Below are 72,089 nucleotides of genomic sequence, written 5' to 3'. Positions count from 1 at the left end.
CCCTCATATGCTACTATAGACCATACCTCAAATCAGGATTACAGAATGGTCAACATGCCATTATTGTCGATTTAAAATGATCCACACCATTGACTTTAGACAGACATCATTGCATTTTGTGATCAAACCAGACGTATTTTCTATATGCTTGTGTTGCTGTATGCAACATGAGATCTGCTCTAAAAGTTCATTGATTTCACCCTTAAAATCCAAAACTTCACCTGATTTACGTCGTCCTTTGTGCTCTTCTCTACTTCTGAACTGTTTCCATCACACCTGCAAATTCTTAAATCTTCCTGAAAGCCTTTTTCTGCCTATTTTACACTTTACACTTGTTTTATGATCAGTATTCTGTGAAGCACTTGTCTGTAAGGACACTAGAGTAATAAAATGTGTTTAATTGACTGATCATGTTGCTACGAATTCTGCCTTTTAACGTCATGCATATTGACCTAAAATTCATTTATTTCCAACAAAATTGTGGTTGTTTTTGGCATGGAGTACATGGCAGTGGAAGCTAATCATTGAGACGGGCTCAGTCTGAAAAACAGAACAAGGTAAAGTGTGTGTAAGGGAGCACAAGTTTGTCTTCAATGGGGCCATGAGTCATCTCTCATTTTGTAACTTTGTGTATTGTAATTTTTTTCTGCAGTTTTTGCTTGCTTTGGGTGGGACTTAAGTATCTAAAATATTGATTCAGTTCAGCCACCAGTACCAGCTTTAGGAAAGACTGTGGTTCCAGTTAGAATATCCCACTTAACAACATTAACTTTGGTGATATTTTAGTAAGTGTGACCGTAGGTAATGTGATTGGTGTAATATACACCTCATTGTTGGCACAGTCTCTGTGTCCAGGTTTCCACAGCTTTACAGTTACAGCCAATAAAATCCATTCATATTTCTTTTTACTGCTCAGATTAACATTCCCAAAAAGTCCTGAAGTCAGGTATGATCGCAGCGCGGTCTGGGAAGTGTGAGCGTGTCAGCATGTCACTGCAGCACTCTGACACTTAATGAAACGCAGCAAACTCCACTCACTCCCTGAACTTGTTTATCTTATTGTTCAAACACCTCATAATTCCTATGATGATCCACTGAAACAGCTCCAGCTCTGAAACCTTGGTGTGTTCCTCCACAGCTCCTCCAGGATTACAGGCTTTACTCCGGGCAGCAATCAGCGAGTGAACATTTATTATTGCTAAGAGTGCAATGCAAAGAAAAACCATTAATAGGTTTGTAAAATTTGACTTTACAATAGTTTCAAAACAAAAAGTAGCAGTTTCATTTTTACATAACAACAAAAATAAACCTTCAGGTTAAACCTTCAAATAGTATCAGACTAAGGGACAACATTCCTGTGAGGGTAACAGTGAATTTCTAGCCTCAGTGGCATGTATTTCTGCCTCAGGCTGGGTTTGTGGGGACCAGTTATGTTTTTAACAAATGTGCTAACCACTGCGCCGTGGAACCACCTGAAACTTTTTATCTTTACACATCTAGAATATTTATGCTGCTATGATCATATTTAAGAAAAGCAGAATAAATAATATGAAGAGAAAACTAATTGTTGCATTGCAGCAACAATTTTTTGAAGTAAAAAACTTTTGAAGTAACTTTTGAAGTTGCTCGTTCACAATCGTGTAGTGTTGGGTCGTAACAATTGTGAAACCACTGGGATAACAACAGAGGATCCAGCCACGAGCCACAATTACGTTCATTCCGGCAAGGCTACAGGTGGAGGAGTCTGCTTCTACATAAACAGTGGCTGGTGTACGGATGTGACAGAGATTGCTAAGCACTGCTCTCCCTCACTGGAATATCTTTTCATTCACTGTAAACCGTTTTACTCTCCGCGGGAGTTCGCTTCATTCATACTGGCTGCTGTTTACATCCCGCCGGACGCGGACGTGCACGAGGCCCAGTGCGCGCTCACAGAGCAGATTCTGTGCATGGAGCGGACATACCCGGACTCTCTTATCATCGTACTTGGGGACTTTAATAAAGCCAGCCTGAGACAGGAACTTCCCAAATATAAACAATATATCACATGTCCGACCAGAGAGGAGAAGACACTAGACCACTGCTACAGCACGATAAGCGGGGCTTATCACGCAGTGCCCCGCGCTGCACTCGGCCTCTCTGACCACGACATGATCCACCTGATCCCCGCGTACAGACAGAGGCTGAAGCTCTCAAAACCTGTGGTGAGGACAACAAAGCAGTGGACCCGTGAGGCTGTGGAGGAGCTCCGCACATGCTTCGAAACTACAGACTGGGACTCAATGAGGGCTGCCTGTGACAGTCTGGATGACTACACGGACACTGTAACCTCGTATATCCACTTCTGCGAGGACAGCATTGTGCCATCACGCACCAGGGTGAGTTATAACAGTGACAAACCCTGGTTTACTCCCAAACTGAAGCAGCTGTGGATAGAGAAGAGGGAGGCTTTTAAAAGTGGGGACAAAGACTGCTACAAAGAGGCCAAGTACAGGTTTAGCAAGGAAGTGGCCACTGCTAGATCACATCACTCTGAGAATATACAGCAGCAGATCTCAGAGAACGACGCGGCCTCTGTATGGAAAAGTTTTAGGCAGATTACCAACTACAAGCCTAAAACCCCCCACTCCACAGACGACCTACAAACTGCAAATAGACTGAACGAGTTCTATTGTCGTTTTGATGGTCAGTTCAGCAGCCTTCACACCTCCACCAGTCCCAACTACAATATAGCCAACACAAATATTCACCCCCCAACCTCCCCCACTCCCCACACCTCAGAGAAGCCCACATCATCAAGGACTCCCACCCCAGAGTCCCCCTCCTCCCCCACCCCCACAGTCTTTTGTATTCAGGAGGACCAGGTGCTAAAGCAGTTCAGGAGTGTCAAAGCTCGCAAAGCTCCAGGTCCAGATGGTGTCTCACCTGCCACACTGAGACACTGTGCTAACGAGCTTGCCCCATTGTTCACGAACATCTTCAACTCCTCACTGGAGGCTTGCCACGTGCCTGTCTGCTTTAAAACCGCTACCATTGTTCCTGTCCCCAAGAAGCCAAGGATCACTGGACTAAATGACTACAGACCTGTGGCACTGACTTCTGTGGTCATGAAGTCATTTGAGCGTCTGGTGCTGTCCCACCTCAAGTCCCTCACAGCCCCCCTTCTGGACCCCCTGCAGTTTGCCTACAGAGCCAACAGGTCTGTGGACGACGCCATCAACCTGACTCTGCACTTCATCCTACAGCATCTGGACTCCCAGGGAACCTACGCCAGGATCCTGTTTGTGGACTTCAGCTCTGCCTTCAACACCATCATCCCTGATCTCCTCCAAGAAAAGCTGTCCCAGATGAACGTGCCAGATCCCATCTGCAGGTGGATCACTGACTTCCTGACGAACAGGAAGCAGCACGTGAGGCTGGGGAAGAATGTCTCGGACTCCCGGACCATCAGCACTGGCACTCCTCAGGGCTGTGTCCTCTCTCCTCTGCTCTTCTCCCTGTATACCAACTGCTGCACCTCTGACCACCAGTCTGTCAAGCTTATTAAGTTTGCAGACGACATGACTCTCATCGGACTTATCTCAGACGGGGACGAGTCGGCCTACAGGATGGAGGTCAAACGTCTGGCGTCCTGGTGCAGCCACAATAACCTGGTACTGAACGCCCAGAAGACAGTGGAGATTATAGTGGACTTTAGGAAGCACACAGCCCCTCTACCCTCCATCATCCTGACTGACACCCCCATCACCACAGTGGACTCTTCTCGCTTCCTGGGAACTACCATCACCCAGGACCTCAAGTGGGAGCCCACCATCACCTCTGTCATCAAAAAGGCCCAGCAGAGGATGTACTTCCTGCGGCAGTTGAAGAAATTCAACTTGCCAGCAAGGACCATGGTGCAGTTCTATACTGCCATCATTGAGTCCATCCTCACCTCCTCCATCACTGTGTGGTACGCTGGAGCCACCACTAGGGACAAACAGAGACTACAGCGCGTTGTGCACTCTGCTGAGAAGGTGATTGGCTGTAACCTCCCATCTCTCCAGGACCTGTACACCTCCAGGACACTGGGGCGTGCAGGTCGGATCACAGCCGACCACTCTCACCCTGGGCACAGACTTTTTGACCCTCTCCCCTCAGGCAGGAGGCTACGGTCCATACGGACCAGAACCTCCCGCCATAAGAACAGTTTCTTCCCCTCTGCTGTTGGACTCATGAACAATTACCCTAAGACTGTTACCACCACCCTCCACAAACGCTGATGACCCCATGTCTATGCATCTGTCTGACTGCACTGATGTACATATTAGTGGAATATAGTCTACATTCTTCTATCTTTTAATTAGTCTCTGCACTGTATATTTTGTAATTTTGTAATATTGTGCTATAGTTATAGCTCTAATATCTCTGTATATTTGCAATTTGTATACTTGTATATTGTCTTATAGTTTTTATACTTATTTGTTTCTTTCTGTAAGCACGAAGTACCGCAGCAATTTCCTAATGCTGTGAACCTGTTCACCCATATGGCAATAAAAACCTTCTGATTCTGATTCTGATTCTGATTGTCTCTAATGAACTTATGAATCATTGATTTTAGAGTCTTATTGAGATGCTCCACCAGCCCATCAGACTGTGGACAGTATACACTTGTGTGAATAGACTTGATATCCAGTAAATCAATTCAATTCAATTCAATTCAATTTTATTTATATAGCGCCAAATCACAACAAACTGTCGCCTCAAGGCGCTTTGTATTGTGGGTAAAGACCCTACAATAATACAGAGAAAACCCAACAGTCAAAACGACCCCCTATGAGCAGCACTTGGTGACAGTGAAAAGGAAAAACTCCCTTTTAACAGGAAGAAACCTCCAGCAGAACCAGGCTCAGGGAGGGGCAGTCATCTGCCGCGACCGGTTGGGCTGAGGGGAGAGAAAGACATGCTGTGGAAGAGAGCCAGAGATTAATATCAATTAATGATTAAATGCAGAGTGGAGTATAAACAAAGTAAATAAGGTGAATGAGAAACAGTGCATTATGTGAACCCCCCAGCAGCCTAGGCCTATAGCAGCATAACTAAGGGATGGTTCAGGGTCACCTGATCCAGCCCTAACTATAAGCTTTATCATAAAGGAAAGTTTTAAGCCTAATCTTAAAAATAGAGAGGGTGTCTGTCTCCCGAATCCAAGCTGGAAGCTGGTTCCACAGAAGAGGGGCCTGAAAGCTGAAGGCTCTGCCTCCCATTCTACTCTTAAGTATCCTAGGAACCACAAGTAAGCCAGCAGTCTGAGAGCGAAGTGCTCTGTTGGGGTGATATGGTACTATGAGGTCTTTGAGATAAGATGGGGCCTGATTATTCAAGACCTTGTATGTGAGGAGAAGAATTTTAAATTCTATTCTAGATTTAACAGGGAGCCAATGAAGAGAAGCCAATATGGGAGAAATCTGCTCTCTCTTTCTAGTCCCTGTCAGTACTCTAGCTGCAGCATTTTGGATCAGCTGAAGGCTTTTCAGGGAGCTTTTAGGACAGCCTGATAATAATGAATTACAATAGTCCAGCCTAGAAGTAATAAATGCATGAATTAGCTTTTCAGCATCACTCTGAGAAAGGATGTTTCTAATTTTAGAAATATTGCGCAAATACAAAAAAGCGGTCCTACATATTTGTTTAATATGTGCATTGAAGGACATATCCTGGTCAAAAATGACTCCAAGATTTCTCACAGTGTTTCTGGAGGCCAAAGTAATGCCATCCAGAGTAAGTATCTGGTTAGACACCATGTTTCTAAGATTTGTGGGGCCGAGAACAAGAATTTCAGTTTTATCTGAATTTAGAAGCAGGAAATTAGAGGTCATCCAGGCCTTAATATCTTTAAGAGTTCTTTCACTGTGCACGACATGAATGACATGCCCCAGTCTTCAGTCTTCTTTTGGGATTCTGATGTAGGAGACGGCCTGAAACTGTGCCACACTCCTTGAGTGAATGTCATGAAGGAGTGCTACTTCAGGATATCAAGCTGTGTAATTTACTGCAGCTAACTGACAGTAATCCCCCCGTGCACCCCAGTAAGGTCTACACCAGTCTGTTCAAATGGGACCTCTATTTGAACAAACTGGCTGTAATGGGCACAAAGCTGTTGGGTTTACTGGCTGGTATTCAGGAAAGGACAGCAGCGCACATCCCCCAAATTCCTGACCAATATGCCATATGACCAGCCATGAGGTTATAATAAACTGCCTGGAAAATAATTCCCCAGTAGCTTTTTGCATTTTCTTCTCCTGACCAAGTGTCACAGCTGTCTCAGTATGATCTGTTTAATCAATGAAAAGTGCAGGTATGGTCGACTGGATCAGGGTACACCAGCTGACCATCAACTCTGATCACTGAGTCAAAGGCAGTGCATACGGTGTCATCACAAGACTGCTGGAGTGGAAAATCTTTCATGGGGTGTATTATGGTGCACACCATCAGAGTACCTCTGATGTATGCACCTCCACACCATCAGAGATGCAGGCTTTTGAACTGAGTGCTGATAACAAGCCGGACGGTCCCTGTACTCTGTAATCCAGAGGATGCAGCATCCATGTGTTCTTAAAACAATTCAAATTTCATTTCATCTTTCATCACTTTGCCACAGTCCATTTTAAATGAGCTTGGGCCCACAGAAGATGTCAACATTTATGTCATGTTCATATGTGCCTTTTGCTTTGCATGAGAGAGCTTTAACCTGCATCTGGCACAGTGAACTGTGTTTGCAGAAAATGAATGATTTCAGCGACAGAATCATTTGTGTTTTTCATGCAGTGCCTCCAAAGGGCCAGAAGATCAACCAACCGGTGCTGGGCCGGTCCTCTAGTGACAGATTCTCAGAATTGTTTCAGGATATTATGTCCTGTAGATGATGAGAAAGTCAAAGTCTTCACAGTTTTACATTGAGGAACATCTTTCTGCAGTTGTTTCACAATTTGTAGACATAGTTTTTAGGGGTTTATTTGTTTGTTTTTTTGGTTGGTAAACCTGAGGTTACCTTTACTCCTGAGAAACTCTGCTTCTCTGAAATACTTCTTTTATACCCAATCATGTTATTGATCCACCTCCAAGTCCACTGTCGTGGACTGCAGTTGGTGAAAGTGGTCTGTTGTAGCTCTGCTCTGAAAATTCAATTCAGTTTTATTTAAATCCGTGTGACCTGTCGGATCACCGGCGGTCTCGACTGCCGGCTGCTTTTAAATGCCAGTAACGTTGAAACCACATATGATAGAGCAATAAGTCTTTTTGCATATAATTCCAGAGGATTTACACTTACATATGATGCATCCAACGTTTCCCAGAGCGCTGCATCCTTCCTGTAACAGGTTCACAAAAATCATGTAAAACGCACTAACAACAACAACACATACTCCCTGTGCTTTACTGTGTGCATTAGCATGTACAGCTATGGCATTTCTATATCTAGCATAATATGCAGATACAGAAAATGGTTTTCAGTTTCTCTGTGGGTTAGTGCACTCTTTAGCTACCTTATGTAGTTACTATGGATTACCTTCATACATATTATCATAATTAGGGTTCTGAAGGTTCTCTTGATGTGTGGTGAGTTGTAATATTCCACACAATGGTACTACAGCATGTATAACTGTAACAATATGGTCTGGCAGACTTGTTCTATTATAGGTGTCAAAGGGCTACATAATAAATTCAGAAAAATAGTCCTCAGTGCACTTTATATTACAGGGTTACAATATGAGAGAGAAAACTTCGATTACTGGATGATCCCCTGTGATCTCTTTGGTACTGGTGCAAAGGAAGAACCTCCTTTAACAGGAAGAAACCTCAGATAGAACCAGGTTCCAGGAGGGGCAACCATCTACTGAGACCAGTTGTGGAGTAACGGGTAAGAGAAAAGAAAAGAGGAGAGGACAGACAGACAAGGGAACAATGCAAACTATTGACTATATAACCAGAGAGCCACTTTAACTGGAGCCTGCAACAGGTAGAGGAACTGATTGATGTACCACTTCACCAAGTTCACTGAGGCTGCAGAGCAGGATGGCTGCCACCACAGCACAGTCTGGAGTCTCAAAGAGAACCTGTTTGATCCAGATTTTTAAAGGCAAAAATCAGACTATTATGAAAAGTGTCATGTCCCATGTTTTACATATTCCAATGGAAGTCAGCCGCAGATGAGGTGCTCAGAAAAACCTCAGCCGGCTCTGTTTGGTGCAGAACAACAGTGGCTCTCTTTTTGCTTCATTACTTCTGTCTAAGAGGTCAGAAATAATCGTGTCCTTGAATTTGTAGGACTTCATTAATGTATTTATTATTGCTCGTCTCTAATTAGACCATTATATTTACTCAACTGAATCCTCCTTCTTCACCATACTACAGGAGAGAAAGGGAAAACACATATACTCACACATGCATACCGAGTACATTAGCACAACTAAAACACATGCAGAGACCCACCAGCGCACACACATTTTGATGAAATGACTCACAAACAAGGTGAAGAGGAAACACAAACTCACTCACAAAAAGTCATTAGTGGAAGTGCCGGCACTTCTGTTCACAAAGCAGCTGTGTGTGTGACACGTCCACACGGTGTACCACACTCAGGACTAATGATGCCTGAAGGCTTCCCCTGTCTTTTGATGAGAGCTTTGCTGCCTGTTCCCTGTTTTGCATTGAGTCTGGGCAGGTAAGCATCTCAGGGCTTTTTGACTGAGTGTTTGAACACTGACTTTGATTTTTGGCAATCAATGCAGCCCTGAAACAAAAGGCGACACACTAATGTGAACAGATGAAAAGCTGCAGGGCCTACTTCTGGTGCATTCATGTCATTTTCTGGATTTATCAGAAAAATGGCCTAAAAATATATTCACACCTGGTGTGGAAATGGAGCCCAGCCACAGAGAGGCAGGCTAAGACGAGCGCACTGCTGAACCAGACAGCAGGCAGACACAAAGAGGATAACTGATACTATAATGCTCAAATAAGACATTCCTTATAATTTATCTTTCCTCATCAGTAATCAATCAGTACAACAGAGACATTTAACAATCAGTCACCTCTTTTGGTCCAAATCACTGTTTAAAATGGAAAGATGGGGAATGGACATCAGTTCCCTTCTGTTCTGTCAGCATATGTTTCACCATTAAACAAAGGCTGAATTTCATGAAACCTGATGGAGAGGTGGACCATGGCAAACAGAGAACCCCTCAGGCTTAGAGTTAGCTCTGTGTTTTTCAGGCAGGTTTTAATCTAATATCTGTATAATGCAACATTATTCACTCTCACTGGTTTTGAGACTGGCTATAGTAAATAAAGACATAAGTCAAAAATATGATTTGTTCACAGACCACACCCACTATCATATGAGTTTGTTTAGCACTGGACTGATGAAAGGTGCATTGGCCAGTTTAATCAGGATCATTAGAAATCCACAGACTCTGGCATGTCTTGCAGGTAGGACTCAAAAATCCAACAGAACAGAGTTTATTCCAAGATGCGCACAAAAACACAAAACACAATGAACTGCAGGGAGTCTGTGGCTGCTTATGCTTCAAGGTCCCCGCGGCGTCTCACACTCGCATTATCCAGAGACGCCTACAGACGTTTATCACTGCCAAAGTCTGCGTAGAAGAAAAAGGGTTAATCCAAGTATTTTAGAAAAGTGTTTCAACACGAGTGGCTCTGGGTATCTCGCTAAGGCAACAACCTTGTGCTGACTGAGAGTTTTTCACTGCCTTATAACTCCACTCCATTAGTGACATGAAGAGCAGGTGTGTCAGATCAGCCACAGGTGAACCTTGGAACCGTGGGTGGAGACCCCAGGACCGCGTCCCTCTGCCACAGGCACAACCCAAAAAATACATGCAAAGAAACCAAAACAAAAACACACAAGCAGGCCAGCCGGAGCCCCCAGGGGACCCTGACAGACTCATGCTCACTACCTGCAATACTGTTTAAATAAAAGGCGACTACTCCTGTATTATACCTGCAAATAACCAACTTCATGTTATGTCAATGACATAACAAATATATTTTGTACACTGCTCAATTTTAACTATTACATACAATTATGAATTCTAAGCACTTTTGTCTACACAAAAATGAAAGCATGGAAGTGTCATATGGCTTTATTTACTTTTTCTTTTAAAAGAAAACATGATGTTCTTGCAAGAGAGAAAAGTAGCAGATATATATGCGTGTGTGTGTGTGTGTGTGTGTGTGTGTGTGTGTGTGTGTGTGTGTGTGTGTGGTTTTAATATGTTAGCATGCTGTATATATATATATATATATATATATATATATATATATATATATATATATATATATATATATATATATATATATATATATATATATATATAAAATCTCTACTGTGAATGAAAACTGTAAAACATCTTTTTTTTAGGTGAAACCTACAGGTGAAATGATTCCTGTTAGAATATGCCATATTAAATATGTTTTTCTTATTTAAATGGTCCTCGCTGCAGGCATGTACTGTTGGAGCAGTAGTGAAAAAGAGCACAGGGTAACACTGCTTGCAGCAGTCACTAGACTGGATTGTTTCAGCAACAGGAGTGTGAACTAACACCACTGCTTATAGTCAACAGTGTTTGCACTGAAGAAGCAGAAAGTCATTCATTTTCTCCAGTTTTTCACTCATTCTTCAGATCAGAGTCAACAGCAATGATATATATGATTTATTTCACAGGTTTATACAACCTGTAATTTGAAGTGTGGAACATGTTGGTAAGGATTTTTTACTTTAAAGGTTCTCTACTGAGAATTAACCCCAGATGACCACCACCAGTGGAAGCCAGGGACACATCTTCAGTTGTGTGTCTCTGTGCGGTGTTTTGTCCATTTACTCACAATACACCCTCTGATCAGACCTGGGTGTGTGTCCCTAACTTCTTGGGACCCAACTGGGGTCAGTGCTGACATTTCCTGGATGGTGTGGTGCAGGCAGCAGCCAAACTCCATTGGGCGGAGTGTCGCTCTCCATCCTTGCTGTTCTGCCTCCACCTTTGGCCCAATGTAATGCAGCATCGTCCTCTCATCCTGCCATGGTGCTGTCAGTTCTACTGGTACAGCCACTTAAAATTGCTGTTCCCAGCTGCTGGAGTCCCCCCTCCTTCTCCAGGGGCGTATCTGCTTTCCACTATAAACACGCCCCTTTGACTCAATTGCAGAGTGTCACCAAGAGATGGCGCTTTCTTCACAAAAACTTTGACTCCTACAGCTTCAAACCATTTTGATAGTTTTCATGCTTAAATATTTTCACCTGCTGAAATATAAAAACTTAATCAAAGTTAAGTTTTGAATATGTATGAATGAAACTTTACAATCAGTTTGACCATTCAGACACATTTCACTGCAAAAAGCACTGAAAATCACCCAAACTATCCCCAGCAAACAAATAGATACAGTTTAAAAGCAATTAAATAATAATCCTTGTTTGTTTCCTGGGAAAAGAAAAGTTTCTAATTTATCCACACTAATTTTGAAAACTCAAGTCAGCATAACAAAGTATCCTAAACTGGACTGCATCAGACTCCAGAGAACTGGCCAATGTGAGTACAGAGACTGCTGTGTTTTAGTTTTCACTGAAAAATGGCATAGCAACAATATTCCAGACAGTGTCATTCAGCTAGATGAGCTGGCATCATATTGAGCCAATAGGAATGCAGCTCTGTCCAGCAAAACACAAGGAGAAGGTGCTTGTTTGTTGGAAAGCTGAGTATGCTGGGCCTGAACACCTCTCTCTGCAACTGGATCCTGGACTTCCTGACTGGGAGATCTAGTCCGTCCAGCACCACCACACTGAGCACCGGAGAGCCACAGGGCTGTATTCTCAGTCCACTGCTGTTTGTACTACTCACTAATGGCTGTACAGCAATGCCAGACTCTGCAGCATGTAGTGAGGACAGCTGCACAAATATCTCTCTTCCATCTCTCACAGACATTTTTAACAACCTGACAACTGGCAGGGCGTAGGTGTTGATCTTGTTCTTCCCATTCAGCTGACTCTTCAGGACTTGCCTTACTTTCTGCAGGTACTTGGAGGTTGCAGCTTTCCTAGTGGCCTCTTCATGGTTCCCATTTGCCTGTGGGATACCAAGTTACCTGTAGCTGTCCTCAATGTCTGCAATGTTGCCTTCTGGTAGTATAATCCCCTCAGTTCTTACTACTTCTCCAGTCCGAATGACATGCCGATATCATTGCTGTAGATCCTGGTGGTGTGGATCAAGGAATCTCGTTCACTCTTAGCTTACAGCTTGATGTCATCCATGTACAGGAGGTGGCTGATGTTTGCGCCATTCTGTAGCCAGTCTTGTTGATGATCTGGCTGAGGGGATTCAGGCCTATGCAGAACAGCAGTGGGGACAGAGCGTCTCCTTGGTAAATCCTGCACTTGATGTTGACTTGTGCAACGGGCTATCTACTAGTAGCTGGTGTTTTGCTCCCCTGGTCTCTCTGCCTATCCCTTTCTGGGCCTCACTCATCAAGCATGTGATGAGCACAATAGATGAGTATTGTGCCACAATACTGCCACGTATTGTACTCGATGGGTGAGGCCCAGAAAGGGATAGGCAGAGCAAAACACCAGCTAATAGTAAGCTTAGGCACCGCTTTCTGCTTCATCCCACCCTTCTGTGACTCTGAGAGCTGGCTAACTTCCCTCTGTGCTGCCTTGATCTTAGCCTCTAGTCGTCGTTTCCATGGAGGGTACTGCTCCTTATTCATCTTATAGCCAAGCATCTCAAGGACCACTGTGTTACACATCAACTGATTGGTTTCAGTGATCCTCTTCATATTCTAGTAGGTCTTCAGAGAGTACTTCACATAGTCTTGGTAGTCGGCGTCGAGGGGTCCAGTTCGCCTTCTTAGCCATGATCTTATCTTGTAACTGTGACCATCAGCAGTTCCTTAGGTTGCCACCACAGCAGGCACCAGTGACCTTATAACCCCAGCTACTGTTAGCCACCTCTGCAAAAGAGGTCTTGAACAAGGCCCACTCAGACTCCATGTCTCCAAGCTCCCTATGGGTTTATGCTGCTGATAAAAATAAATCACCAGGGTGGAGGATCCACTCCACTTTATTATACATCAAAGAGTAATCAACTCACACACACTTTCATTAAGCCACACAATATAATGCAAACTGCATGGCACCTTGGGGCAACTGTTGATGTGAAGTGGTGCTATATAAATAAAACTGAGTTTAACTGAATTGAACAGATATTACTTATAATATTGAAGCTGTGCAAAGGAAATGATTGGCCTCAAGTTGGGGGTGCTGGGGGGGGGGGGGGGGGGGGGGGGGGGGGGGCAGCAGTACAGTATGTGTGAGCTCTATAAAAGATCTACTTGAAGGATAATGCCTGTTCAGTGTGCTGGTCAGATAAAAGAAGTTGATTTCAAGTGCTGAATATGTATTTGGTCACTCTTCACTTGAGCTCACAATAAATGAGCTCAAGTGAGTCTATTGTACTCTGAACCTGGCTTCCCCAGATCAGGACTGAAAGTCACCTGTGTCAGTCACAAACCAAAGGATATTTATTGGAATCAGTCACAATTGTTCCTTCCAACTTTAACCCCAGAGAACTCCTCAGTGCCTCTCTTTTGTTTAGCCTGTCTTTAAAACCCAGTATATATGAGGGAAGATTAAGAGCTGTCTGGGCTCTCAAACATACCTGCTGTAAAGCTTGATAAATACACTGGGATTTCATCTGTTCTATTTCTGTTATTGAACTTATTGACTCCCCTGAATCAACTCAAGAAAAATTAAAAATAAACTAGGTAAACACAGGCTGCCCCTCCAGGGCTGAAAAATTAGGCTAAGAGAGAAGTGCCAACTGCAGCTCCTTCTTTGCAGTATTAAAAGGATTAAAGAATTAAAAAGCATTAAAAAGCAAAAGATTTTTTTAAATCTTTTGTTCTCTATGGATGGCGTGACGGCCCCAGGCCTTGTGTCAATATTGCCTGCATAACAAAGTATCCTCAGGCAAGATACTGAACCCCAAGTTGCTCCTGATGCATTCATCAGAGTATGAATGTTTGTGTAAATGTCATGTAGAAAGCACTTAGAAAAAAGTGTTTGCATGAATGTGTGTGAATGGGTGAATGAGAAGTGCTGTATGAAGTGCTTTGAGTGCTCAAGTAGAGTAGAAAAGCTCTATATAAGAACCAGTCCGTTTAGTTTTTCATATAGTTTAAGCCACATTTAGCTTCAGGTTAGCTTCTGGGTTTTTTTTGTTCACCATTTTTGAACAATGATAGATACATTGTTGCTGTGTGACTCTCTCTTCTTTGTTATGTCCTAAACAAGTGGGGCAAAATGAGTGGGGGCTGTCCTTTGCTAAACCTGGAAAAACTTTAAGTGTCTGAGGTTGTAAAATAATTTTAGTTGACAATGATCATTTTCTTGCTTGTGTAGGGCTCTCTTCAGGTCCACAGTTTTTTAATCAGGTCAAGTCTGGACTTTGAAGTCTGGACCACTGAAACTTTGCTAGATTTGCTGGTGTGTTTGGAAAGATGGGCCACTAGTCTTGTATGTTACTCCAGTCTTACAAGAATTTGAGGAACCAGATTTTTTTTTTTCTGTTGTGGTGAGACATCAAATCTGCCCTTCCTTCCTCTATACACCGCTATCCATTTGTATACAAGGCCAAGAGGTCAGCCAATGATGCCGGTTCCTCTGCCCTCCACTCAGTCCTCTCCCACCTGAACTCAAAAAGCACCTGTGACAGAATGCTGTTCTTAGATTTTAGCTTGGCATTCAACACAAGCACCCCCCTGCAGTAGCTGTGGCCCAGGTGGTAAAGTGGGTCATCTACCAGTCAGCAGGTCAGCAGCTCGATCCCTGGCTCCTTCAGTCCATGTGGCAAAGTATCCTTGGACAAGGCACTGTGTTGTCCCCAATACATCCGGTTCTAGTAGAAAGCACTTTGAGTGCTCAAACTGAGCTCTCTGCAGTTGGTTGTTAGACTTCTTTACTGAGAGGCCAAAGGCAGTTCAGGTTGGCAACAATATGTCAAGCACCATCGCACTCAGCACTAGGGCCTCCCAAGGATGTGTAGTGGGATTTGTGCTACCCTTGATGTAATCTAATAACATTACCATAGATGGAAGGACAGTAAGATTTAAATTTACAGCTTAGCAAATGCCACTTGCTGAGCAGTACTCACCTTTGAAAAGACTCATCTTTGTCTCCTGTCCTCTTTCTTGCATCTTTCTCCATCTCTTATTGGTGTCACACAATGTTGTCTCTCTCTCACTGGGAAAAAATGTCAGACTCATTTTGTGACAAATTGCACACAGTGCAGTTTCTGTGTTTTGTTGACATTTATTAAGCACTTGAAATGACCTCCCACTTAAAAAAAAAAGCTTCCTGAGTCTCCTGGCCTTCGCTCTCCTGAGCCATGACTGCGTCCCAGCTTACAGCATGAATCTTCATTTGTGGATGAAACAACAGTGGTAGGCTTCATCACCAACAGCAATGAGAAAAACTACAGGACAAACTCTTTTTCCTGGTGGCGCTGTCGTTTGGTGCTGGCTATCACTGCGGCATCGTATCACTTCCTGTTCCTTTCCTGAAAGGGGAAGGTGTCAGAGGGGGGGAAGAACAACATGGAAAAATATCTTCTAACCAAACAAAAAAAATTTAGTTTTGGTCTTATTAGCAAAGGGCTCATGTGAGCACAAGTTTGGTGATTATTTTGTTTCATGTTGTGAATAATACTTATTAACACTAAGATTTTTTATAGGCTGTCTGTATAAGCTAGTAAAACTGCTAGGTAACACAGAATAGAATAGAATAGAATCAAACAGAATAGAATAGAATAGTTTGCAATGGTTTGAATCATATCTATCTAATACACTCCAGTTTGTTCATGTAAATGGGGAGTCTTCTTCACACACTAAGGTTAATTATGGAGTTCCTCAGGGTTCTGTGCTAGGACCAATTCTATTTAGATTATTCATGCTTCCCTTAGGCCCTACGACCTTTGACCAGGATGTCCTTCAATGCAGGTATTAAACAAATATGTGGGACTGCTTTCTTGTATTTCCACAGCATCTCTAAATTTAGAAACTGTTTCAGAATGATCCAAAATGCTGCAGCTAGAGTACTGACAGGGACTTTCTCTCAAACTGACTCCCTGCTAAACCCAGAAGTGAAGTTAAAATCCTTCTTCTCACATACAAGGCCCCACTGTATCTTAAAGACCTCATGGTCCAAATCACCGGGAAGTAACTACTGAAGTTAACTCAGAAAGCTCAATTGGAGAGAAAGAGTCTAAACAAATATGAGCAGTGCTGAAAGCAGCTGAACTTGAAGATGTCTTTGAGATGGTTATGGATATTTTTTTGTCTAATTTTATTTATTTTAATTTTATTCATGAAGAAATTCATGAATTCATTACTAGTTAAATTTAAAGGAATACTCGGCTCAGCAGAGCTCTGACTCTTTGTCATAACAGTGTATCAGCACCTGCCCATCATGTCTTCCCCGGGGCAGGTTCTGAATGCACCAGAATCCAGCTCTTCTCCAGGAAACTAGTTCCAGAGGCTGAGATGTTGAGTTGAGCCCAACTATATCTAATAGGTAGAATTCAGGGTTCAATCAATTACAGCAAGTCAGCACCCGAAGCAGTACACACTACCACCACCATGTGGATGCCATTTTTGCCCAGTCTCTTTCTTATTGTTGAATCATGAACTCTGACCTTGACTGAGGCGAGTGAGGTCTGCAGTCCTTTAGATGTTCTGTTCGGTTTTTTTGTTTTTGTGACCTCCTGGATGAGTTCTTTATGGAGTAATTTTGGTAGGCCGGTCATGTCTGGGAAGTTTCACGACTGTTCCCAGTTTTCTCCATTTGTGGATAATGTTTCTCACTGGAGTCCCAAAGCCTTAGAAATAGCTTTGTAACCCTTTCCAGACTGATGTCAATCACATTTCTCAGCTGTTCTTTTAAAATCGTGGCATGATGTGTTGCTTTTTGAGTTCTTTTGCTTTATTTTGTCAGGTTCTGTTTAAGTGATTCTTTGCTTGAGCAGGTCAGGCAGGGATCGGAGCTGGGTGTGCCTAGTTAAGCTGAACTTAGCCTTCCAAAAAAATGTTTAATCAGTTAATTCATGATTTAACATGGGGGTAATTACTTTTCCACACAGAACCAGGAAGGTTTCTTTTTTTTTTACCCTATAAGGATGGATGGAATATTTAAAAACTGCATTTTGTCCAATGTTAAAATTTGTTTGATGATCTGAAACATGAAGGAAAAAAAGTAATAAGTAATCAGGAAGGAAGAAAATACTTGTTCACAGCACTAAATATAAAATTTAGGAAGACAACCAGTCAGGACAGGCTGACAGGAAACTCTGGATGGGGAATAAAAACTAAGAGATGAACGATAAACTCAACAGGAATAAGAAAAAGAAAATAAAATGGGGAAAAGAATGAGAAAAAGAAAACACATAAGAGCTTATGTGTTGAATATTAAAGCACTCCGTGTGTTTTGGAATAGAGATATCTTTGACTTTCTTAAATTAATTTGAATCTTCTTCATGCATTAGGCTGACAAATAAAAAAATAATAATTCTTTGTTTGGGTACATTGAGCCAAGCTGCGCCAACTCTTATCAGCTGACAGCCTTTCAAGCAGAACTTTGTTATTAGCATCTGTGGTGGTGAGAGGTGATGGTGAATCGTGGGGATGAATAATTCTCACTGTTGTTAATTATTTCCAGAGGGGGTTCAGAACAAGAGGCCTCCGGGTTAGGTTATAAAAACAAGTTTAAAAATGACCTACCGACCCGATGAAGACGAGGCGATCATCTCTCATAATTCCTAATTTATTTAGCCCAGATTTAGAAAATTGTTTTATTGCATCAGTTTTTGAAGAAAAACTGAGTTAAACAATACACATAACAGACGAGTTAAAAACAAGTCTGAAATCAAAACAAATACAATAAAGCAAAAATTAAAATCAAAACATGTAATAATAAAACAAGTAAAATATTTCAAAACCTACAAAGCAAAAGCAGAGCTTAAGATAGTTTCCTGAACGTAGTTTAAAAAACAAAACACGGGACACCAAATATTAGATAACAATAAGAGGACTAAACAGCCACGGAGGGGCCACAAAGCAGTCTTAGTGCACATACGTGGGGAGGGTCGCATCACATGTTTGATTTGCCAAATCAAACATGTGACTCATCAAGAATGAGATTACTGTGAAGGTCGTTTAGCAATGACCACCCTGGATGCTGCTGAGCTGAGTCTACAGCATGTTTCAGCCTCATGTCTGAACAAGCACCATAGTCTTAGGTCACAACAGCACGATCGAGTAACAGAACACATTTGAGCTGCTGTCACAGTTACAGAGAGGCGTGCACGAGATATGATTTCAGGGGAGTCTTTCACCACGTCTGCCTCTGCAGCTGTTATCATGGGACTTCCACCTTAGTCATTAGACCACAGGAGAAACCATATTTAACCAGGTTAGTTTAAATAGAATCACAATGGAAATTATGATTAGATCAGCTTTGCCCTCATCTGTGTTGCCTGAAAATTATTTTCTGCATAATATGTAATATAGATCAATTTTTTAAAGAAGAGCAGTAAAGATGAAAAAGGTGAATATGTTACAGCAGGCACTATAAACCAATTCTGAAGTTTTAATCTCACAGTTTCATAAGGATAAAAATATGTGGTAAAACCCTCCAAATCACAGCTGTAGAAAAAAGAAGTAAAGAATAAATCTTTCAAGGTCGAGGGGCAAAAGATTAAACTACAAATGCACAAGGTCAATATAACTGGTAACAAAACAGTCTGCTGATGATCTGAGTGTACACACAAACATGGAAAGGCATTTGGAATATATTTTTAAATTAATTTAATATTGGGAAATGTAGATGGTGCCAGGAAATAGATCTGAGCTCAGCTGTAGAGATAGAGAAGGCAAAAAGAAAGAGAGCGATGGAGATAGGATACAGAAAACTGATAAATAAAAGAGTGAATGTTAATGTGATGGAGTGTTCCTGGATGCACAGGTAGCAGGTGGACAAGTGGATTGGCCTTCAGTGCTTTCAAGTCCAAAGCTAATGGAAGGATTGGGAGAGATTCATTAGGGAAGCAGCAGTGGAAACGCTCCTAATCCCCGTGCTGTTTGTGACTGCATTAATCCCTCCTCTGTGGTTTAAATGCTCTCCCATGTGTGCACACATACGTTGATTGTGATATAAAATATAAAGTGCTTCATCATTTGGAGGTTTCTTAGTGGCTCTGCAGTTGAAGAATATGATGTGACTCATAACTTGTCTCCATGGCAATTAAGCTAAATCTATAGTCTGAGACGTAACAATTTCCAAACACTTTCCCCTCCTTTACGTTCACTTGAATATAAGTGGTGCATTTTCCCCTCGGTCGGATTGATTTGGGCAGATATGAGCACAGCAGTCATACTCAGATACTCAGGTGGGGAGCAAAGCAATCACACCAAAACCCTCATGGCTGCGGGCAGGTCACACAGAAGGAGATAAATATTTTGCAACTCCAGCACTCGAAACACCAGCAGTGGAAACAGCTGTTGTCTCATATTTTCTTGTAATATGACAGCCTTAAAAAAGAAAAAAATAGCAGTAGTTTCCTGAAGCAGAATGTGCGGCCATCAGTTCCTGCCCTGAAGCTCAAGCACACTTGGGTCATGCAGCAAAACGCTGATCAGAAACACATCAGAAAGTCCACCTCTGAATGGCTAAAAGGAACCAAAAAGTGTAGCCAAAATCTGGAAGACCTGACCTTAAGGAGGACATTCATGTTTCCAAAAAAAAAAACCCAATGTGGCTGAATTTTAAAAATTCTGCAAAGAATAGCAGCCACAGTGATGCAAAAGACTTATTGGCAGTTATTCCAAATGTTTGATTCCAGTTGTTCAGTTCAATCCAGTTCAGACGTAATCCCATGGAGGGCCATTCAGTGCAAATGGAGTGATCGAGGTGCTCAGCAAAATCTTTAACCTCGTGCTGTCACAATGCACTGTCCCCAAACGCCTCAAGTCTCCCACCATTGTGCCTGTCCCCACCAAAAGAAGGGCCATTAGCAGTGTTAATGACTTCACACCTGTGGCTCTGACCCCACTGTGATGTAGTGCTTTGACAGGCTGGTCCTAACAGAAAACTTTCACTTCCAGCCACTCTGGACCAACGCCAGTTCACATGCAGGGCCAGCAGGCACTCAGTGCCATCAACGCCACTCCCCATACTGCTAAATAAGGAAACGCAAACACCAAATTAACCAGACACACGAAAATGGGAGAGAATCAGAGGAAACAAATAAAAGTAAATTATAACAAGAACTAAAGATTCCAAAATGCACAAGAAAGATAATCAATAATAATAAAATAATCCCTAAATAAAACCATGAACACCAAACAACCTAAAGAGTAAAAACAAACAAAAAACCAGTCAGACCCAGAATTATGTCACTTTTTTTACCTTATATTATATTTTCATGTATGTTTGCACTGTAATTCACTGCACCTTGAGAGCTGCTGCCGCTTTGCTGATCCGCTCGTTAATCTCATCTTCAAGATACAGGTTATCAGTCATGGTGGACCCAGAGAGGTGACTTTCAGTTTGTAGTCATCAATGAAGATGATGGGTGAGGCTGGGACATCTTGTCCCATCACATTGGTCTTCTTCAGACTGATGGTGAGTCCGCTGAGTACGTGGAAGCTCTCGGAGTACTTACCATTGACCCTATAATGAAAGTGACCTCTGGTGCCTACGCTCTACGCCAATCTATGCAGTTACTGGGCTTGTCACCAGCCACTTTCTGTGTTGTGTCAACGCCAAGCTAGGTGAAGCTGGAGTGTCCTCTCCAGTTGAGGATGCTCACAAGGATCAAAAAGATGAGTGTGGCCCATGCAGCTTATGGACCCAAAGGAGTCACAAGGGCCAGTGCAGTTTGGTACCGGCGGCATTGCAGGAGCTGCCAGAATGAAGCTGCGTATACTGCATATACAACTCCAAGGTTTTCCTCAGGGTTTACTCACAAAGCCTTTCCCACAGTTAGGTACGCCCACAAGGCAGCAGAGGTTTAAGTTCAGAGTTTTCCTTCTCCTAGGCGAGTGACCAGCCAAGGCTTACAAGCCCCACCTGCCCAAGGTGTGCCATTGACAGAAACAGGTGGTGTCAGTGTTAAATGCTGTTATGTTGGAGGCTGCATTGATGAAAATCTGATTCAGCAGGTCATCAGCACCAGATCTAAATTCCAACTGCTTTGTTGTAAGTTGTTGCTGGAGCAGCTGTGGTGGTGGCAGCTATAGCCTAAGATTTATATTGTTAACTGCTAATTATGAGACAATGCATTTCCTTTTTCATAGTGTAACAAATTACTTTTCCACCAAGTAATTAAGTAATGTACTGCATTAAGAAAAGTAACAATATGTGATGCATGACTTTTTTGAATAATAATCCCAATACTGGAAATGAGTAGGTCAAATACACCTAAATATATTTTTTAAAAAGCATTAAATAGTTAAGGAATAAATAATCTGTTAAATGTAGCTGTGAAATAATATTTTAGTAGAAGATCATTTGAGTGATCTCTTAATTTAAAAGTTCTCATTTTTATGTAGAAATGCTTACTTTTCATAATGTATATCATATTCAAAGCCATACTGTACCTTGGCCTCTATCAAGTCACCTCAACAGATTGCTGGGAATTTATGCCTGGCAATATCCTTGTTTACATTCAAAACAGTGTCCAAACAAGTATATCTAATACAGATGGCTACCCTTGCTACTGTGCTGCAAGAAAGTGTTTTGTCCTCAAAGTCTGTGTGACTGAGTGGAAAAAGTGGGCCTGATTCTGTGGCCAAGCTTCAGGATGTGCTGGCACACCATATGCTGAAGAGAAAAACACGGCCTTCTTCTCCATTTTGTTTATTGGTGTTCTAATAATGTTAGTGATATTCAGTCTGAAGCAAAACAAAAGTAAAGAAGGAGCTAACATTTGAAACTACAGCCTGTTTTAATACTAAGCCCTGCCAACACATTATATATCATTATATTGCTGTCCTTAACCATAACTATAACCTGCTTCACATGTTATCGACCCATAAAAATCAGTTCAGTTTATTTATATACCAATAAATCACAACAACAGTTTCCTCAAGGTGCTTAAAATTGCCTTTATCTTTTAACATTGCCACACATACAGTTGTAGTCAGAAGTTTACACACATTCATCATGGGCATGAATGTCACAGTCTGGCTTGTCCGTGTGAGCTGTGAGGCCTCTCTTCCTTCTGCTGGGGTTCCTCGGACCTTCCCGTTGTTCTGCTGTCAAACAATCCTTTTTATGCTGGTAAAGAAACCACCAGTAGTAGACAGTCATGATCACTAATAAGAAGTCAATAGTTAATAGGTCTTGTCAAGCATCAGGTTGATGTGCAGCTTGCTAAAGGACATTTAACCAAATAATAGTGGGGGTGTATGTATATATTTGAGCCTGTATGTATACTTTAGACCATTTGTGGTTAAGAGGAAATCCAAAATAAATTCAAACTTGTGCACCAATTCTTGTTTTCTAAAGTCATTAAAGATCTACACTGTACAAGCATCCCACTGTGGAAAAGAACAGCTCAAAGAACTCATTAAAAGCCCCAAATTACCACGATATTCATGCCCATGAGTGTATGGAAACTTCTGACCACAAACATTTGCTGGTAAGCAGCATTGTGCATATAGCAGTCTCACGTCATAAAATTAGGACACTGTAGTGTTTTTTAACCTTAGTGGTTCCACAATGTGTATCACTTCACTCACCCAAATCTACCACAGGAACACATGGAAAACCCATTGGAGGGGCCGGGGATCAGAGCTCAACCCCCGCAATAGCTGAACAACCAGTCCAAGATAGAGCTCTCATGGTGCCGTACTGCTCAAATGGCCTATAGGAGCATTTCCACTTTGAAAGAGCAGTTAATGCCCATATAAGGAGATTAGAGGGCAGCCAAGGCCTAAATCACAAAGCTGTCACTGTGGAAACTGGAATTTGTGTCCTTTGTGGGATAGTTGGTTATAGAATTTTATTTCAAAACTATTACAAAACTGACAAGAAGAAAACACTTGAAACAGAGCAAAGGGTTAAAACAGAAAAAAGAAACAAACAATATATCTCTTATAATAACAAAAACCTTGAAACAAAGAAACAGCTAAAAGCTAGGAATCCAAATAATAAACACAGAGTCACTAAAAAACTAATATGAAAAACGGAAATCGAGGGATACTAAGAAGTAAAGAGAATGAACTAGAAATACTACAACACTAAAAATATTAAAATAAACAGGGGCCAAGGCAAAAGAAAATGTGAACCTAAAACCATAATAGGCCAATAGTTACATAAACAAGGCAAAATTGAACTATAAAGTAAAGACTCTCAACAACAAAAACTCAGAGCCAAAACAGAGAATGTTTAATAAAAAAGAATTAAAAGTTTCAAAACCATGACACCATATTTATAAAGTGTCATTTCATAATAACAATCACCTCAAGGAGCAACAGCAAGGTTGCATATTACTTCTGGGTTTCCTTTTTGTTTATCAGTAAACACAATTGATGAAGTGCACCTTCTAGCTTTCTAGAAGGAATGGGTGCCTACCAGCCATTTCTCCAAGAAAAATCCATCCATCCATCCATCCATCCATCCATCCATCCATCCATCCATTCTCTTGTACTTACCTGGGTCCAGGTCATGAGGGCAGCAGTCTGAGCAAGGTTGACCAGATGTTCTGCTCCCAAGCCACCTACACAATCTCTTCTAGGGGAACACCAAGATATTTCCAAGTCAGCTGAGAGACAAACAACTGCATTGGAAATTGCTGTCTCTCTGAGTGGTGTCCAAAAAACAATGTGGACTTTATGGCTAATTGGGAAAGTTTCTGGGGAAAAGCTGGCCTTGTTAGGAGAGACCGCATCCAATCCCACTTTGGATGGAGCAGCTCTCATTTCTAGAAATCTGGCTGAATTTATTAAACTTCACAAAATGTGTCTGCCCAAGGTTGAGACCAGGAAGCAGAGTTGCAGTCTTACATGCCTCTCTGCAATTTCTCTCCTCCTGCCATCCCCCCAAAACCCCATCCCCACAGAATCAGTGCCTGCGCCCAGACCACCAAAAAACAAAGCTAAAATCAGCAAAAAATTATTCAAGCACAAAAATTCACAAAGAAAGAAGAATATAGCATCTTCAACTGTGCCAAAGAATAAAACAGCTAACTGTGGATTGTTGAACATTAGGTCTCTCTCTTCTAAGTCACCATTAGTAAATGATCTAATAAGTGATCAACATGCCTTACAGAAACCTGGTTACAGCAGGATGAATATGTTAGTTTAAATTAGTCAACACCCCTGAGTCATAATAACTGTCAGATTCCTCAAAGGAGAGGTTGAGGAGGAGGAGTAGCAGCAATCTTCCATTCCAACTCAAAGACCCAGACGAGAGTTTTCATTCTTTTGAAAGCCTGACTCTTAGTCTTGTCCATCCTAATTGGGAAATTCAAAAACTTGTTTTATTTGTTATTATCTATCGTCCACCTGGTCCTTATTCAGAGTTTCTGTCTGATTTCTCAGACTTTTATCTGATTTAGTGCTCAGTTCAGATAAAATCATTATAGTGGGTGATTTTAACATCCATGTAGATGCTGAAAATGACAGCCTCAACACTGCAGTTAATCTATTATTAGATTCAATTGGCTTCTCTCAAAATGTAAAGGAGCCCACCCACCACTTTAATCATACTCTGGATCTTGTCCTGACATATGGCATAGAAACTGAAGACTTAACAGTATTCCCTGAAAGCCCCCTCCTGTCTGATCATTTCTTAGTAACATTTACATTTACTTTAATGGATTACACAGCAGTGGGTGATAAATTAGTTTAACTAAGTTTAAGGATACAATTCCTCCATTATTATGCTCTTCAATGCCATGTTCCAACACAGTGCAGAGTATCACTGATTGAACAAAATAAGAACAACCCCAGAGCTCTGTCGAGCCAAGTATTCCTTTAACCTGAACTAGTAGGGGCTCAGAGTAGAGCCGCTGCTCCTCCACATCGAAAGGAGCCAGTTGAGGTGCCTCGGGCATCTGATTAGGATACCTCCTGGCTGCCTCTTGGGGGAGGTGTTCCGGGCATGTCCCACCGGGAGGAGGCCCCGTGGCAGACCCAGGACACGCTGGGGAGATTATATCTCTCGGCTGGCCTGGGAACGCCTTGGGGTCCCCTCTGGATTAGCTGGAGGAGATGGCTGGGGAGAGGGAAGCCTGGGCTTCTCTGCTTAGGCTCCTGCCCCTGCGACCCGGCCCCGGATAATCGGAAGAGGATGGATGGATGGATGGTGGTGGTGGAAGCATCATGCTCTGATGCTGTTTTGCTGCTAGTGGTAAAGGTACATGAACACATGAAGTGGATGGAATAATTAAGAAGGACTATCTCCTGATTCTTCAACATTACCTCAAATCAGCAGGTAGATGGTCAAAACTCAGATACAGCTGGGTGTTCATACAGGAGTGATCCCAAACACATCAAAACTGGGTTTGGAACAGATAAAGAAGGCTAACATTATTCTTCTGGAATGGCCTTCCCAAATCCCCAATCTACTGAAAATTTGTGGACTCTGCTAAGGTAGCTCGTTTTAGAGAGTGGATGACTTGATAAGCGGCACCAATGCACAGTATAAGAATCATGCAAAGCTACTCTAGCAGCGTTCAGGAGCAAAAATATGAAACTGGGATGTTGCAGATTATGTCTGCTTGAAAGAAGAACTCATTAAAATCATGAACCCTTAAAGGATTAAACATATTTGATACTCAAGTGTCTAGAATTGTATCTTTTTCCAACTGTATGCATTCTTTGTTCGCCTAAAGCCCTCCATCACTGTGACAGGTCGGTTGCAATAAAACCAAACAGACAAATCCTCAGTCACTCTTAGAAAGAACATGAATGTGTTGGGTGAGGTTTTTCAAATCTCACATAAAGATCTTTTATTGCCGTTCCTGTAGCATTTATGCATTTGTTGCTACATGTATTCAGAGTTTATTCTCTGTGAGACATTGTATAGTTTTGTGCTTCATGAGAAATTGTCATGTCCCATCAGAACAGAGATTGGCCCCAACATTGTGCACCTGCTGGGAATCAAAACAAATGTCTAACCATTTTGGCAGAAACATTTAGGCCTATTGTACTACAGCATGCCTGAATAATACACTATTTGCTGCTGCATTATCATTATGTGGGCTTGTAAGCAGAGGATGAAAAACAATGGGACAGTTAGGGGAGGGGACAGCAATACAAGTATGAAACAATTTGGTGTAGGAAGAAAAAATGGTGCCCTTCAACAGAAAAGGCCCTCTGGCCTGCATGTGGTCCTAATTAGAAGGCAACATTTTTTGACGGTAAATTGATTTTTAATTGTTCAGTCCCTGCATTTATCCAGGTGGCCAAGTTCCCCCATTTAATCTCTCTCTCTGTTTCTGTCTCCCTCCCTCTCTTTGAGTGGAACATGTTTGGAGCTGCTGCCACAGTTAGCAGCAATTTCCTGAACAAGAGCAATTCATTCAGCATTAGACAGAGAGGATGGGTGGAGAGGAGAAAAGAGGGTGGGATGAGGGCATCTCTGGAAACAGACAAAAACAAGAGTTGTTCCATAATTGTCAGTAATGCTTTTCTACTTTAGTCATTTGGGATGCAGTACAGGGCAAACAGTCGCAGTGCTGGGTTTCCATTTACTTTCATTTTTTTGCCTTCTGTCTTACCGAGAAGCCACTCGAGCCTGTGCAGACTAATGGCTGTGACAGTGTGTAAAAGCAGTTTGACAACAGTGATCTACGTAAGCCATTGTTGGAGGAGGCCTGGGGATTTTCTGATCCAATTATCATGCTGCCACTGGCCGTGCACGAATCCTGGTGCTCTGCCAGTTTATCTGGTGAATGGAGAGGAACACTGGGAGTCTGTAACAGCAGGGTGACACCAGTATCTCCCTTTGTCAGTTCTGGTCTTTATTAAGAATGGGCTCTTGTTATGAGCTTCTTCTATCATATTGGCAGGTGATTAGTATGTTAAATGCCATATCAAACTATGGCCTGTTCAGAATTAACTATATGAAATACATGTATGTTCTCAGCTGCAGCCTAACAACCTGAATCAGGATTGTGTTGTTTCATAATCAGCCTGGAATTTAAATTAACAAAAGATCCCATGCCCAGTTTAAGTGTTCTATAAAGTAAAACTGATTCTTAAAGCATGTTTTAAACGCGGCTGCATCCCCTATAAGAAAATACAACTACAAGTCACAATAACATAACTCAACTGGCATTGATTAGTTTGGTAGTGATGTAAACACAGCAGTACATTGATCATCCGTGAAACAAATTGTAATATGAGGTATATTCATAAAGGTCCAGGAACTCGACTCCAGATATCAAAAGTGTTACCTGTGATATATTTGGCCAATCTTCTGTTTCAGGTGAAGTTCTCAGACACCTCTGGACCTGTTTCAGCACGGCTTCTATTTTTAGATCCAGTGTAGACGTTTGCCATCATCTCACTTTCACTCTGTAGCTCTGAATACCCATGTGTACACTTTAATACTGACTTCTTTTCTCTTTCTTGTATTCCAGTAAAAGTAACTATCCTTAAATATTTATTGCCCCCAAATCCAACATGTTCAGTATCCACTGCAATGGCTTTAACTCACATCAGTAGCATAGAAACACCACTAGCTACTATTATTGCATTTGTTGTGACCCTTCCCTTTGTGAGGACACATGGACCCAACCACTGCACCAAAATGAAGCTTGTGCATAAGTACGATAAGGAACATCTGTAATCACTCATCTGCCTGCATTCCCTGGATTCTAGGCTGTGAGTCCGTTCTTTACATCCTTACACTAGTCCAATCATTTTCTTGCCCACCTTCTGCAAGCCAATAGCCTCTGTTATTTGTGCTTAATAAATCATATCCAGGTCTTCCCAATGATCCCTCCTCATTGAAATGTCCCCGGCAGCATAACAGATTATCCAGGTGCCCACAAAAGCTCAGGGTGTGTCAGTGGTCTGTGCGTAAGGAGTAGCCACGTAAACAGTCATAGGTGAGCGTTGGTGCTTCTGTCTAAGTTCTTAAGTTCTCACAACCAACTGACAAATGAAATCTTGGTCAACAGAGTCTAAAAAACCAATAATCAGTAAACGATTACAGGCTCTGAACACATCCATAAAGCTGCTGTCAGTCCAAGGAGAGACTGTGTTGGAAAACTGCTACCGTACTACAACACACATACACACTGATCTGTTCATGATCAGTAGTGACTTGTGACTATTTCCTTATTCCTCGTTAACAGTATAAAATTCATAGAAATTGAAATCCAGCTGCAGTTTTCCTAACATCTTTCTTGCTGTGCAAACTGCACAAAGGGAAAAACAAGAAAAAGCTTTGTGCAAAAACTGGAAAAAATAAAAAAGTGTTGAGTTATGCATAAATCTATATTACATTTCCAAAAGCCAACAGATCTTCTCCTTCCAACACAACTGCTCTGTCACTTTTTACACACTCGCGTTAAAGCCAGCGCGCCAACCGATGTGATGTTTGATTTTCACACCTGCACAGACGATACACACAGCAAAACTGAACCCAGACAAAGCTCAGCCACCCATACAGCAGGGAATGGTCATCACTGTCACCATCAGAGGGTTTCCAGTCTAACAGCCATAGAGCTCCAGCAACACCCCATCTACCCCCCCCCCCCCCCTCCTACAGTCTGCCTGTTTTCCCTCTGAGAGAAAAAGCAGCCACACTGAGCCTTGGAGGAAGTGCAGCTTTATTTTCAAAATCAATCAGACAGACAAACTGGTATGAAATGGCAGGGAGATAATGTGATGGTGTGGCGTGCTGACCTTTAAACACGGCCTGCCACTACAACCCAACCACCACAAAACCCTGACCTTTGTAGAACCATTACAGAAGCCTCTAATCTGAAAGGTGTTTGGAGGATGGGGACACACACACACACACACACACACACATACATCATTTGCACAGACATGGACACCACCTGGATGCATGTATTGCATTTGTTTCATGCATATTTATCAATAAAGACAGACACATGTACGGCCGTGTATTTACAGGTACACACATCAAAATAGTTAACGCAGACACACACAAACAAACACACACTCTGCAGCATTCCAGTTGGCTGCAAAGGCCAGATGTGATAATGGCTTCCTGTATGTTAATGCTGCTGGCTGGAACGCCTCTGTCTGCTGCTCAGTATTCTGCTCAGGCGTCGCTCACATCATTTTGAATTGCAAAATGCCAAAAGTGGAACGACACATTGTTTTTAATGCCATTGGCAGTGTGCATTTAGAGGAAATACAGGAAAAATATCCTGTGGAGTGTTTGAATAGATAATTGTGCGCAGCGCTGTGTGTGTGTGTGCATATGTGAGTATGTACGTGTGCAGCGTGCAGACTGAACAATCCGACCCAGGCAAGCGGAAGACTAGCAGTAACTGTTGCAGTAGATGAGAAAATTGATCCATATGTATCGATTATCTCCTGTCCATTAAGAATGATCGGTGATGTCGGAGCGAGTGATGTGATGACACATCGATGCAAATAAGCTGTGAATAAAAAAATTAATTGATTCTGAAGGAAATGCACATTTTGACAGTCTGTTTAATTAATGCATGATCAGATCAACCGTGCACTGCATAATTGGGATTTCTCCATACAACTGGAGCTTCATTAAAAAATAAATAAAAAGCAGCATTGAAACATCTGAACTGAGAACCTTTCTCTTATGAAACATTTTCCTGCTTTCCAGGATGTTTTTATCCATCATCCATTTTCTGCTTATCCAGTTTGGATGGGAAATAGTTTCAAATTCTCCAAATTCCCTGTGACCTTTTCAGCTAAATTGTTTCTGCACAAACTATTTGAAAAATTTCTTTTGTTGCATGCAATTAAGAAATGATTATTTCAGAAGAAGAACTGCTTCTGTGGTTGACCCCGCAGGGCTAAAGGTTGGATTCTGAACAGTTCTTACATAATAATGAAATATGGCGTATCGTTGTGCTACGGCAGGAGAGGCCAGAAGAAGGAGGAGAGAGGGAGGACATGTGGTACCATTTAAAAATGGGGACAGTGACACATGTTGTCAGCCTCCGCAGGGAGTCATCGATAGAGCTGCACAGGATTATGCACATGAAAAATGTTATGATGGTTTCTGAAAATGAAGCAGAATGAAGCCTTTGTGACTCTGTTTAAACTGCATGTGTGTGGGGGGGGGGGGGGCTTTAGTAGCTGAAAATCACAAAACTGATTTGTTGCTTTGAGTTCCTGATGCATCACCTTTTATAATTATTAGAAACATCTTGTCCCAAAGGGATTCTTAACAATTAGCCAAAGTCTCTGACACTAACAGGCTGGACTGGCAACTCTTCAATGCCAAAATCTCCCAGTAGCTCTCCGGCTATTTCAGACCTCTGCAGTGAGAGTGCTGGCAGGAAACAGTGGTATTTCTACCATATAAGCCTGTGTTCACTGGCCTCCTGTTAAATCCAGAATTTCATTTTAAATCCCTTAGAGTACAGAGGAAGTGAGGGCAGCTATGAAGAGAATGAAGAGTGGAAAGGTGGCTGGTCTAGATGACATACCTGTGGAGGTATGGAGATGTTTGGGAGTGAGTGCGGTGGACTTTTTAACCAAATTATTTAACACAATCCTGGAAGATGAGAGGATGCCTGAGGAATGGAGAAGAAGTGCACCGGTACTGCTTTTCAGGAACACTGGTGATGTGCAGAGCTGTAGTAACTACAGAGGGATAAAGCTGCCAGGCAGGAGGAAAAGAGGAAGACCAAAGAGAAGATTCGTGAATGTAGTGAAGGAGGACGTGCGGATGGTTGTATGACAGAGGAGAATGCTGGGATAGGGGGAGATGGAGGCAGATGATTCGCTGTGGAGACCACTAAAGAGAGCAGCTGAAAGAACATGGCTCACTCTTGCCCTTCTTGTAGAGGACTGCTGTGTTTTTAGTGAAGTCCAGTTCATTGTCAGGGTGAGCACTGAGGTATATGTAGCCCTGCACCATCGCCACACAGACCCTATGGATGGAAACTGGGGTCACCGGTCTTCTGGTCCTAAGGTTATGCCAGCTAAGGTTAGCCTTGAGTGTCCTAAAACACACACACACACACACACACACACACACACACACACACACACACACACACACACACACACACACACACACACACACACACACACACACACACACACACTTTCCCTCTGATAAACAGTTTGATTACATTCTCACATCATGTCCACAACCAGTTCCTCAGTCAGCTTTGACTCCAGATGCTTCTGTTTGTACCACGTAACAAAGATGTTCTTCCTCATCACCCTCTCTGATACATCCCACTACTGCACCGGCATCTGGAAAATTGTGAACATGGCAGGGCTGAAGGGGGAGTTCCCATGATGCGCATCCATAGCTCTCCACTGACATGCATTTACATGTCACCATTGCGTCTCAGTAACTTTCGGTCTTTGCTCTTTTGCACTTTGTGTTTCACACCTCCTGTCCTCCCACCCACCTTTCTTTCTTTGTGAAAATGAAATCATAAAAAGAGAAAAACGACAAGCAAATAAAGAAAGTAAAGATTCTCTGGTTCCTGCAGCCCAGCAGTGTTTGTGGTGAAGGGTTAGGGTGCCCGTGGAGGTGAGCACACAGAGTGAAGTGCAGCCTCAGTCAGGATGCATCTTTCAGGGACAGCGTTGAGCTGTGACACAATGTTGCACAGTCTTGTGCAACAGTGACATCTTTTGGTTGGCCCTCTGCTGGTGGGGCTGACTGTCAGTGCAGCCTGCAGGCCAACCACACTACAGTAAATAAAGATTATGATCACATTATGCAAATGACAGTTCCATCTGTACACAGCTCCCTCGTGTTAGCCTGCACTCTGCCTTTGTGTTGTGACAGGTATTCGAGTCCTCGAGGCCACCGAGAGTTGGAGGGTGCAGCCAAGTGTAGGTGATAGAAAGGCTCGCTCTCACTAATATTCAGGACTTTACGATATTGTTTCAGGTGTAGTGTGGTGGCTGAGCATGAAATTAATTTTCAGAGGTGAACTGCACTGGGTCCCAACCACCGAAATCAACCGAAGATAGTTATTATTAACATTATTAACATCATTAACAGGAGCGTAATAATGTAATAATATTTCAGACCCCAAACCATTTTCATCACAATCAGTAACTGTAATCCTTTAAATATGATTTTCAGCTAATGCATCTATATTGGTACTTAACTGGAGTCATGAATGGAGGGTTTGCATTAGTAATGTAACAGTATTTAAAATTTCAACGTACTTCTAAAAATTGCCAAAAATGTGTAAAAAAAACATTTTAATGAAAAATGATGATGATGATATAAAAATGAATTCTTTAAAAACTGCGACAGACACTGAGACACAAAAGTAAACCAGGAGCCAAAACACTCAAATGCAATCAGCAGTCTCCAGGTGGCCAACACCAACTATTATTATTATTATTATTATTATTATTATTATTATTGTTGTTATTATTATTATTGTTCTTATTATTATTATTATTATTATTATTAAATGCATGCTTAAAGCCTCTTTGAGAACAACTGGGCGTGAGCGAATCTTTTTATAACTCATCAGGACTGTTGCAGCTCCAGCTGATCACTGGTTGACTGATTACTCGACTCACTGAACTGGACCTGCCAACAGTGTTTGTGCCACTGATGATTTTTGGAGCATTTTTAATGGAATGATCTGCAATTAATAGATCTACAAGATGCATGCCCTCCAGGAAGTCTGCACCTCAGCTCTGGTGAGTGAAATCCCAGCATTTTATTAGTCTGCTACTTAGATTATCAGGTGTGTGTGTGTGTGTGTGTGTGTGTGTGTGTGTGTGTGTGTGTGTGTGTGTGTGTGTGTGTGTGTGTGTGTGTGTGGAGCTTGCTAGCAGTAACTGACAGCACAGAACTCCACCTTCTTGTTCAAACATGGCAGAAATTAATCATCCTGTAAACAGTCTAATGTTCCCTCACGTCAAAATAATTTGAATGTTTTCCTTTATTGATCTTAATTGGAAACAAAACCACCAACAACAGAGTGCTCAGCATATACATCGCTGGAATTATTTCAAACTTTCCAGAACAAATTCAGAAAAATGATAAAGTTTCTCCAAATGTCCTTGAAACGTCTGACTGTATTTCTTTTCAAAGTAAAGCTCAGACTGTGGTTTATTTCACTTAAAGGTACAGTGTGTAAATTCTTTCAGTAGGTTGCAGACTGCAGTCACTGAATTCTGCTTTTCTTTTTGACCCCTCCCAGTTCCTGTGCAGAATCCCGGCTACGGCGGTCGCTGCAGCACAGACGCTGTTCGTCTGTAGTGAGCGGAGGCTGTTAGTCCGCTGCTTACCTCAGCTGTCAGTGTGTGTGCACAACTGTTTACTGTGTAAAACTTTGTGAAAGGAGACCGATACAAGTCAGTGAAGCTCACCTCTGTCTGATAATGGGCAGACTAAGGTGAGGTGTTGAGGATATCCTGAATGTTTCTGTCAGTAAGCGCTGCTGTTAGCTGCTGTGAGCTGCTGTTAGTGAAAGTAGATCTAACATTGTTGGACCCTGATGCTTAGTGAATAAACTCTGATATGATGTGAGAATGTAATCAAACTGTTTATCAGAGTAAAGTGTGGGTTTTTTTTAGGACACTCAAAGCTAACATTAGCTGGCATAACCTTAGTTTATAACCAGCTGTAGTCATTTAGCCAGTTCATTGTCAGCTGTCTGGAGACACAAGGGTCACATTTCTAATCTGGTGACAATAAGTAATTGTGAAAATATTGGGAATAAATGTTTATGCATGTTTTCATTTGTTAGAGTCCTGACTTCAGTTCAGGAGATAAGGCTTGAGGTGAGAGGGAAGAGGATGAGGTGGAAATGAGGGAGAAGAGAGAGCAGCGCTGGAGGAGAAAGACATAATGAGACGATGAAAATATCCATGTAAAAATGTTGAATGTCATATATAGTTTAAAAGAGCTATTTGTGATCTTTAAATTAAAAGTAACCTATAAGGTGTGCTACATGTGTGGCCAGTCTCTTGCCACGCACAAAAAAATGCAGTTAGGCAGAATAGGAATAACCATCTCTGCCGCTGCATTCACAATAGCGGAACAGCATGGTGGCTTCCTCAAACATGATGTGGAAGAGAGCCAGAGATAATCACAATGAATGATTAAATACAGTGTGGTGCATAAACAGAGAGTGAAAAAGAAGAGAGGGTGTCTGCCTCCTGAATCCAAACTGGGAGCTGGTTCCACAGAAGAGCTGAAGGCTCTGCCTCCCATTCTACTCTTAAGTATCCTAGGAACCACAAGTAAGCCAGCAGTCTGAGAGCGAAGAGCTCTACTGGGGCGACACGGCACTGTGAGGTCTTTAAGATAAGATGGGGCCTGATTATTCAAGAAGAATTTTAAATTAAATTCTGCATTTAATCAATGAAGAGAAGCCAATATGGGAGAAATCTGCTCTCTTTTTCTAGTCCCTGTCAGTACTCTAGCTGCAGTGGAAGGTTTTGGTATATTTAGTCACAATTAGAAACATTTTTGATAACATTATTATTTATTCTATTAAAGAACTTCAAAAAATTACTTACTGTACCTGTAACCTTTTAATAATAAATGATAAATATTGTCCACATATCATAATAAGACAAACTAAGAACAAACTTTAAAACAAACAAAAAGACGGAATATAAACTAAAAAATAAAAACTAATGTGGATACTCATGTGCATGGCCTTTTCTTCTGAGCAGAAACATGCTGATAATACATTGTGACCCAGCACTGTGGAAGGTTTCAGGTCAGCTTGAATTAAAGGCTTTACAGAGGGAGCAATGAAACCCCTGAAAACTGAACACAAACATAGTTCAGTGAAACGTGAATGATTACAGCTTTTACTTTGAAATCCGTTAGAGGAAGTGCTGTCCTCGCGGGCCTCGGAGTGTCCGCGCTGCTCGGAAGTTGAGCTGGAAGTTGAGCTCAGGTGTGTCTCGGTGCGATGAGTGGACTCACAGTTCCTGCCGACTTCTCAGGACACATGCTGGACCTGGACGAGGACGAAGACCTGGAGGTTTTCAGCAAGGTAAGCGGCAGCTTCCCTGACCGGCCCAAACTCGCTGTCACACAGCTACACAAGTTTCCTCGCTGCGTGGATCGACCCGCTTTAGCTTCGTGGTGTCGAGGGGCGGAAGGTGAACGCAGAGCGCACGGGCGGCAGTGACCGTCACTGCGGGCAGGATCGGGAGCAAAGGTCCGGGATCAGCTGCCGGGCTGACCCGAGGACCGGCCGTCACCCTTCGCCCTCAGTCACCACACTTGGATTTGCGAAGCTGTCAAACTCGCCGTGATTTGAGAGCGGAGATGCTGATGCGTGTTTACGCCACTGAACGGACATTTTTTTGTCATCTACAAATCACAATTTTAGGTTATTATCTCAAACTTCCGACTTACTAACTCAAACTTCTGAGAAACTGAAAAATCACAAAACGTCTTGAAGTTTCGAGTTATTCAAACTTTTGAACCAACTCTGAGCGTGCCGATCAAAAACGGCTTTTCTCGGTTTTTCCGTTTCCAGCCGTCACCGCAGGGCTTCACCGGAGCTGGAAACACTCTGGGCTGAGTTATATTAAAGCCACATGAACAAACTCCGTTTGATGAGTCGTTAAATATAACTGTAAATGATCCTTAAAATTACAGTCGGCTCATATCGCGGAGTATGTGTGTGGAGTTTGGTTTGGCCTGCTAGGACTGAAATATGTGATTGCTTCCAGTGTCCTGATGAAATCTGACCGTCATGCCGGTGTGTGCTTGTCTGCGCGCCTCCCTGGTCAAAGATAGATGTTAGAATAACACAAATGGAAATGAATGAGCGGGCTGCACAGCACACTGCATGAACTCACAGCAGTGAAAACAGTCTCTTTGTGCTGAGCGTCATTAAGGTCAAACAGGAACACAGAGGCTGTAAAGCAGTGCAGAGCAGCTGCTCCATCTTCAGGCTCCCTTCACTCAGGTTTCTTTACTGTAGCTGCACAGATGGAGGTCTCATCTGAGCACACTGTGGGTGACCACCTTAGGCGGTCCGGGGGGACCTCCGCAGTCTGTCTTTCTAATTTTTTGTTCAGTTCAGTTGTGATGTTAACATAGAACTTCTTTTCATGGTGGACTTGTAACAGACTGGCTTATTTTAACTGACAGTCATGCAGGTAAACGGGAGCAATGCTTCCATCGATTCTGAACTCAGCAGCAGGTCTATAACAAGGTTCTTAGTTATTGTTTTTACAGTTTCGTGTCTAGTTTCTTTAATTTTAAATAAAGTTGATATTAAACATACTTCTAGCATTTTTCGTTCCAGTTTCTAAGAATGTGAAGGATTTACAGCTGTACTGTACTGCAGACATGCAGTTAAATTCAATTTCAATTCAGTTTTGTTTATAAAGCGCCAAATCACAGCAAGTCAGGTACTTTATATTGTAAGACAACTACTCGATAATAATACAGAGGAAACCCAACAATCATAACGACGATCCACGTATAAGCACGTGGTGACAGCAGGAAGGAAAAACTCCCTTTAACAGGAAGAAACCTCCAACAGAACCAGGCTCAGGGGGGGGGGGGTCATCTGCTGAGGGGGGAGGGAGACAGGACGAGAGACACACTGTGGAAGAGAGACAGAGATTAATAATTGCTCATGATTAAATGCAGAATGAAAAGAAGACATTCCTGCAGTTTAATTAATTGGTGTGTGTGTGTCACCTGCCTTCATGGATAGATAAAGCTGGATATCACCTGTGTAACAATGACAGTCTGTGCTATGCTTTCTAATAATGCTGCCTAAGGGAAGCATGTATAATGTAAATAGAATTGGTCCGAGCACAGAACCCTGTGGAACTCCATAATTAACCTTAGTGTGTGAAGAAGACCCCGTTTACAGGACCACTGTACATGAACACACTATTAGACAAATATGATTCAAACCACTGCAGCGGAGCACATGGGGCTGGGCGATAAAGATAATGATGATGAAATAACTTTTCCTCAATAGTAATATGAGACATGGCCAATGTAAAGTTGAACCCATTCAGTCCATGTTTCAACAGGTAGCAGTCAGGTTAGGCTGATGCACAGAGGAGTGTGCTGATTATGTTACCACATTAAGAGTGTGAGTCAAATAAAAGATGACAACAGAAAATGCTAATGACAACTTAAATGACAGCATTAGCAGACATGACACAACAGAGCCAGTCCAAGGCTCCAAAGAAGAAGACGTATTTGAAAAGAGAGGTCAGAGGAGTTAAAGTCTGACAGAAGCAGAGCAGCATGTTTCCATGGAGGCTGGTAACACCACAAACTGATCTTACCATCTGAAGCAGTGCTGTCCTTTACGCACAGTCCAAGACTTTATAGTCCCACACACTTTGTCCTGTACAGTGATAACATGGATGCAGCAACCTGCATCCGACAGTGTCAGTGCCTGATTAAAAGTAACTGCTCCTCATTACCAGGTCCTGGGCCATAAACATTGCTCTCAGACGGTGCTTTCACAGCTACACACAGAGTGTAGAGACACAGTAGAACAACTGTGCCATACTTCACTACCACACTGGATTTGTGGTAAAGTCGCACATCTGATCCAGGGTTCTAGCCAGGAAACATTTTCAGCCCGGTGGTATCGGCGGATCGGACGACCGGTGAAATTCTTAGCCTGGCGCAACAATTCCTCAGCCCGGTGCAGTGCCAGGTGATCAACTGCTGGCTAGAACATTATTGTAACAACAGTTTCAAACAGTTTGGATCTATAGAAAAGAAATGATACTGTACAGTTTCCTGTTTATTTTGCACTCATGTCGATGCTGTTTATGTAGAAATGACCAAAGAATTTAGTTTTCTGTTTCTGATGTTCTGGTTTTGCTTACCTGATTAACTGATGAAGACATGACAAAGAAAAAGCTGTTTCTTAAAACAGCTTTTGGGTGACATGTTTGCTAAGTTCAACCCCATTTCTTAAAATTGGAGGACACCCCGTATAATGTAAATAAAACCAGAATGCAACAATTTGCAAATCTCATAAAGCCACATTTTATTCACAATAGAACACAGACAACACATCAGATGTTTAAACTTAGACATTTTACTATTTCATGGAAATTATGAGCTCATTTTGAATTTGATGGCAGAAACATGTGAGAAAAGTTGGGACAGGGCCATAGTTAGGACTGCAGCATTCCCTCTTCTTTTAACAGCAGATCATAAACATTTGGGAACTGAGGAGAGCAGTTGCTGGACTTTTGGGAATGTTCCCAGTCCTCAGTTCTGGGTCTTTTTTGCCATATGCTTCGTTTCATGCTGCAGCAAATGTTCTCAGCTGGTGAAAGGTCTGGACTGCAGGCAGGCCGGTGCAGCACCAGGACTCATGGACACAGAGCCATGCTGTTGGAGTAGATGCAGGATGAGGTTTTGTGTTTGTATCCCTGAAAGGACGTCATCTCAGGATGGGAGCACATGTTGCTCTGAAACCTTTATGCACTTTTCAGCACTGATGGGGCTTTTTAAGATATGCAAGCAGTTCCATAGCACTGATGCACCCCCACACCATCACACCATCAGAGATGCAGATGATGAACTGAACACTGACTATAAGCTGGATGGTCCCCCTCCTCTTTAGTCTGGAGGATGCTGTGGCCATGTTTTCCAAAATGAATTTCAAATTCTCCTTCATAAGACCACACAACAGTTTCCCACTCTGCCTCAGTCCATTCAGCTTTGTCCCAGAGAGGACGGTGGTGTTTCTGGATCACGTTCACATGACTTCTTCTTTGCATGATAGAGCTTTAACCTGGATCTGTGGATGGAGAACCATGTTCACAAACAATGATTTCTGGAACATATTTTGTCCAACAGAAGGAACTTTCCTGTTGGCAACATGGGTTTGGACTGCCGCAAACAACCAGCGGCTCCGAGCAGTCGGGCAGAGCATAAACCAGTAAATAACTACATGATTATTAGGAAAATCTGTTTGTTTCCGAATGTTGGATTTCCAGGTATTGGTCTTAAATCTTTTATATTGGTCAAGCTCTAGTCAATGGACAGCTTGATTGGTTGGCAGAGGTATAAAACCACGAGGCAGTAATGCAGAAAATCGAGCTCTGTGGATGTCCAAACTGAATGAAGTTGTTAGGTGACTGCTCTTGGTGCAGTTTATCCAGCTGTTGTGAGAGATATCATTGGACCCTAATAATCAGATTCTAATCACTTCAAAAGCCCAAACAGGAAGTAATCCCAATCACAATAAATGGTCCCGAACTCTCAGAGAACTGGTTTCATAAAGTGGCCACAAGAAAAATAACACCATGTACAGTTAAACCAATGGAGTAATGAGCACTGACGTTTGAGAGCGGGTCATGTTGGCTAGCCTTTACGGCTTTGAGAGGTTTATTTCGACGTTACAGTTTCCGACTGAGCAAAGTGAATAATACATTTTCTGTAGATAAACCTTCAAAGATAATGTACCACTTAGACTGCAGGTGGACACCAGAGGTCCAGGTGGCAGCAGACTCCTGAGGCTTTCTCATTTCTCTCATTTGTGCGTCCTTAGCGCCGCTGTCCTCCGTCCTCCTGTCTGTGACAGGGAAATCAATCTCAGAGCGCCTCGCTGAAGGATGTGTCAGTTCCTCAAAGACGTGTGGAGGACAGGAGAGAGGAGGCGATAGAAGGAGCTATAATTGAGGACAGGTGTGTCCTTTGTGTAAGTGTTTCTAGCTTCAGCACAGTAAGGGGGGGGTAGTCAGGACTGTACAAACCACTGTCTGTAGGAGGACTGTTTAGCACTCAGCCTTGGGGTCGCACAGTTTTGGCTCGAGAGTGCAGCTGTTTGTTTGGGGTTGGGTTGTTACAGCACCCACAAATAATCATGTTACCGTTAAATTAACGCTGTGTATTAAAGATCCAGACGGGCATTAAGGTTATCGGTTTGTTCATTTAGCCACAGCTGCTAACTGCTACCTTAATGAAAACTTCATTAATGATAATGGTAACAGACAGCTAATATGACTGTTGTGTTACTGTTAAAACTGCTAACATTAGCGTGTGTGCTGGCTGGGCTAACATCTATAACTAATGCTTCAGTGAAATGGGAGCTGTTCTGATCTTGGGAAATGCCTCATAAAGACCGCGTGCTGGTCTTTAAGCTGACTCATCCACTTTGTTGCCCTGCTGTTCATGTGCTCAGCTGCTAGTGAGGGGAGGGGCTGCGTGAAGATGAGTCAGCTGGACGAGGTGTAGACGGCAGTTTGTGTCAGTACTGTTGCAGATGAGTATCTAAACCAGTCAGTCCACCAGGCCTGTCGCTCCCCTTTGGCATCGTCAGAGGCTGGTAGTGCACAGTGTGTGGGGGAAACACCCACAGCAGGAGTCTGTTTCTCCCTTCTAGTGTGAAGAAACATCTCGACATATAATTGTGAATGATCTGGCCAACTGTAACCACTTAACACAAGTGAACAGCCGAACAGCTAAAATGCTGTTACGCCGTAACACTTGCTGGCTCTTTAGACTGGTAGATCAGCTCTGTGGTCCCGTTTGTGTTTTCTGTGTAAAATATCTCACCTGTCTCTCATGCGCTCTTCATCTGCAGTTCTTACACAACTGAAAAAAAAGTAAAGGAGGAGTAAAATAAATGAGTGTGTCTACGAGGGCACAGGTAGCTTTAAAAACCTCAGTCCAGCAGTCACAAATGTTCTCCTGTTTTCTCTCATTTAATGATGATCAGTCAGTGTAGCTGCTCCAGATGCTACACACACACACACACACACACACACACACACACACACACACACACACACACACACACACACACACACACACACACACACACACACAGAAAATAGTGCAGAATTCTGGGCTTAAACCTCCTCAGACATATCCATGCAAGTGTCAGTGGAGATGTGATGTGAAACTGTAACGATGCAGATTCAATTGATTATTAATCTCCCAATTATGGCATTAATTAATGCTTCAGTGGGAAATTAAATCTCTTTGGGTAGCAAGCTGTCACTGCCCACACTGATGGCCAGTTTGGCCTCTCCTCAGTTTTTGCTCTTTCTTGTGATAGGTGTATTTTATTATTTTAGCTGGATGATGGCTTTTTTTTCTAACGAATGATCCAGTCCAGCAGGTGGCGGTACTGCAGCTCTAAGCTGGTTTGCCCACTGCCATTAAACCCACAAGAAGAAGAAAACAACCGTAATGCTGCTAATGTGGGTGAAAGGCTCCACTAACAGGGAGATACCCGAGCCCTGCAGAGTTTAAACGAAGCATCGAAGCAACAAATTTCTTTGAGGATTTTTTATAATCAAATTATTCGAGTTACTCGAGGAATCATTGCAGTGTGCACAGAGGTAAAATTACAAAAACGTGTCTTTGTTCAAAACGTATGGACTTCACTGTGTGCTGTTTCAGTTATTTCATACGATCAAACATTCTGCCCCTCACAGGAGCAGGACGTTAGCCACGGAGGTGTTCATGTTGGACGCCTCAGTCGTGCTGCAGATAGAAACAAAGGCAGCTTGCAGGAAACGTCCACAGGTTCACCTACAAGAACCTGTGAGATCTCCAAATGCTGCTTCTGGCTTCTTGGTGCATTCTGAACTGAATTGTGAGTGATGTTGAGCTCGTAGGGAGGGATGAAAGCATGTCGCTGTTTAAGAAAAGGCCCCGCTTGAGTTATAGCACGTGACTAAATAAGAGCTGAAAATTAACATTTCGTTTGCTATTTTGTTTTCATGATCATTGAAAGTCAACATATGCATTGAAATAAAAAGCCCTTGAATCATCCAGCCCTGCTGGAGGGATGGAGTGTACGTGTAACCTCAGTGATGAAATAAATGAAGCTTCGTGCCTCTTTGTCTCCACTTCTACTAACACACTCCAACGCTGTTACTATAACAACTGAGGTGCTACTGTCACAGTCCAATGCAGTGCATGAATATCTGATCTTAGCAGCAGTCGCGTGTGTGCGTGTGTGTGTGCGTGTGTGTGTGTGTGTGTGTGTGTGTGTGTGTGTGTGTGTGTGTGTGTGTTTGTGTGTGTGTTCCTACATCTGGCTCAGGTTTTCTAGCATGTTTTGAATGTAACACACACTGCACAAATAAATGGACTCCCAATTTCTCTCATCTGCCTCACGTTGTGGTAACATTTCTGCTGCCTGTAACAGAGGCAGACATCGGGGCTTCATTCCTCCCTCATCCTGTTACCATAACAACCAGTTCATCACTCACAAAGACATACATGTAAGTTGTTCTAAATAAACTTTAGTTGGTCTCAGCTGAGGTCAGAAGTGTTGCTGTTTCCATTAGAGACACACAGATCCTGCTGTGTTTCTGCTTCCTGGAGAAAGAGAGATCTGATAACTATAAGCTATCCAGGGAGGGGTCGTGGCATGGTTGTCGTCGTCGTTCTGCATCATCAAGCAGACCTGCTGACCTCAACAGCGTCTATGGTGTTGTTAGAGGAAACAGGCAAAGCATGCGTGCTTCACTGCCATTTGCATAAACGGGATCATTTGAATGCAGCAACAAAATAGCCGTGGTGAAAAGGGCTGGGCTCACGAATGAAATGGATGCTGCCATTAGATTTTATACCAAGTAACTTTGACGGGCTTCTTGTGAGATGCGCTCACTTTCATTTAATTGTATAGATGCTGTTCATAATGTTGTGCTGTGTGGTTTAAATAAAAAGTGACAAATAATGTGAGATTAATTTTAAAAAGGGAGCTGCAAAGCTCACATCATTATATGAATGTAAGTTTGTTTTGAAGAATGACAAAAATCTTTGGACACAGCTAAGTGGAAGGGTGGCTGTCAAGAAGCCATTTGTAAGGAAGGAAAACGGGGAGCAAAGGCTATGAGATACATAATCTCTCAGTTGAACTATATCTCTGAGATGCTGATTTAGTTACAGCCTTAATATGGCCAGTCAAACAAAGATCCTTATCCATGAATACACCAAGATTTTCCTCGTAGGTTGAGGTCTTGAGTCTTATGTTCAAGGTGTGAACTAAGTTGCAATCACAGTGCATTATGGTTTTCAAAATGGACAATGTCAGTCTTGTCTCTGTTTAATTGAAGGAAGTTTTGGCATCTAGACATCAACTTTTTTAAGGCACAAACATGAGGAGTCAGTAGGATCAAGTTTGTTTGGTGAGAGAGCCAAATGAATCCCAGATTATAGCTAACGCAAAGCTATGATTAAGCCACATTGTATTTCTGAATGGTTTCACTAAGAAGAAGCATACACAGATTGAACAAGAGGGGCCCAAGATTTGACCCTAGCGGGACACCAAAATGCATTAGGTTTTTCTGTGATTCATAAAGTATCAGTAGAAACAAAATAATCCCTACCTTCAAAGTATAATTTAAAACATCTAAAAATTGTTCCTGTGAGACCAACCGAATTGTCTAATCTGTCTAATAGTATGTCATGATCTACAGTGTGGAATTCTGCACAGAGCTCTAGCAGTACCACGGTAGTACTAAGTCAGGATTCAGGCAAATATGGTACATTGTAAATGGACTGGTTCTTATAAAGCACCTTTCTACCCTACTTGCTTTATATAACATTTCTTCGTTCATTCGAGACATTTGAAACACTTTGTGTTGGTGATCACATGGTCGCTTTTAACCCTTTAATATCGAACCTGTCATCAGCGACAGAATGTACTTCAAATGTCCCGCCATTCACAGACTTCTGACAACAGTGCAAGTGAAATTACCATAATGACCCTATATTGGTTGTGAAGCGCAATTTCTCAGCTTTCAGAAATCATTTGAATTTTTCCGATAGGACAAACAGTCATGTAATTACAGTAATTCAAAGTATGTTTGATCTGACGCAGGGTGCAAGATGCTAGCAGGCAGGGCATACCAAGTGGCCAGCATAGTATACAGGAACATCTGTGCCCAGTATGACCTGGAAGTCATGAGGTGAGAATGGGATACGTTCCCAAGGGTGGTTGAGAATGACTGAGCTAAGATCTCATGGGATTCCAGAGACAGATGGACAAATTGATGATGGCTAACCAACCGGACATTGTAGTGGTGGACACGCAGAGGAAGAAGGCCATAGTGATAGATGGAGCAATACCAAGAGTCAGTAACATCAAGAGGAAGGGACACAAGAAGCTTGAGAAATACCAAAGGCTGAGAGAAGAGCTGGAGAGGTTGTGGAAGGTGAAGGTAACAGTGGTCTCCGTGGTCTCCGGAATACTCAGGGCATTGACCCCAAACTGGGAGAATGGCTCCAGGAGATTACAGGAATGACATCCATGATCTCTGTCCAGAGGAGTGCAGTCCTAGGAACAGCAAAGATAGTGTGTAGCTCTCAGGCCTCTGGTAGAGGACCCCATCTTGGAAGAGGTCAAAGACCGCCCACAGGGCAAGTGGAGAATATTTTTTTTTTTTATACCCCTCTCAGTCCATGGGGGTGGGGGCTGGTATGTGTGCGATCTTTAAGCTCAGGTCATCTGCCAAAGGCCTGGGAGTTTGAGGGTTCAGTATCTTAGCTGTTCCAAGGTGTGCGTCTCCTGGACAGAGACCTCGGATGTTGTGCCTGGAATCTGCTGAAGCCACTCTTCCAGTTTTGGGATTGTAGCTCCTAACACTCCTGTTACCACTGGGACCACTTTGGGCTTTACGTTCCACTTCTTATCCAGTTGTTCCTTCAGCCTTCATACTTATCTATTTTTCATGCTCCTCTTTCCTGCTGTTGCTGTCCTCTGGGAGTGCCACATCTATCACAGCTGTGGTCTTCTGGTCCTTTTCAGCCACTATGTCTGGTTGGTTGGCCAGCAGCTGCTTGCCTATCTGGAGGTTGTAGTCCCACATTAACTTAGCCCTGGTGTTGTCAACCACCTTTGGTGGTTTCTTCCATCACGACTTGGGGACTTCTAGTATGAGGGACATATGTTCCTGTACAGCAGGGGTGTCCAGACTTTTTTTTTTTTCAACGACGGCCTGACTAGATAATGTGAAATTGCCAGATGGCCAACAGTCCCTGATGACATTTTAAATAATAAAAGATTTATATAAATATTATTTCATTTATTATTTTCATATTTATGCAGCAAACAGATGAAGTAAGGAAATGCTATCTCAATTTGTATCAGAAATTCAAAAATACAGAAACTCAGTAAAGTACAACTCTGTAATTCTGTTAACAGAGCAACAGGTAAGCTACTGGCACTAATGTGAAGGTCACAGGTACACACAGGTGTGTAAAATGTCACTAGGTGGGAGTCACTTAGTCTTGATCTAAAGCAGATCCTGTTTAAGTTCAGAACAGCTAAAGTCAGTGTGGACAAATATGTGGAGCCAAACAAGCTGAACGTTTTCTCTGGAAACTTGAGCTCATCCAGCCGCTGGTGTTGAGTCAAGAAGTGATTTCTTTTGTTTTTTTATGTTTTTAATGTATAATATCTTTGCTTATGTTGGTAAATAGACTGCCCACTTTCTCCTTCACTCTTTGTCATTTTCATTGAACCACTAGCAGCAACAATCCGACAAAATGTAGATATTAAAGGAATTCAAACAGAAAACACAGACCATAAGATAAGCCTTTATGCTGATGATGTATTACTTTTCCTTGAGAACTCACAAACTTCTCTTCTAAAAACAATCACACTTATAGATAAGTTCTCATCTATATCAGACTACTCCATCAATTGGAGTAAATCAAACGTTTTACCTCTAAATTGTAATTTTCAGAACACCACGACCACCTCACTACAATCTGGCAATATTAAATATTTAGGTGTTAATTTTTCCCCCAGGCTGTCAGACCTGGTACGGTTGAATCATATTCCTCTATTAAAAAGAGTAGAGGATGATCTCACACGTTGGAACTCTCTACCTATATCTATCATGGGGAGAGTTGCCACAGTAAAAATGATGATTTTGCCTAAAATCAATTATTTGTTTTCACTGATCCCTAATAAACCTTCTGTTGCCTGGTTTAAATCTCTAGACTCAAACATTTCAAAATTTTTGTGGAAAAATAAAACCTCAAGAATAAGTTTAAAAACTTTACAAAAGCTAAAATGCAGTGGTGGTCTAGAACTCCCAAACTTTTATCACTATTTCTTAGCCAATAGATTACAGTATATTTCAAGATGGATCAAATCAAGCCCTTTAGACAGCCCATGGCTGGATTTAGAACAAACACTCTGTGGAAAAGTGAAAATCTCTGACTTACCTTTCATTAGCGTCAGTATTAAACATCATAGCGGTTTTAAAAGTCTTAACATAAACACCTCTCTGACAGCCTGGTGGGAATTCTTAAAGATAACAAAGTCTTCACTTATCCCATGTGAACTGACACCCATTTGGAACAATCCAGATATATGTCAGAAAAAAACAGTACTGAACTTCTCAACATGGCAAGAGAAAGGAATAAAGAATTTAGAACATGTTATTCACGATGGGACCTTTATTTCATTTGAAGAACTTATTTCCAAATATGAAATTAGCAATAGCAAATTTCTCGAATACCAGCAGTTGAAGTCTATCATACAGGCAAGGTTTAATTTAAATAATTTAAAATTAGAAACCCCTGTACTGGTAACAGAATTTCTAAATCTTTATACCCCTAAATTACTATCAAAAATATATAAGTTATTATTAAAAATTAATGATTCAATATCCCTCCCAACTACAAAATGGGAGCGAGATCTTTCCATTAACCCAGAGGAAAACTTCTGGACACAGATATGTTTAAACACTTTCAAAATGACTAAAAGTCCGAATTTACAACTTATACAATACAAAACTCTCCATAGAATACATTATACAGGACACAGGATGTTCCAAATGGGCCTCAGAGACACAAATATATGCACCCACTGTTCAGGCAACCATACTGAAAACTATATGCATGCAGTTTGGTCTTGTACACCTGTTCAGAGGTTCTGGCAGAGGATATGTGAGGAATTATCCACATGTTTTAATTGCGATATCCCAACATCACCAAAACTGTGCATTCTAGGTGATTTAAGTGAATTAAACATGGAAACAAATATATCACACATAGTTCTTACTACCTTATGCATCGCTAAGAAAACTATCCTCATGAATTGGAAATCAAAAAATGATTTATGCGTTACTCACTATAAGAATCTACTTTTAGACCACATTAGTCTGGAAAGAATGTCTGCCACCTCTAAAAATCAACTGGCAAAATTTGAATCTCTCTGGTCCCCACTGATCAGCTCCATCGCATGATGGGGGTGACGAGCTGTGGTCTAGTTTCATGGCGCACCCGGTAGGTGGCTGGGGGTGGGCCGGGGGGGCCTGGGTGTCTGATGGCTCTGGCCTGGAGGCGGTGGCTACCGTTTTGTGGTTTCTGTGTCCGGGCCCTGGTTGTTGGTGGTGGGGACTTGGATGGTGCTCTTATGGTCGTGGGGTGTGGGGCTCGGGGTCCCGTGGTGGCGGTGCTGGCCCCGTCCGGGTGGCCGGCTTCCTCTGTGGGGGCCGGGGTGCGGGGGTCGGGGCCCTGGTGCCCGGGGTTGCCCGTTTCCTGGCTGGGCCCCTCCCTGCGCTGGAGGGGTCTGTGCCCCCTTGGGCGCGCCGCCGTGTGGGGTGGGTTGGCTGTGTCGGGGTGTCTGGCTGGCATTCCGGGATTCTGGGTGCCCTCCCCCATGGGGTGGTGGGGCGCTCAGGTGAGGGAGCAGCAGTTGCCCCACACGGGGCCGGTTGGTTCTGACTCAGGACCACTGTGTGCGTGTGTGTGTATGTGTGAGTATGTATGTGGGGGTGTGTGTCTGTGTGTGTGTGCGTGTGTGTGCGTGCGTGTGTATGTGTGCGTACGTGCGTGTGTGTGTGTGTGCGATATTTGTTGTCCTTTGTATGCATGTGGGGTGTGTGTTGTGTCCTGTTTGCAGTGGGGGCAGTGGGTGCCGGCCTGGAGTACGGTGGCGTCCTGGGGGTGCGGTCACTTCAGGCCCTGGACCTGCCTTCCCTGGGCTGCGGGGGGGTGTAGGGAACTGGGGTGCCTAGTGAGCCAGTAGCTAGCTGGCTCTCTTCCTCCGGGGGGTAGTCCTCTGCCTCCCGGTCATATTTATCCTGGCCCCTCCCCTCCTCCCACTCAGTTTAACATCACATTATGCACACATAGGTTCTCGGGGGTGGGGGGCTCGTGCTGCAGTGAGTAGGGCCATCACCTCGGCTCTGCTCGCTGTGCTGCGTGATGTCCCACTCCTCCTTTTTTAATTGCATTATACAGCTCACAACACATCATAGTACATATAGGGCCTTGGGGGGCAGGTGTGTCACACAGTGGTTAGTGGGTGGCACTGCTGAGGTGGCCCCACTTGTCTGTTCACTGCTGCCTGCACCTCAATTTTATTTACATTTTAGACATTGAGGGCCTTGGGGGGACAGTGTGGATGGGCGCTGTTATTCAGTGCTCATATTACATCTGTCCCTCCAATTTTAAAAGCACTGTAGTTTTCACACAGCCATACACATTCTTCTCAGTACATACATTCACATCACCCCCCCAACACGCTGAGTGGGAGGAGGGGGCGGGCGGGCCTTCTCACACCCCAGTTCCATGCACCCCGCCTGGGATGGGGACTGGCTCATTGTTCGGGGCTGGGTTGGCTGCTTCCCTGGGTTGCCGCTGGCTTGGTGCTGGTACCCGCTCTCCCACATTAGGTGTCCATGTATGTTACACGTGCGTATGCATGAGTGTGTGACTGGTGCATGCGAATGTGCGTGCGTGTGTATGTGCGTGTGTGTACATGAGGGAATGACTGGTACGTGTGTGTGTGTGTGTACGTGCGTGCTTGTGAGAGTGTGTGTGTGTGGACAGCTGGGCCTGGGTTGGTGGCTTGCCAAGCCTTGGCACCGGTGGGACACGGAGGGTGGGAGTTACCCCTCCCTACCGCTCCACGCTGCTCCCCACTGGTCGTCACTGCCGCCCCTGGGGTGTGGGTGCCCGTGGGTCCCGGGATGTGTGGCCGGATGTCTCGGCATGGTTTTTGGCCTGCTCCCTTGGCGGCCGTGACCTGGGGGTGGCTTGGGCCTCTTTGGCGCGTGGGGGGGCTCTGCCGGGTGTCGGGCTGCTCTCGGGCGCTTGGGGCCTCGGGGGCCGCATGCCTGGCTCGTGCTGGGGGTGCCGGCCTGCCGGGGGGGGTGGGCTGCCCGTCGTCTCTGGCTCTCTGGACTCTAGCCCCTGGATTGTGGGGGTTCCGTCTGTAGCCTCCCTCCTTCCTCTTCTGGGGAGTGTACGCGGTTGCCATCGGGATGTGTGGCCCCAAGTCTTCTGAGCTCCTGTGCTGTGGATGGCCTGGGTCCCCTGGGTCCTTCCCTATCTGCCTCTGGATCGCGGGGGGCATGGTTGCAGTTTCTCGCCCTCATTATCGAATACATTGCATGACAAAGGCGCATACACACACATTACTACAAACAATAAACTTGTGTGTGTGTGTTTGTGTGTGTGTGTATGTGTAGGTGCATATGGGTGTGTGTGTGGATGTGTGTGTGTGTGTGTGTGTGTGTGTGTGTGTGTGTGTGAGTATATCAACCCCTTTTATTTTTTTAATTTATTTTTTTTTTTTTCTCTATCTCCTTTCTTCCTTTTCTCCCCCCCCCCCCCCCCCCTTTTCTCCCCCCCACCTCTTGTTCTTGCCCCTTCCTTGTTGCCTGTCAGACTTGGCATGAATAACTAAATAAAAAGATAAATAAATAAAAATAAAATTGCAAACATTAACAAGAAGAGCCTATAGGAAACATATAGAGCTGTTCTTGTCAAAGCAAATATGTTTGGTACATCAGTGCATTCGGATCATCATTCCGATTGTGAAAGATGCCAGACATGACAGGCTAAAAAAAAAAAAAAAAAAAAAAAAAAATAGACTGTAGTCAGCAGGATTTATGAAGGGCTTATAAATAAATAAAAAAAAAAAAAAACACACGACCTGTTTTGAAAGTATCTTTCTGAGTCTGCATTATTGCTCCGACATTATCATCAATCCAGGCCTTTTTGGCCACTTTAAATATCTTTGAAGAACTCTGATGTTTGCTGCCCTCTTGGTCAGATCGCTCTTAAAACGACATTTTTAATGTCAGTGACAGTTTTTACTTGGATAAGGATAAAGGATATATGAAAGTGACTTTGCCAAAAAACGACTGCAGCTTCTGCCCTGTGACAGGAATTTTGTTTTTGTGTCAATAACATGATATCATTCATGAAAGAAACATTCAACATTTCGTTAGCCTAATAGCATAATTGCCTAAGTCATATTTTGGCATATTTTGAGATACCTAACTAATTCTACTCTGCTAGCAGTGTAGATTCATTTAGATAGATCTCTCAATCTAAACTCAGATTATGGGCCAAAAAGTCATCATTTTTTTGGCACAACATCGGTAACAAGGCACGAGAGATGCAGCAAAATCCTGAAAGCGGTCTTCGAATTTGCCAGCGAGATTTGCGATGACTGCTGCATTTTGCTTCAGCTAAGTGTCCTGGAGTTGCTTTGCTTTTCCTCACCGTCCCTGTCGGATAGCTTGTCATATGTATTAGCAGCGTTTGTGTTGCTCAAACAAGGCAGCAGTCTCATGGCAAATCAGGCCAATAGTTGCATCCGGCTACATCCCATCCCCCAAGTTTGTACAAAGAAGGGAAAAAACTAGAGGGACAAAAAAAAAAAGAAAAACTGACCACAGCAAAGAGTCGGACCCATGATGAGAACAAGTGCCAGCATTTTATGTTTCTGTCGGTCGGCACCGCATGTAAAACACGACTGAAAGGTAATTAACACACGCAGTGCACCTGCACAAGCATAAACACATCGGCCACTTACGTAGGTTACATCGTAGCTCTATAAAGGCCCAGCTCTGAAGTCTGAATCAGGCGTAAGCTGGAGGAGGAGGCTGGGGGAGAGGGAGGTCTGGCCTTCACTGCTCAGGCTGCGGCCCTGCGACCCAGCCCTGAATAAGCAGAAGAAAATGGATGGATGGATCTTTGTATTGTTTTATTATAATTTTTAGATTTTAACTTTTATTGAGATGCATGTCATGAATTTTAGAATGATCGTTGTTGATAATGCGCGGCACAATGTGCAACACTTTAAAGTCACAATTTATTCATTTTTTAAATTTTATTTTCTCATATTCAGTGAGAAACATTTTAAACTTCATTTGCAGTAACACATTTTCATATATTTCAATTTATTTTAAGGTTTTTTTCCTCCGTTGTGTGGAGTATAACGTGCGGTGCTCATAATGCACAGTGTGCGGGGTCGCACAGTTAAGCAGTGTTTAAAGTGCGATTCATTATTGAAGAATGCGATTAATGGTTTCAAATGTCTTTGAGACAGTTTCTGACATTGTCTATTCAACAGTCCTAAAATGTAACATATCTGAGTGTTTCTTACTTTTAGAGTAGTCGGTTAGTCTCATTTTTTGTTTTCCTTGTTTAGTCGACTGAAGCCACGTTTCCACCACGGGGTGCCGGTGCCAGTATTTGAACCGTTCAGCGGGTTTTCCACCACGAACGCACTCGGTGCTCAGCCGAAAAACAGGTTCAGCTCGGGCCCCGCAAGCTAGCTGGTCTGGAACCAAGAGCGCATGATGAAAGCTGCAGAAGGGCGTGACTCTGCCGTCTCAACATCAAGTTTTCTACCATATTACATGTGTATTACATGAGAAAAGTGAAGCGATTTTCACAGCTGTGAATTAGGTTGGGCTCTAAGGCTGAACTTGCTGCTTTGTATCAGTTCATATCACAGATAAAAGGACACAAAGTGCGTACTTGTCGTCTTGCTCTAATCGCTGTCTGTGTTTCCCTCTGTGCTGCACACAGATGCTGCAGTAGTTTGTTTGGACCCTAAAACGTATTTACAGCACAAGAAAGGGGAGCGTGTTCTCCCACGTTTGTTGGCTTGGGCTTCCGTGTCCAGACGAGGACCCGCCCACACTCATACGTAAAGGAGCGGTTCACAGAAACGCGGTGGAAATGCGGGCCGTTCGTAAGCGTTTCGCCGGTTCATTGAAACCAGCACCAGCACTGGAACGAGCACCGGCTCCTCGGTGGTGGAAAAGTAGCAAGAGAAATTAGTCGCCAGGAACATCCGTAGTCTGATGTCACTGTCAACAACCAATGCTTTCCAGCCTTTGTTTAAACCACTACTGCTGCTTTCACTGCTGCTGCTTTCACGCCACATTCAGCCCTGCCGCCTGCTTGTTCATTTCAATGGAGCCAATTCTGCAATGTGCCATCAAGTAGATTCCACTGGCCAAACCCAACAGTTTCTCTCTTATTAGTGGATGTACAGTATAGCATGTGTGTGAGGCAAACTAATTGGGGATAAATCCAGTCCAATTTTTTTCCATGGAGCATATTTAGCCTTAATCAAGTTCTTACCCCGCACACCATCTGGATGGGTTTGCAAATTGTCAGTGCGCCCACAGGTCCCAGATGGCTGCCATAGTTGGTAGTCAAAATAAACATTTGAAAAGTTCTCAAAGTCAGAACTGTCACACTGTTCTTGAATGATAATTATATACTCTGGGAAATTTATAAGTTGTCCAGTTGTGACATCTCACTACACACAAAATGTGTGCAGTGAGATGTCACAGATTCAAAAACAAGTCAGCGCTCTGTGACAGACATTTATAGCAGCTTATTTAGTGCTTTTCAGCTGACACTTACACGAATGTTGGTGTATCTGAAATGAAACATTATTGGATAACCCTGTCTGTACAAATACAGAGATACACACCAGATAAGCTGCAGATTCTTACAAGGGAGGACAGAATCCTGCTGACTGTGAGCCAATTTTGCCTTTCAAAAATGGCTCACCTGGAGACTCTGCAGGTAAATGGTCTGTAAATAGTATTAAGTAGAGAGACCAGTATCTCCAAATGCTTTAAACCTAAAGCAGAACCAACCTTTATTAGGGTTGGAGGCATTATTACTGAAATGAAGCTTTCAGGTCGGTGGAGGCTCCTGGAATTTAAGATCTTGACATGTCGTTAGTTCAGAAAAACAGAGCGGATTATTTTTAATTAAAAATTTTCTATGAATTATTGAGATCATTATCTCAAAGTAGGCAGCCTTTTTCTGTACTCATCATCCTTGTTTTTTGTGCTTCTTCCTCTTCAAGGTGAACTTGGGTCCTTTCTCTGTTTAAAATCAGCTTTTCAGCCAATCAGGAGATGGATGATTGATTGATTGATTGATTGAATGTCTCCTCTGCTGTCTGTCTACAAGCTGTTGGCTTTTTGGAGGACTGGAAGGAAATGCGTCTCTGCAGCCTCTGCTGTGGTTGAATTTTAACAATCCTTGTTTTGTTTGTCCTCCACAGTGATGACACATTTCTGTTATATTAGCTAGCATTACATTTTAAACTAGCCAAGAGCCGCCACCATCAGTTGTCCTCTGTTTTCTTACTCTATGGAGTCCTAAAACTCCCTGTAAATGCTTATAGTGCTCTCTACTGGATATAACTGAAATGACATGGGCACATTACACACCTCATGACATCCTTCTTTGTTAATGATTGTCAGATGTCAGCAGCATGTTCTCAGCTCTGAGATAACATGCACAGTTCAATTCAATAAAGAAGTCTATTATTTTTAACTTATTTTGAAGTAATTTTCAACAGTTTTAATTAAAGTTACCTTCTTTTCCAGGTTCAGTCTTTAAACCTGACTGAAATTGTGTCTTTTTATTAATACTTTCTCAACTCATCCTCATGGGTTTAATTTATCAGCCTTTCTGATTCTGATTCTTCTCAGTGTGGGTGATGTTGAAGTTTCATCCTCTTTTTTTTTTTGTTTGTTTGTTTTGACTTCTTCAAATCCATCATGTGACCGTTCACAGCTGTGCTCTCAGGTTTTGTTTCATGCACATTGTCCTTCTGTGTTCTTAGAAGACAGTTCCTTCTTGACCTTCTTCAGTCCTCGCTTCATGATGACCTTGGCCCAGGCTCTTGAGTAACAGTGGCCTGTGATCTCTGACCCTCACTGTGGCTGCAGATCTCTGTCATAATAGTGCATCTGTTTCTTTTTAATGTCTGACAACTTCTGCTTTTTAACCCCTGTTTGTGTGCTTTGTGAGTTCTTAGTGTACTTTAGTACTTTGGTGCACAGCTTGCGATTGATCAGCAGTTCAGACATTGATAAGCCACAGTCCTCTGTAGCTCTGTAGCTTAGCACAGCCAAATAAGGATCTGATTTCCTTTCAGCTGCCAGAGCAATCAACATTGACTCTTTGATTTGACTAAGCATTGACTCAGCCAGGCGCAGCGCCGGGTCATCAACCGCTAGCTAGAAACCTGGTTTGTGCTGTTGGGTGCTTTTGTTATACTCACAAGTTTTTCAGGATTAATTCCATCTTTTACTTTTTTTTTTGTTTGTTTGTTTTAGGATGACCCTCATGTATTCTGTTCAGCATTTGCTGTTTCATTGGCTGTAGAAGGATATATATTTTTCTTTTCTCAGCTGCCTTCCATCTGCTGCTCTTAAATCCAATCAGATATTGTAATACCTTGAACATGAAGCATTGGGTTAGCCATCCATGGAATGTTCAATTACTGATTGTAGCTCACTGTGCATAGCTGTTTGTATCTGCTGTGCCATATTATCAAATACTGGAAGTATAGCAGCAGTCATTTTCATGTGAACATCCACATCATCTTCAGTGGAGCTCGTAGTGTTTGCAGCAGCCAGCACAATATTTGTCTGGTGTGTAGATGTAATGAAAATCATCCATTCATCCATTTTTTTTAACCACTTATCCGGGTTCGGGTCGCAGGGGCAGCAGTCTGAACAGAGAGGCCCAGACTTCCCTCACCCTGGCGACCTCTTCTAGCTCCTTTCAGGGGGATACTGAATCATTGCCAAGCCAGCTGAGAGATGTAATCTCTCCAGGGAGTCCTGGGTCTGGCCTGGAGTCACCTCATGCCTGAAACACATAATTTAGGAGACATCTAAAAGGCATTCTAATCAGATGTCCGAATATCATCAGTCTCCTTTCAATTTGGAGGAGCAGTGGGACTCTGAATCCCTCTTGAATGACTGAACTGCTAGTATCAACAACCTCATTCTTTTGGTAAGTACCCAGAGCTTGTGACCATAAGTGAGGGTAAGAACACAGATTGACCAGTACATTGAAAGCTTTGGTTTTATGCTCAGCTCTCTCTTCACCACAGCAGATGAGTCCGTGGATGCTGTACTAATCCGTCTGTCAATTTCATGCTAGACTCTTCCATCACTCGGGAACAAGTCCTTGAGATACTTGAACTCATCCGCCTGGGGTAGTAACACATCTTTTCTGCCTGAAAACCACGATCTTGGACTTGGAGCTGCTGATTCTCATTCCCGCTGCTTCATCTTGGCTGCAAACAACTCCAGCCTAAGGGCACTAAAGTGGAGACCCTCCACCACCTGGCTATGCCTAAATATTCTGTCCATAAAACCTAAACAGAATCCGTGACAGAGGGCAGCCCTGGCAAAATCCAACAACCACTGGAAACAAGTCCAATTTACTGCTGGCAATATGAACCAAGCTCCTGCTGCGGCTGTACAGGCACCAAATAGTCCTTAACAACAGGCCACATTACACCCCATACCCGTGAAGCACCCCAGACAGGATACCTTGAGGGACACGGGTAACGTGTGCCTTCTCCAAGGCCACAAAACACAAGTAGACTGATTGGGCAAACTCCCACGCATCATTGAATGTTCTCGACAGGATGAAGAGCTTGTCCAGTGTTTTGCAACCTGGACGAAACCCCACACCCTGGATCTGAGGTTTGACTAATGGACCGACTCTTTTCTAGTACCCTGGCATAGACTTTCCAAGAGAGGTTGAGGAGTTGGATCTTCCTATAGTTGGAGCACACCCTCTGGTCCCCTTTCTTAAACAGGGGTACCACCCTAGAGGTATCGCCCCAGACCTACAAGCAGCATTGCAGAAATATGCCAGCCAGGACAGTACCACAACATCTAGAGCCTTCAGGAACTCGAGATGAATGTCATTCACCCCAGGGGCCTGCCACTGAGCAGTTGTTTAACTGCATCAAAAACCTTACCCCCTGTGATGGGTGAATCATTCCCCTCATCCCCAGACTCTGCTTCGACTACAGAAGGCATGACAGTGGGACTGAGGAGATCTTTAACGCTTTTCCTTCTACCGCCTGACTATATGCTCAGTTGAGGTCAGCCACATCCAACTACCACTGTATAAAGTGAGTAGAGCACTGAGGTGTGGAACATAGTCTTCTTGAACTTAATGTCCTCAGCCTTCCTCAGAATGTAATGTCCAGTATCTTTCTTGCCACACAATCCAGCTCACCATTAGGTGGTGATCAGTTGACAGCTCAGCTGCTCTCTTGACCAGAGTCTTCAAGACATATGGCTGCAGATCTGATAAGGTTACAAAATCGATCGTCCACCTGCAACCTAGAGTTTCCTGGTGTCCATGCACTTATGACCAGCCTTTTGCTCAAACATGGTGTTTGTTATGGACAAACTGTGGTTAGCACAGAAGTCCAACAAGAGAACACCACTGAGATTCAGACTGGGCAGGCTGTTTTTCTCACTCACAGACATCCAGGTCACACTGTTGTTTCCCTAGATGGAGCACTCTCCATCTAAAAACTCCCTTTTATCATACGGGGTCATTTTGACTGTTGGGTTTTCTTTTATTATTGTAGGGTGTTTACCTTTCAATATAAAGCACCTTGAGACGACTGCTTGTTGTGATTTGGCGCTATATAAATAAAACTGAATTGAACTTAAATGTGTAAAGTCTGTCCAGCCCAAACACCAACGAAAGTCCATATTTTTCTACCTGAGCATATCTACACTGATCTGGAAGCACATGCAGTAGGCTCCCAGTTTTCTCCTTCAGCCTCCAGCAGAACTGCTCCAAGTCATCATCAACCATCAGTGGAGACCTTAAGTTTTTTTTTTTTTTTTTGGAGGGATCATAATAGTGAAGCACAGCACTTTCCACTCCTGTTCATGTTTCACTAGAGCAAAAACTTCAACAATACCAGACCTCCTCCCTTTGGTCTGTAATAACTTTGGTCATTATGTTGAGTGCTGCCATTCTTTCCTCAGTTGCTGTCATAATGGTGGGGGACCACAGGCTTTGCATCATCATTAACCAGGGTGTTTTGTTACTCTTCTGCCCATCTCAGGAACTCACTTCACTTATCCTTGAAGGGCATCAACTTATCCCATTTCAAATCCCAATTAAAAACTCACTTATTCAAACAAGCCTTAGGAACCTAACTATGTTGGCTATTGGAATTTTACTGACTGGTTTAAAAGATGTATATTTTACTGTGCTATATTTGTTTATTGTTGTTTTATTATGTATCTTGTGTTGATTTTTTTTTTTTAATGCTATTGTTTTATTCTTGTAAGGTGACCTGAAAGGCGCCCACAAATAAAATGCATTATTATTATTATTTTTTTATCATAATATGTAGCCAGAATACTATGCAGACTGAAACATGACCATAAATCCCATATCAGTCCCATTTATTGCTGCATTACATTCAGATGTGCATTCATTTATTTTGTTTTGTTTGTTTGTGTAGTTTGTGTACTAATGATCGAGCACAGCTTTGTGTCATTGAGGGATCCAGTGTAAAAATCTGCACCACATCAAATCTGCAGATCCGTGTGCTGAGGCAAACCCTTGTGAATAAAGGAGCAGCTGGAAGAATTGTTCTGTAATCTTTGTCTCACATCATTCATTCTGTTTTTAAAGCTGTTCTGAAGGATAAGCCGGTTATTACACAACCCCGTGGATTATAGGAATACATACAACTGTACACACAGTATTAGCTCGACAGTGTCCGTGCATGTTCACTGTGTTTACGTGAAAAGTGAAAGAGGCTGTGTTTGTTGTTAACATTCATTTGGACTAACAACGGCGTTTTCTCCTTGGTCCAGAATACCTCCCTGGCAGATGGAAGCCCCATGCCCAACTCTCCCAGTTCCCTGGTCAACCAGTACAGACTGGAGGACGATGACGAGGGGCAAAAGGATGCCAACACTAAAGACATCTTCATCACCGTCGACAACCCGGAGAGCCAAGTGACCGCAATCGAGACTTTCATCATGTACAGAGTCGTGACCAGGGTGAGGGGGTCATTCTGCATTTCACTGCACTGCTATAGTGATGCATGTTGGATTTTGTGGGACTTCCAGGGACAGACGGACAGACTGGTGTCTAACCAGTGAGACATAGTAGTGGTGGACAAGCAGAGGAGGGAGGCTGCAGTGATAGTGTTGACTTTAACAGTTTCTAAATCAGATGTTTTATTTTGACTGGAAGTCCTGAGACTTTAACATATAAGGAGACATTTCTCATAATGCTTGGTAACGAGTGTTTATGTCAACAACAGTTGATGTATGTTCACTTTGAACAATAGTGTTTTCTATGGTGAAAACATGACAAAGATTGTTCAACCACACTACAAATTTTCTGGTAATTTGTGGTACACAGGAATCATAAGCTCACTATTCTGCTGTGGGGGTGGGGTTAGAGGTGTTTTCCTGTTTTCTTTCCACTGCAGTGCCTCTGAGATTTCGGGTCACTTTTTATATGAGCTAAGGCTTGTGTGTAATCCCTCAGGAGTGTGTGCTGACACATTGAGACAGAGATGGATAAACGGCTGCTTGCTGTTAGTACTGATGTGGCTCTTCTCTCTGCAGACCACGCGGAGTGAGTTTGACTCCAGTGAGTATGAAGTACGCCGACGCTACCAGGACTTCCTGTGGCTACGAAGCAGGCTGGAAGACAACCACCCAACACTTATCGTCCACGTATGTATCGACATACCTGATCATCTGCTGTGCACATCTGTGGGCCACTGCACACTGTAACAGGCTTTTTGAATGCATCAGCTCATTAACCGCCACATATTTAACACACTGCCAGCCATGTAACAAGCTGCTCACTGAATTTTTATCAGACAGGATTTCTTTGGATTTCCTGTCATTTTTATGCTGCTCGAATGTGAAAATTGTTGAGATCTGAAATCATAATAATTAGTAGTTAAAGCAAACCTGTGGTGCTCATTTCTAGCTCAGTATGTCATTTATAATCTTGATTAGGTTACACTGCTGCTCTTGGATCTGTTTGATGTCACATAGAGGGGATATCCCTAACATGATCATCTCTGTGAGCACTCTTTAAACCTTGTGTTTACAAAGGGGGCAGTCAGTCAGAAAGTTGGCTTAAAGGGATGGAGAAGGCGGCCCACCTGGCAGCTGACTCATGCAAAGCTACTGTCGTAGAATCTACCAATAAAAATATGCAGCTGCAATGAGCTGAGTGCATCTTTCCCTTTTCTGCACTTTTCTTTTGCGCGTTGGTGTAAATGTGCTGGTCACCTGGAACTGCGTCCACACTGATATTGTTTAGCTCTCACATTTCCGATGCCTCCGTGTCTCTAGCCTCTCCCGGAGAAGTTTGTTATGAAAGGCATGGTGGAGCGCTTCAACGAGGACTTCATCGAGACGAGGAGGAAAGCCCTGCACCGCTTTCTCAACAAGATCTCTGAGCACCCCATCCTGTCCTACAGCCAGCACTTCAAAGTCTTCCTTACTGCACAGGTCTCTGTCTCACACTCACACCATGGAAGAAATCACGATTTTGTAACACGATTACTCACTGACTTTGTAAACAAACTGCATTTTTTGCACTTAAAGAACCTGAAATCCAGTGCACTTCTACAACCTCTTGAAAACAAAATACAGAATACATAAAATTCAAAAACTATATAAATGTAAATAAATATGTTAAATTAAACACACATAATAAATAAATAAATAGAAAGGTAATGCCAGTTACCATGACTAATATTAGGAAAAAATAGGACCAAGTTATTTAGACCAAATAAATGTGCTCACATATTAGAGGCTGCCACAACACACTGACAGATCCTGTACGTGTATTCAAAGGTCTGGTGTTAACACTGGTCAGAACCTCAGTCCAATCTGGGGCTCAGTGACGAGTCAGGGTCCAGTGTGGTGCTAATTACACCCGTGGAGCCAATATTGGGGGGGACATGTCCCTGTCTAATTTCCACCCCTGATTCCAGTCAGGCTGGCCCATCACAGCCCAGAGCAAACACAAAACATGCTCAGCTTCAGACTAAATCAGAATTACTCAGGCCGACAGCAAATACTGGTTATACTGGTTATACTGGCAGTGCTGCGGTGTTTGAACTTCAGCTGGTTGAACAGATGGGTGGTGTTGCAGATGGTGCAGATCCCACCGTGCAGCACATCTGTGTTAATTACACAGATGTAATTAACACAAATAATAAACTAACACAAATAAAACAAATAAAATTCCCGGACCTTTTTCCCTCCTGGGTCATTTTTTTGTGGGTGTGAACATATTTGTCCCTCTAGTTTTCCCACTTCTTTCTTCGTTCCCTCACATCCATTCCCATAGTTTCAGCAGTCTCCCTCCAAATGTTTGCTGATATTTGTGAGTCCTTAAATTGATGCTATGAATATTATTCCTTATATTGAGATGATTTCTATTCCCTCGCTGATATATTAAAAAACTGCGGCAGAAGTGCTTAGGAGGAATCTGCAGTGCTGAATGGGCCAATCAGAATCGTTGCAGGCTGCGTCGACCTGATGTGTAGTTACATTTCTCAGGAGGTGCAGGTCAGGTTACGGCGTAGATTTCCCGCCTGATAATTAACAGTAAATAACACATGATGCGCCTGCACAACCACAAGTGCAACGTCACTGGCTCAACTCTGCAGCATAAATCAGAGCTAAGAGTATACCTGCAGAGTCTAAAGTGACAAAATCGTTTTAATAATGGTCATTTTTTTCCACGTTTTTCTTCTAACAGGACAGAGTAAAGGCTGTTTTATATGCCTTAGTTTAGGTTGTTTGTATACCTTATTGTATTTGACATTACTGTCCTCATGATTATTTATTTTGCATTTAAAATGTTTTCATTTAAAATATGATGTTAATATGAGTCGTAAATACAGTGAAAGGGTTTAGTTTTTTGTGACTTCAGAGCTGCACCACAAGGATAAACATTGAGCACCTTTGGCTCTCCTCCCTCAAAGATCTGATGTACTTAATTCAACCATGTTCTACACGTCCAACTATATTTGGATTCTTAAATATATGATATCCTTTGGCATCCCTTTAAATGTTGTAGCATCCAGGTGAAAGGTCCTCAGTCCTGAGTGAAAAGCCTGTCTGAAACTGCCAGGATGGAGATCATTAGTGATGTGGGCGACCATGACTTATAGAAAGTGGGTCGCTTTTGGTTCCTGATGAAGTGGCCCCAAATCCACTTTTTGATTTTAGCAAAAAACAAATATTTCCATATAAGAGACCTTCTCAGCATGCAGTGATACTGTTATCACCTGATGAAGCGCCTTCCTTTGCCATTACACTCTTCTTGCATTGTTTGATGTTAGGCAGTCTGGTATAAAACCTACTTGGTCAGTATGTTTTCCATTGAATGTGTGCACATCATTGCAAACTGTTTAAGGGTCATTTAATACACTCAGAGATCTAAACTCCTCTTTAGAGGTGGTCTTTTTTGGTTTGGGGATTAATGAAATAGTAGCTTTGTGGTAATCTAAGCTTCTGAATATGGGGCATTTTCCAGGATCTGGCATCTCACAAGAAACAGGGACCGGGCTTCCTGAGCAGGATGGGAGAGACGGTGAGAGCGGTGGCCAACTCGGTACGAGGCCTGAGGAGCCGGCCAGAGGAGTTCGCTGTGATGCAGGAGTACGTGGAGGACTTCAGTAACAAGATGTGCTCCATGGACAAAGTCACCCAGAGGATCGTCAAGGAGCAGAGAGGTACCCATCCATCCATCCAGGTTCTGTTGGGTTTACAGGGCCAGCAGCGTAAGCAGACACACCCAGAGCCCCCTCCTCTTTAACTCTGGGACCCTGAGGTATTCCCAGGCCAGCAGAAAGCTCTGACCTTTCCAGCGTGTCCTGGGCCTGCCCCAGGCTCAGGGCAGAGCTGCTACTCCTCCACATCAAAAGGAGCCAGAGGAGGTTTAGGCCTCTCTCTTGGACACCTCCTCTGGGTGTGCATCTAATGTGTTTATTTCAGTAATACAGGTGAACTGTGGGTGTTTCAGGTGAAGAGTAAAAAACGACTTTATATTTGACCTGGTTTTATGTTCCTAAAAGTCTTTGGTCTGAGAGTGTATTTGGGAAAAATGAGACCCCAAAACAATTAGTTTGTATTTCCAACGTGTCCTCTGTGCTTCCAGAGTACCTGGAGGAGCTGAAGCAGTACAGCCCCACCTACGCTCAGTGGGCGGATTTAGAGGAGGAGCTTGCAGACCCGTTGAAGGGCGTGGTCAGCTGTGTGGTGCAGTGCAGTAAGGAATCAGAAGAGCAGATCCACCATCTGTCTGAGGTCCTGGTCCCTGCCCTGCACGAGTATGTCCTCTGTGCTGAGACGCTGAAGGTGAGGCAAGATCACGCTCCACCTCCCACAGTGCTTTACTGTGAGCGAGAGGAGCGAGGACCCTGCTGATAAAATTTAAACCTGTACGTGATTTAAATTAGGCCGAGCTCTTAAGAACATGAGTTCAGATGCTGTAGATAGTTTTTAGGCCTGCTTCTTCTTCTCTCAGTTTTTTAAGGACACGCTGCACACCGTGCTGAGATATGTCAAGTTCTCTGTTACAGCTCTGTGGGAATCAGCTTGTTGGTTGTTGACTGAAGGACAAACAGTGTTTTTGCTGCTATTAACAAAAAGCCTAAAGATGCAGTTTAAGCTAAGCTGTCTGTTATGTGCAGAGAGGACGCTGGTTCGTCCCCTGAAGATGGTCGGGTCCAAGGACCGGACTGAAATGAATGAACAAGCAGCCAAAGTCCAAAGAGCGACTTTGAAAGACCTTGAGAAAGACTCGAGGATTAGTGCTCGAGAGCACTTTAAAATGGCAGGAACGTCCTGTGAAACACAGTCGTTACTGTGGTCGCATGTTTCAGCATTCGGTTTGCACCAATGCTGAGTGTGCAGGATGCAGATTAAAGTTTTTGAGTATCTGAGTTGAGGCATGTTGTGTGTTTGGAAATCTTCCAAGCGCAGCTCTTCAGGGCGATTCATGGAGTGGCGTTTCGGCTCTGACTGAACTCTCAGCACTCTTTCTGCTGCGAGCCTCACTGACACCGTCACACAACATTCATGCAGCGCTTCATTTTATACCTGAGAACCTTGTCCCCGCCTTGTCTTTACTCTCCTAAACTCCAGTATTAGTTGGACTTAATAGAACTAAAATTGGAGATTAAAAAAAAAAAAGTCAGCAACATTTATTGGAAAACTGAAGTGTTAGAGATTTCTGGAAGAATGCATGGGACTTGGACAAGTGTTATTAAAAATAATGCTTTGCTGATTTGTGCTAGGCTGTGATGAGACGGAGAGACAACATCCAGGCTGAGTTTGAAGCCAAGAACGAGGCTCTGCTGTCCAGAAAAGTCGACCAGGAAGCGGTGAGTTTCATTTGATCCACGCATGCTGATAGAAAATCGCACCCACGCTTCCCTCCTTCCCTGCATCCCTCATAGCTAGCCGGTGTGTTTGGGTGTCCTCCCGTCACCTTCCCTGAGATTAGGTGTAATAAAGTGAAGTGTGGACTGGGGGCCACCCTCACCTCATATTGGGAAGGAAAAAGGCTCCCTGGGAGGATTATCTAAATATCCTGGCTTGTCTGCTTGAAGTCAGCCCTCAGCTCAAGGCGAATAAAAGCTGTCAATATTATTTCACAGTGTATGGCTGACAGATGATCGAGGCATAATGAAAACTCCCAGATCCTGCTCAGATGATGGTTGGCTTCAGTGTCAGGAGACAAAGAGCCAAAAAGGACAGAGCTATTTTGAGATTCTTTTCTGAAGGTGGTTGTGTCAGCGTGTGTGTTCGGTATGAATGTATGTGTTTGTGTGTAGATGTGCATGTGTCTGTGCCCCTCATCAGGCTAATATCCAAATCCATCTCTGAGAGTTTAATTAAGAAGCAGCACTGAGATTTCCCCCACAGACTGGTATTGTACTCTCGCTTTGTGTGCATGAATGGCTCCGGCTGAATTCAGGTTCCAGTGCGTGTCGGCGTCCTCGTGTCTGTACAGAGCCGCACTAATGAGCAGGGAAATGTCACATGGATGACTCTGTTTCCGCTCCCAGCAGGTGTGATGCCAAAGACAGACGTGGACACACGTGTTTTCATCAGCGCTCTTTGATTCACTAATCTGACTCACGGTGATTCAGAAACCACCTGTGTGACCGTGGGGGGGCACGATGTTTTCATTAACACCTGCGTGGATTGGGATGGGGGGGGGGGGGGGGGGGGGGGTATCCAGCATTTCTGCTCTTCCTCCAGTTTAGAAAGGCTCGTTTAGTCATGCTCTGGTTCATGTGTGCAACAACCCTCCACACTGTTTCTGTTCTTCCATAGCTTTCATTTCACTGCAGTTTATTAGACCTGACAGTGTCCTGTAAAAACCACAGGAGGCACTGCAGCTGTGGACATGTGGGAACTACACAGGCTCCACTTGTTGAAAGTGAGGAAGATGGAAAGCAGGAGAGATGATGTCTCACAAAATCATCATCATCATCGTCATCATCGTCCGACAGTTCAGAAAATGAGAGCTTGTTTTCAGGCTGAGTGAGACTCACTGCTGACCGTTAACCTGCAGGAGCAGCAGGCTGCAGGGGTAGCACTGCTGACATTAGTCACACTGTGTGTGTGTGTGTGTGTGTGTTTCTTCTTCACAGTCAGGCGAGCTGCTGTGTGTTCTTCTGTTGTTGGACTCGGGGACGGTGGTGGTCAGCAGTGCATCAGTGATGATCTAAGCTTCATCCTCTCCAGCATCAGACTCTCCACACAGTGTTTTACTTTGTCTGTAATGGCAGAGATGAGTATAGATAGCCGGAGCACAGCTGTGTGTTCATCCAGGCTCTGACCAAATGAAACATCAGCTGAGCAGTGAGTCCACTGTATAATAAACCTGAGTGAACAGATTTAATGAGATTGTAAACCTCGGCCCTAAAACTGTAGCTTTTATTAACTTTGGCAACTATAAAACTGCCTGTAAGCCACCTCGTTCATAAACAGCCTACAATAACACTCCTTTGACATGAATTATATATTTTAAAATGTCAGACTTTGGGAGTCTGATTAAAGTTCACAGCCACTCAGATATTTCCTGACCTGAGCACACAGTTATACATGGTACCTTATAACTGCAGCATGTATTACTGACTGTTACTTTGGTGTATTACTGCCTTTATCTTCTGTATTGCAGTATACAGCACAGTATATGTATGAAGGACTGGTGAGCCGGTGTGAATGATTTCTACCACCGACCTTTGACCTGGCAGCACAGCTGAGCCAGACTGTGCTCTGTTACAGTCTGAGCAGACCCAGACTCCCTCAGAGCTTCTCTGCGGCTTTAATCTCTGTGCTGCAAGATTGCTGGGCTTTCAACCACACAGTGTGTTACTGCCCTGATTGTGCTGCATTCAGCAAATATCCAGAGTGCAGCACAGAGTTGTTACTCCCGGCTGTGCTGTGAGGACCACACTGTGGATGCTACAGTCTTTGTGAGTCTGGTCCAGTGTCGTGGAGCATTGTCCTGCTGGGTTAGTTAACAGAGGCCTTAAAGACGACCACGTAATGACCGTGAATCCATTAATCAGTCGGCTTAAATCCTTCAGAGCTCAGAGGAGCTCCTCAGCTGTGCGACTGTGTGCGATAACAGACCTGTTTGAAGGCTCTGGCTGCTGCTGCTCACACACACACACACACACACACACACACACACACACACACACACACACACACACACACACACACTCGATGGAAGGAAAACTCATGAAACCCCAGATCTGACTTGGCTTGCTGTTGGAGGCAGCAGCAGCCTGTGGGTGGTGTCACACGGTTCCCTCAGACTGAAGCACGTGAGCACCGACGGGACGGCAGCACTTCTGAATGGAGAGAAGCAGAGGCACAGCAGTGAGCAGCGATCTGATTGGTTATCAGCACATATGACTGACACACAGCACCACAATCACTGAGCTCTCTGTGCTGTCAGAGGTGTCGGCCAGCTGCACTGAGCAGTAAGAGGAGAGTCCTCCTCAGACGTGGCGAGCTGACCGTGCTGCCATCTATCGAGTGACCTTTATGGAAGAACTGCTGAGCTTTGATGAGTCACCCTTTCCACAGGCAGCCTCAGCCTGCATCTATGGCCCATGGTGGCCAGGAGGGGGCACTGTTGATCTAATTTGAATGCACACGGTGAGGTGTTTTAATCTGTTTGACCAGCAGAGTGGATGAAGTAAGAGCTTTGGTGACTGCAAACATCCCAGCATGCACTTTGCCCCCCAGAATAACAGACTTGGATGTATTTTGGTGAGCTTTACTTTAGATTCTACCCCTGTTTCTAACTGACAAGCTGACTCATGTGACAGTAGGAAAATGTAGCGGGGTGAAAATAACCATGAAGTATAATATAAAAAGGATGCAGAATAAGAATAAAACCGTGTCATTGTGTATCTTTGGTATTGCCTGTTAAATCAGGATGTGGCTTATACTCACAACCCCCTAAAACCTGATTCTGTGTGTATCACAATGTTGTGCGTCCAAGAGTCGCTGGACTGTTACTGCACACAAGCACAACACACCCTGCAGTCCTCTGCTTCTGTGGGCCATTTGAAATGTGTTAGCAGAGACAAGACAAGTAAAACGCACACACACACACACACACACACACACACACACACACCACACACACACACACACACACACACACACACACAGGTGCTAGATGCTATTCAGCCACAGCCTCGACACGATCGATAACACTGCAGTAACAAGCATGCCACTTAGATCCCCACTGTGTGTGTGTGTGTGTGTGTGTGTGTGTGGTGGATAAGCCCATGTTAAACATGCATTGTTTATTGAACTAGAGTAAATGGTATTTGCCAGTCTAAATGTCAGACAGCTAATCTGTGCTCAGCTCAGTGAGTCCAGCTGCAGGAGCCTGTCCCCATGTCCCCCTGTCCTCCTGTCCCCCTGTCCTCCTGTCCCCCTGTCCCCCTCTCCCCGTGTCCCCCTCTCCCCGTGTCCCCCTGTCCCCCCCTGTCCCCTGTCCCCCTCTCCCCCTGTCCCCCTCTCCCCCTGTCCCCCTGTCCTCCTGTCCCCCCTCTCCCCGTGTCCTCCTGTCCCCGTGTCCCCTCTCCCCGTGTCCCCCTGTCCCCGTGTCCTCCTCTCCCCCCGTGTCCCCCTCCCCCGTGTCCCCCTGTCCCCGTGTCCCCCTGTCCCCGTGTCCTCCTGTCCCCGTGTCCCCCTCTCCCCGTGTCCCCCTGTCCCCCTGTCCCCGTGTCCTCCTGTCCCCGTGTCCCCCTCTCCCCGTGTCCTCCTGTCCTCCTGTCCCCCTCCTCCCCCTGTCCCCCTGTCCTCCTGTCCCCCTCTCCCTGTGTCCTCCTGTCTGTCCCCGTGTCCCCCTGTCCCCCTGTCCTCCTGTCCCCGTGTCCTCCTGTCCCCCTGTCCCCCTCTCCCCGTGTCCTCCTGTCCCCCTCTCCCGTGTCCTCCCTTCCCCCTGTCCTCCTGTCCCCCTCTCCCCGTGTCCTCCTGTCCCCCGTGTCCCCCTGTCCTCCTGTCCCCCTCTCCCCTGTCCTCCTGTCCCCCTGTCCTCCTGTCCCCCTGTCCCCCTGTCCCCCTGTCCTCCTGTCCCCGTGTCCCCCTCTCCCCCTGTCCTCCTGTCCCCCTCTCCCCCCCCTCCCCCGTGTCCCCCTCTCCCCCTGTCCTCCTGTCCCCCTGTCCCCTGTCCCCCTCTCCCCGTGTCCCCCTCTCCCCGTGTCCCCTCTCCCCCTGTCCTCCTGTCCCCCTCTCCTCCCCCTGTCCCCCTGTCCTCCTGTCCCCTCTCCCCGTGTCCTCCTGTCCCCGTGTCCCCCTGTCCCCCTGTCCTCCTGTCCTCCTGTCCCCCTCTCCCTGTGTCCTCCTGTCCCCGTGTCCCCCTGTCCTCCTGTCCCCCTCTCCCTGTGTCCTCCTGTCCCCGTGTCCCCCTTGTCCTCCTGTCCCCCTGTCCTCCTGTCCCCTGTCCCCCTGTCCCCCTCCCCGTGTCCCCCTCCCCCCTGTCCTCCTGTCCCCCTCCCCCTCCCCCCTGTCCCCCTGTCCCCCTCCTCCTCCCCCTCTCCCCGTGTCCTCCTGTCCCCGTGTCCCCCTCTCCCCCTGTCCTCCTGTCCCCGTGTCCCCCTCTCCCCGTGTCCTCCTGTCCTCCTGTCCCCCTCTCCCCCTGTCCCCCTGTCCTCCTGTCCCCCCCTCTCCCTGGTGTCCCTCCTGTCCCGTCCCCTGGTCCCTCCTGTCCCCTCCTGTCCCCGCTCCCCCTGTCCTCCTGTCCCCCTGTCCCCCTCTCCCCGTTCCTCCTGTCCCCGTGTCCTCCTGTCCCCCTCTCCCCGTGGTCCTCCTGTTCCCCCTCTCCCCGTGTCCTCCTGTCCCCCGTGTCCCCCCTGTCTCCTGTCCCCCTCTCCCCGTGTCCTCCTGTTCCCCCTGTCCTCCTGTCCCCCTCTCCCCCCTCCCCTGTCCCCCTGTCTCCTCCCCGTGTCCTCCTGTCCCCCTGTCCTCCTGTCCCCCCTCTCCCCCTGTCCCCCTGTCCTCCTGTCCCCCGTGTCCTCCTGTCCCCATGTCCCTATTGAATGAATGGACTGAGTGTACTAAAGTGAGGCAAGTGCTGCTGAGTGTTTGCTAATAGTTGTGTAACAGTTGTGTGGTTTAAAGGCCACCTATGAGCTGTGAGACTGCAGTAAACAGTGTCCATGTGTGAGTGCTATGATAACACTGTAGTCAATCACATCTATATTATTATATTGATTAGTGCAGCTTGGCTGTTTTCTGGTCTTTCCACTTGTATGTGTGTGTGTGTGTGTGTGTGTGTGTGTGTGTGTGTGTGTGTGTGTGTGTGTGTGTGTGTGTGTGTGTGTGTGAGTGTGTGTGTGTAGCAGCCTGTGATTGTGTAGGAGTTTCTGTGGAGCAGACAGCGTAAACGCGCTCGGGCCCTAAATGCTGTGGTGGGTGGCACCGGGCCCACACACACATGAAATATTCAGCCTCAGCTCTCACCCCACTGTCTGGCTGCATTTGTCAGATTTAGCAGCGCTGTCTGAGCACAGGGCCAATTCAGCAGCATTCTTTAAAGGCTGATGTGGAGTCAGCTTTGCAATGCAAATAAATACATGGATTCATATTTTAACCAGAATATGTCAATAAGCATAATGTGTGTTTGGATGGCAGCTTCAAGAGGAGGTGGATGGCCTGGCAGATCGGATGGAGCAGGCCAACAACACCTTGAAGGGAGACTGGTCCCGCTGGCAGCACAGCATGAGAACTGACCTCAGATCTGTCTTTATTTCCACCGCAGAGAAGAATGTGGAGTACTACGAGAAGGTGAGACAGAGAGAGATCAGTGCTTCAGACAATCAGTGTGATTAGAGTTTTAATATTAATAAAGAAACCTGTTTCATTTCACTGGATTCACTTTAGTGTTTATTGCTGACAAACTTTTGTCTTTAGTTTCTTCATCACACTCAGTTTTTCTTCATCATCACAGGTGATCTCAATAATAATAATAATAATAATAATAATAATATCACTGAGCTCACAGACATGAACTGCAGCTGCTGCAGAAACTTTACCCACACTGAAAAAACTCAAACTGAACTTCTGTTCCTGTTTTTTTTCTACAGTCTGCTTTTTATTTTTCAGTGAACTGAAACGTTCTTTCACTCCTGCTCTTGGTTTGTAGTTGAAAACCTGCAACTGTGCATCACTTTGCCTCTGTGCATAGTTTTTATAACCGCACTCCTCAGTGTGTGACTGGAAGCTGTAAGGTCGTAATGAGCCTGTGTCAGAGTAAACTACCGCATATCCACTCACGCATTTCGCGTGCACGCACATCTCAGCCTTTTCTCTCCGTTTGCCTTCTTGAAGAGTGGCTTCATGGCAGCCACCCTTCCACTGACACCACCTCTGCTGAGGCTTCAGCAAACAGCCTGTGATCAGCTGAAGGCCCGGTGCTCCTGTGTCAGACCTTTAGGTCTTTCTGGCTCTTTGGAAGCAAAATATGAAGAAATGAGGGGTCGTTCAAGAGTTTGAAATGGTTCTGCATCAGCAGATCAGCGTGTGTGAGTGTGTGTGTGTGTGTGTGTGTGTGTGTGTGTGTGTGTGTGTGTGTGTGTGTGTGTGTGTGTGAGAGAGTGTGTGTGTGTGTGTGAGAGAGTGTGAGTGTGTGTGTGTGTGTGTGTGTGTGAGTGACAGTAGGAGCACCGTGAGCCGTCTGCAGCAGAGCTCCACTCTCTGCCTTCTTATTGATTTTTGAAGTGAGCTGAAGTAGCGCAGCTCTGCAGACAGTTTGTTAAAGTGTGTATGTGTGTGCAGAGGTTTGGCTTTCCCACAGAGGCTGTTCTTACTGAGCCCCTTTGGCAGATATCACCTGAGGTGGCTCAGTGGGACAGTTGATCATCAGCCCTGTGCTGGATGACGCTCCCAGCAGATCCTCTGCAGCTCCCTGCACCATGGATCTGAAAGCTTTCGCTCTCTTTCAGATCCCAGCCCAGCTGCCACAGGTCTCCTTAAACATCATGCCATCATTTCAGGCAGGAAAAAATAGAAGAATTGACATTATTTTGCAGCCTTCCATTCCTTCATAGACATCCATCTAGAGTCATTTAAATTGGTCATTAAAAAAATGTATTTCTCTTAAAAGGCCTGCCAGATTTCTTTGAGCACTGTTCCTACTAATGCTGGAAACTTTGTTCAAAGTCTGCCTCACTCTTTTGGTGTCTGTGAAAGCAAGAGGATGTCACCTGGGTGAGGAAGATTGAGGTATCAGCAGAGAAGAGAATGAACCAGAGAAGTGCCACGTCACAACGTAGACGAGACAATCCTACATGAGCTGAATGAGCATGCAGCAGAACTGGATGCTGACGAGAGGAACAATGGAGCCAGCTGGATGGAGAGCATGTTAGAGCAGAAGAACAATGAAGCCATAAAGCTGTTACAGCAGCAATCATGTGCTGGCTTCCATGCTTCCATCTCCTCTGGCTCTGCTCCTAGAGGCTGGAGTGCTGCCAGCAGAGGGCAGCAGCACTTCAGCTTTAGTTCCTGGAACCGTCACTTCTTATGTTTCAGTTAGCAGCCTGCTGATAGTAACACTAATTAGACGTGTGCCCCATTTAATCACCGACTGCTACAAAGATGTTCTGATATGTTGGCAGGAATCAGAAAGAGAGACCCTACATTTGAAAGTTGATCACTGCAGGATCTCTCTTTGTTTGGACTCCAGTAGCCGGCAGCAGGCTGCTCACCAGCAGTTACCAGCCTGCAAAAATACTGCTTGGAGAGGATATCAGCTGCAGCTAATCCATGGTAATTATGTAACATGTCCACTGAAGCCTTAGTCTGGTGGTTATTGAGCTACCCACTAAATCTATTAGAGGTTTTCACATAAAAATGCAGTGTGAGAAATACAAACATAAGAGGCTTCCTGTGACCAGGATCTTCCTGCACCTGCAGTTAGGATGGAGTCCTGTGTCTTTAAAAATAGGAGTTGGAATTACGTAGCTTAGCCTACCTGTTATTTTTAATAAAATGTTTAATCCTTTTCAGTTTGAAAGTGCTGCAGGTTTTTATCTCCTCCATAGTTTTATGTTTATTTGTGAAAAACCAAATGCAGAATCGAGATGTTCCAGATGTTCTTTCAGTGGTTTTTATAGAATCAGTCATCAGTGTTTCCCAAAGACTGCAGAGGATCTGACTTCTTACAAACTGCAGTCGGCTTCCAGGCTGATGATGATCAAACATTTCTTTCTAAGAGATGAAGCCAAGTAAGGAGGAAA

At 44.0% G+C, this 72,089-nt stretch overlaps 1 protein-coding gene and 1 long non-coding RNA gene across 2 annotated transcripts; one reads left to right on the top strand and one right to left on the bottom strand.

The window, feature by feature from the left end:
• Positions 1–9,587: 9,587 nt before the first annotated feature.
• Positions 9,588–10,944, bottom strand: LOC115799156 (uncharacterized). The gene is made up of 3 exons (XR_004021539.1): positions 10,885–10,944; positions 9,722–9,849; positions 9,588–9,635 (listed from the first exon to the last, which is right to left on the bottom strand). It is a non-coding gene; the product is annotated as an uncharacterized LOC115799156 (long non-coding RNA).
• Positions 10,945–35,104: 24,160 nt separating this feature from the next.
• LOC115799889 (sorting nexin-7-like) lies at positions 35,105–69,684 on the top strand. Its single transcript, XM_030757187.1, has 8 exons — positions 35,105–35,252; positions 58,132–58,320; positions 58,897–59,007; positions 59,641–59,799; positions 61,841–62,039; positions 62,465–62,664; positions 63,606–63,692; positions 69,487–69,684. The coding sequence occupies exons 1-8, from the start codon at positions 35,169–35,171 to the stop codon at positions 69,682–69,684; spliced, it is 1,227 nt and encodes a 408-aa protein (XP_030613047.1). The 5' UTR covers positions 35,105–35,168.
• The last annotated feature ends 2,405 nt before the right edge of the window (positions 69,685–72,089 follow it).

The sequence above is a fragment of the Archocentrus centrarchus genome, chromosome 20 (genome assembly GCF_007364275.1).
Source record: "Archocentrus centrarchus isolate MPI-CPG fArcCen1 chromosome 20, fArcCen1, whole genome shotgun sequence".
In the NCBI taxonomy this organism is placed as follows: Eukaryota; Metazoa; Chordata; class Actinopteri; order Cichliformes; family Cichlidae; genus Archocentrus; species Archocentrus centrarchus.
This window is presented reverse-complemented; position numbering and strand designations above follow the sequence as displayed.

Coding starts and splice junctions, on each gene's coding strand:
- LOC115799889 (XM_030757187.1), top strand. CDS start 35,169: ATGAGTGGACTCACAGTTCCTGCCGACTTCTCAGGACACATGCTGGAC. Junction 35,253..58,131: donor ACCTGGAGGTTTTCAGCAAG/GTAAGCGGCAGC, acceptor TCCTTGGTCCAG/AATACCTCCCTGGCAGATGG. Junction 59,800..61,840: donor AAGTCTTCCTTACTGCACAG/GTCTCTGTCTCA, acceptor GGCATTTTCCAG/GATCTGGCATCTCACAAGAA.